The sequence below is a fragment of the Heptranchias perlo genome, chromosome 20 (genome assembly GCF_035084215.1).
Source record: "Heptranchias perlo isolate sHepPer1 chromosome 20, sHepPer1.hap1, whole genome shotgun sequence".
Taxonomy (NCBI): domain Eukaryota; kingdom Metazoa; phylum Chordata; class Chondrichthyes; order Hexanchiformes; family Hexanchidae; genus Heptranchias; species Heptranchias perlo.
Window position 1 is genome coordinate 5,372,965 of NC_090344.1, and position 55,008 is coordinate 5,427,972.

At 45.0% G+C, this 55,008-nt stretch overlaps 1 protein-coding gene and 7 non-coding genes across 8 annotated transcripts; 3 read left to right on the top strand and 5 right to left on the bottom strand.

Annotated features, from left to right (window-relative positions):
• Positions 1-1,039: 1,039 nt before the first annotated feature.
• On the bottom strand, positions 1,040-1,110 carry trnag-gcc (transfer RNA glycine (anticodon GCC)). Its single transcript has one exon. It is a non-coding gene; the product is annotated as a tRNA-Gly (tRNA).
• Positions 1,111-3,456: 2,346 nt separating this feature from the next.
• trnas-gcu (transfer RNA serine (anticodon GCU)) lies at positions 3,457-3,538 on the bottom strand. Its single transcript has one exon. It is a non-coding gene; the product is annotated as a tRNA-Ser (tRNA).
• An 8,946-nt stretch (positions 3,539-12,484) lies between these two features.
• Positions 12,485-12,555, bottom strand: trnag-ccc (transfer RNA glycine (anticodon CCC)). Its single transcript has one exon. It is a non-coding gene; the product is annotated as a tRNA-Gly (tRNA).
• Positions 12,556-16,541: 3,986 nt separating this feature from the next.
• LOC137335585 (zona pellucida sperm-binding protein 4-like) lies at positions 16,542-29,556 on the top strand. Its single transcript, XM_068000894.1, has 9 exons — positions 16,542-16,827; positions 18,227-18,329; positions 26,313-26,481; positions 27,475-27,574; positions 27,656-27,845; positions 28,050-28,197; positions 28,354-28,426; positions 29,194-29,307; positions 29,382-29,556. The coding sequence occupies exons 1-9, from the start codon at positions 16,542-16,544 to the stop codon at positions 29,528-29,530; spliced, it is 1,332 nt and encodes a 443-aa protein (XP_067856995.1). The 3' UTR covers positions 29,531-29,556.
• Positions 19,668-19,740, bottom strand: trnav-aac (transfer RNA valine (anticodon AAC)). The gene has a single exon. It is a non-coding gene; the product is annotated as a tRNA-Val (tRNA).
• A 13,968-nt stretch (positions 29,557-43,524) lies between the features above and the next one.
• trnas-uga (transfer RNA serine (anticodon UGA)) lies at positions 43,525-43,606 on the top strand. Its single transcript has one exon. It is a non-coding gene; the product is annotated as a tRNA-Ser (tRNA).
• A 5,499-nt stretch (positions 43,607-49,105) lies between these two features.
• On the bottom strand, positions 49,106-49,179 carry trnat-agu (transfer RNA threonine (anticodon AGU)). The gene has a single exon. It is a non-coding gene; the product is annotated as a tRNA-Thr (tRNA).
• Positions 49,180-53,440: 4,261 nt separating this feature from the next.
• Positions 53,441-53,530, top strand: trnap-agg (transfer RNA proline (anticodon AGG)). The gene is given in 2 exon segments: positions 53,441-53,476; positions 53,495-53,530. It is a non-coding gene; the product is annotated as a tRNA-Pro (tRNA).
• Positions 53,531-55,008: the final 1,478 nt, after the last annotated feature.

Here is a 55,008-nt window from a genome sequence, read left to right on the forward strand (position 1 = left end):
CAAGATGATGAGGAGATTGAAGCTGACTGTGAATTTATCTCAATTCAGACGGTCTCATTGATATTGGATGATGGGATAGAGAGCCACATATCCAAGTTTGCTGATGACACCAAGATGGGCAGCATTGTAAGCAGAGTAGATAGAGGCATAAAATTACAGAGAGACAGTAATATAATAAATGAATGGGCAAAACTGTGGCAAATGGATTTGAATTGACGCAAGTGTGAGGTCATCCACTTTGGACCTAAAAAGGATAGATCAGAATACGTTCTAAATAGAGAAAAACTCGAAACTGTGGAGTTCCAAAAGGACATAGGGTCCATGTACATAGATCATTAAATATCATGGACAGGTACAGAAAATAATCGAAAAGGCTAATGGAATGCTGGCCTTTATATCTAGAGGACTAGACGACAAGGGGATAGACATTATGCTACAGCGATACAAACCTCTTGTTAGACCACACCTGGAGTACTGTGTTCATTTCTAGCACCGCATCTTAGGAAGGATATATTGGCCGTGAATGGAGTGCAGCGTAGATTTACTCGAATGATAGCTGGACTCCAAGGCTTAAATTACGAGGAGAGATTACACAAACTAGGGCTATATTCCCCGAAATTTAGTAGATTAAGGGCTGATTTGATCGAAGTTTTCAAGATATTAATGAGAACTGATGGGGTTGATGGAGAGAAACCATTTCCGCTGGTTGGGGAGTCCAGGATGGAGGGACAGGGCCGAAACATTAGAGTCAGGACTTTCAGGATTGAAGTTAGGAAATACTTCTATCAGCAAAAGGAGGTGGAAGTTTGAAAATCTTTTTCGCAAGCGGCAGTTGATGCGAGCTCAATTGTTGATTTTAAAGCTGAGATTGAAATTATTTTGTTAACCAAAGTTATCAAGAGATATGCGGCTCATGCCCATATATGGAGTTACGTCACAGATCAGCCATGATCTCATTGAATTGTGGAACAGGCTCGAGGTGCCCAAATGGCCCAATCCTGTTCCTCAGTTCCGCATGGTCCAGAATGCAAAAACTTGCTGCATTGGCCGGGAATCGAACCCGGGTCTCCCGCGTGGCAGGCGAGAATTCTACCCCTGAACCACCAATGCTCATAAAGGATGCCTTGCTTGTTTCCATTTGAAATGATCTCTGAACGAACATGCCGTTTGCCGTTGGGATGGCCGAGTGATTGAAGCGTTGGTCTCAAAATTCCAATGGTGTTTTTCTCCCTCGATTTGAATTCTGCTCGCAGCGTCACTGTTTAAAGATCTCTTCAATGCTGAAATAGAAAAATTGGAGTTAGTTGACCGCATTTATTTCTCGCTCAGCATGACAGATATTTCAGCGTGGCCGGTGCTTTTGATTGGGTGCCCAAACTTCTCTTGAAAGATTTCAAGACCCGAGAAGGAATCTCTCCCAATCTGTAACTTAAATTCTGCTAGTTTACAAGACCTGACATTTATACTCTTTATTTTCTTTTCGTGCATCTCTCTATCTCCCCCTGTCTCTGACTCTTGTCTCTCTGTGTTGTCCCCGATGTAATTCTGATCGAAACTGCAAAACCAGCAGAGAAGGGGAAAGAATAAAAAGATTGAGGCGGTTGGACAAGTAAAGGTGGAACTCAGCTGATAAATTCGGAGCTAATGTACCCACATTTATGTCTCTTCGCCCTCATAGTGAATGGAAGCAGCAATTTGAGTGAAGTATACTTATGGTAGAGTGTAAACTATGACGATGCCGAGACAGTTGACAATGTCGTTTCGGAGCAATTCGTTCTGTAAATTGTTACTTGAAAATACAAGTCGTACATTCAAAACGAATTTGATAAAGAGAGGCTAATATTGTCGATGTGAAATAATTCGTGTACAACCTGATGTTGCTCTACATCGTACATCGTACAAGAAAGCGAGATTGGAGGGACAGAGCGTTCTGAAAGGATGGTGGATCGGCTTCAAGGCAGCGAAATTTTACAGTGGCTGCACGGCTCTGTTGCCAGTTGGTCTTTGGGTCTGATTCTCGCTCAGGGAGTTTCACTGGTTCAAGTGCCGGATCAGCCCCGTGGTGTCCCCATTTTTGGTCAAAAATCACCAATTGGCTTCTCACAGCTTTTCAGCGGTTTTGACTTATCTCCAGCAGAGCATGTTTGAGCGCCAGAGGACAGAATGCAGAGGGTTTGTCCACGCAACACACTGAGACGAAATGAAGACAAGTTTTCTCGAAGTTGGACTGACTGAAGCCGGCAAACTAATTTATCCCAACTCAGGCGATCTCACGGGTACAGAATACAAAAGGTAAAGGATGCTGAATTGGACTGGAACCAAATCCCTGATTTCCCACCGGCAGGCGAAGATACTAACACTGAAATACTAATGCACACACAACTGCAGCCTGCACGTGTAGCGTTGGGTACATGTCCAGAACATGCAGTCTGGCAGAGTTCCCGTGATAACCCTACGCAGTCTGAACCACTGCCGTGCAGTTCCTGTAGGTTACGTAAGGAGTGGGTCAAACATAGCCGTGTAATTCAATGGGGGCTTGAAACCACCTCACATCGCCACTGTGAAATGCTCAAATAAATAAGAGCTGTAGTTACCAGGCAGTGTTTACTCCCTCAGAGCATAAAGGATAATCCAGCCCATTGTTCACCTAAAAGATTTCACGACATGAGACTGAATTTATTTTAACCTGTACTTTAAATTCTGCTCAATCACAGAATTTGGAGATTTATACTATTTTTCTTTGCATGCATCTCTCTATCTCTGTCTGTGTTTCTTCTTTCTCTCTATTTCCCCTGATGGACTTATCAGGCTTCCTTGAACGGCCAGGTCTGGAAACCCGGGATGGGACAAGGCTGTCGGATCTTCAGTCCAGTTGCTTTATTTCGACGGGATGAGCTTTGCTGTTTTTCGTCTCCGCTTTCGGAAAATATAAACCCAGATGGAAATTCCCCTCCTCGGGTCCGGTCACGGAAATGAACCCGACCTATCACTCGGTCTTAATATCTGTATTCTCTTTGCTTAAGATTAAAATTACGGGGCTACAGCTATTCTCAGGACACATTTTAGAAATTAACACATAACAGACGTATTCGGAAACGTGGGATTAAAGGGCAGGTGATAACCTGGGCACATAATTGGCTAAAGGGAAGGAGGCAGAGAGTAGTGGTGAACTTACAGCACATCCCTTTTAAACAGACACAGGCACGGAATGATCCGGACATAAATCATCATTATGGAACATAAGTTTTTCTTACGTTGACCATAAGATTTGCTCCTTTTTGCAATGACTCCGCTTTTCTCTTTGACACTTCGCGGCCATTCTCATTTCAACACGTTCGTGGAAGGAACTTTTGCTGATTTCAGCAAACAACGCAAAAACCTCTGCCCGCCTTTTCGAGAAGGATGGGACTTTAACCAGACCTGCTGAATGAGGGAAAGAAGACTTAAACACAATAACGACGAGGGTGGGATTCGAAGCCACGCGTGCAGAGCACAATGGATGAGCAGTCCATCGCCTTAACCTCTCGGCCACCTCGTCACATGAGGAAACCTGCGAAATCCCTTTTATTCAAAATGAAAATACTGGTTATGTTGCCAATCTGAAATAAAAACAGTAAATGTGGATATCCTCAGCAGGTCAGGCAGAATCTTTAGATATAGAAACAGAGTTAAAGTTTCAGGTCGATGACCATCACATGAGTATTACATCACACTCCTGACTTGCGGCTTGCAGATCGGAGAACAGCTTTGGAGAGTCACGAGGTGAGTCACTCACCGCAGAACATCCAGCCTCTGACCTGCTCTTACAGCCACAGTATTTATGTGGCTGGCCCAGTTAAGTTTCTGGTCAATGGTGATCCTCAGGATGTTACTCGGGGGGATTCGGCGATGGTAATGCCATGGTAATGGTAATCTCCCACAGAAGAGATTTACTGGAAAGATTCCAGGGATGAGGGTCTTTAGTTACATGGATAGACTGGAGAAGCTGAGGTTGTTCTCCTTCGAACAGAGACGGTTGCGAGGAGATTTGATAGAAGTATTCAAAATCATGAAGAGAGTAGATAGAGAGAAACTGATCCCGTTGGCGGAAGGGTCAAGGACCAGAGCACATAGATCTCAGGTCTTTGGCAAAAGAACCAAAGTTGAAGGAAAAACTTTTTTTATACAGCGAGTGGTTATGATGTGGAATGCACCGCCCGAGGGGGTCTTGGAGCCAAATTCAATCATGGCCTTCAAAAGGGAACTGGATAAGTATTTGAAAGGAAAAAATACAGGGTTCCAGGGAAAGGGCGGGGGAGTGGGTCTTGCTGGATTGCTCTTGCAGAGAGCCGGCAAGGACTCAATGTGCCGAATGGCCTCTTTCCGTGCTGTAACATTTCTATGATTCTATTCTATTTGTAGGAGGCGATGCAAAACGACCGGAGCGTGACGTCAATCGACCTGCTCATGTACATTCCCTGATAATAAATCCTAGTGTGAGGGAAAGAAGAAATTCATAATTATTGTACTTATTTTTTATCTTATGCTGACCACTAGAGATACTCGGTTTACCAGGGGACCATTGTGCACTTTGATTGATAATTCACAGAGATCACACTTTACACTCCCAACACCTCCGTGCAAGAAACAGTTTAGGTGCTAATTTGACTTTGCTGATTTGAGCAAACAGATGTTCGCCAGCAATGCGGAAAGGCACTTCTTAGAAAAGAAGGATTTTTGGTGAAGAGACCAAACTGAACAGCACCAGCAAATTCTTACAGCGGTGGAATTCGAACCTTGTAATTCAGAAACCAAATCTAACATTTTCGAAAACTAAGCCACTGTCCCACATGGCAATCGATTCGGTGCGGCTGAAAGATGTCATAGAGCTGAAACGTTACCTCTGGCTCTTTCTCCACAGGTTCTGCCTGACCTGCTGAATGTTTTCAGCATTTTCTGGTTTCATTTTTATGATTTCAGAATGGCTGTTTTCCTGAAAACACCCAATTTGACCCAAGGACGCAGCTCGCACTTCACTTTCCCCACGCGCTTTAAAGTCTGTCGTTTCCGAACAAAATCCCCTCCGCGCCGGACATTCAAAGGACCTTTCACTCACTGCCAACCTCCTGTAATCGACACTTTTTCACCACTGCCGCTCTTTGCATTTCTCCTCATTCCTTTTCAATCGGACATTTCCACAGACCTATTAAGATCAAGCGGAACATTTCCGATCTTCCTGCACCGCCCAGATTGCCAAAAGTGCACATTTCAGCCGTCATTCGCAGCGATGCAGCGCCGCCCGTCTCTCCCACACATCAACTGCTCGGGGAAAAGCTCCAACGACCATGGAAACAAAACCCAGTTCTTCAGTTAACGTCCCCCGTGTCACAAGATACCCCATGGAAATTTCACGGAGAAGTATGCCGCTGTCCTTCCGATTGCCAGCCCTGCTTTCTTCGTTCTTGTCTCTGGAGCAGTCTCGCAGGTGGGAATGTTTCAAGGCACAAATGAACATTGGTGCGAACGGGACATGTGCCCCCGAGTAACAGCGGTCGATGTGGAGCAAACTTAAAGACATAAGAATGTGAAAGTGAGTGTTAGAGTCGGTAAGGCCGCAGTAAAGTCTCAATGAAATGGACCATGATTGTGGAAGGAAAAAAGTCTGGAAGAAGCGGCGGGTCTGAATTTTGGATCTTTCAGCAGAGACACATGAGAGAACAAGGACAGGATACAGACAAAGGTGCTGGAGGCAGAAAGAAAAAGAACGAATTAAGAGGAATGAAAAGAGAGTGAAAGAAAGGATGGGATAGAAGGCGATGAAAGAAAGAAAGAAAGAAAGAGGGGAGAGAGAAAGACAACCGTGCAATACTCACCCGGCAAACGGGCGCTGCTCCCATTCGGCTGCACTTCGCCCCACTGACCCTCGTCCCATTCACAACATCCTACAATATACTGTCAATGCTGTGCAGTGAAACAGAGAGTTTCAAGGTATAAAGACACTCACACCGTCCTACGACACACTTTCAATACCTGTGCAGTGAGACAGCGAGTTTCAAGGTATAGAGACACTCACACACCGTCCTACGATACACTTTCAATACCTGTGCAGTGAGACAGTGAGTTTCAAGGTATAGAGACACTCACACACCGTCCTACGATACACTTTCAATACATGTGCAGTGAGACAGCGAGTTTCAAGGTATAGAGACACTCACACACAGTCATACGATACACTTTCAATACCTGTGCAGTGAGACAGCGAGTTTAAAGGTGTAGAGACACTCACACACCGTCCTACGATACACTTTCAATACCTGTGCAGAGAGACAAAGAGTTTAAAGGTACAAAGACATTGACACACCGTCCTACGATACACTTTCAATACATGTGCAGTGAGACAGCGAGTTTAAAGGTATAGAGACACTTACCTTTTTGTTCAAAAGTAGCACATCCCAGGAATAAGAGAGAGCGAGGGTCAGTTTCCCTCTCCTGATGGAGCTGAGGCTTGTCAGTCAAGAGTACCCTCCTCCCAGTATTGGCTGTGGAGGAAGTACTGTGTAGATTTAATGGAAGACCTTCAGCCTGACCGAGGTTCGGCTGACTGGCCAGTAATTATTCGATCTACACCTTTCTCCCTTTTTAAACAACGGTACATCTTTAGCAGTCCTCCAATCCTCCGGCATCACACCTGTAACCAGAGATGATTGGAAAATGATGGTCAGAGCATCCGTTATTTCCTTTCTTGCTTCTATTAACAACCTGGAATATATTTCATCCGGGCCTGGGGATTCAGGCGGAATGATTTGGGTACTTTCTATTTTCTGTTTGCAAAAGTTTGCACCGCAGGTCAAGATCACAAGTCTCGGTCAAAATTAGGACAACTTCCGGGTTTAAACCTCAAATCGTGAATTATACCACAACTCCAACGAGCCCAAAAACAAATAAATTAACGTGTTACAGACACATTCTATGAGAGGTCTGTCTGCACAATGAAAGGGCGTTTTTGATCAGTCATTCTGATATCCGTTTCCTCCTGAAACTTGAACAAATACAAATTCCACACTCTTATTTTGTCGTTTAATTCCACAAATTAGGTGAAAACAATAAATTACGGAAGGCACTGCTGGGAGTTGAACCCAGAATCGCCTGTTAAAAGACAAATACTTTAACCAACTAAGCCACAGCGCCACTTGATACCATTGTTCGCCCACCTCCTCTCACTAATATCTATCAGTGACACGTTACTGTTTGTTTGGGGTTCAGACCGTTTTATCTTTGTCTGTTTCGCTTGTCCGTTAACCTGTGCATCCCAATTTCGCCTGCATTTCTCTCTGTTCAACTTTGTGTGTCACTCAGTGCGTTGATACACGGATGATTATGTGTGCTTGTGTTTGTTACATTAAATAAATTAGGGGTTCAGACAATTCTCGCTCTGACATTGGACAACTATTGACCCAAACTTTGCAGCGAAGTGTTGTTTATTATGGTGCCGAAACTAAAAAATCGTAAGAGGTCCAAAAAGGGAAAAAGAGATAAACTTGTGAGGGAAAATATTGACAACAATCAAGGTTTTTACACGTATCTTAAGAGAAAGAAGGGTGACTAAGAGTAATGTGGGCCCCTTAAAGACAGATGGAGGTGATATTGTAATTGAAAATCAGGAAATGCCAGAGTTGCTAAATATTTACTTTTCATCGGTCTTCACAGAAATGGATGGAGCTAACATACCAGAGACACGAGGAAAACTGAAAATAAATCAAGGGGATTCGTATAAGTAAAATAATGGTAATGGAGATAATAATGAGACGAAAGATAGACAAATCTCCAGGACCTGATGGTTACCATCCCAGGGGACTAAGAGGAATCGGCGAGGAAATGGTACATGTTTTAGTCATGATCGTTCAAAAGCCTCTTGATTCAGGAATTGTTCCTTTGATTGAAACATTGTCAATCTCACTCCATTATTTAGGATGGGTAGGAGAGATAAAGTTAGAAATTAAAGACCCATTAGTCTGAAGTCTGTTGTGGGGGAGTTACCAGTATCTGTTATTAGGGAAATAATGACTGAACACTTGGATAAATATGAAGTCATCAGCGAGAGCCAGCATGGATTTGTAAAGGGTAAGTCAAGTCTAACAAAACTAGTTGAACTTTTTGAAGGTGTATCTAACGTGGTAGATAATGGAGTTTCCTTGGGTGTTATATAATATTCACTTCCAGATGCATTCGATAAGGTACCACATAAGAAGCTGTGAACAACAATGAGAGTGCGTAGAATTTAAGGCAACCTAATGAAATGGGTTCGGAGTTGGTTAGAAGGTGGGAGACAGAGAGCCGGAATAATAAGGTGTGTACTCAAATTGGCAGGATGTGATCAGTGCTGGGGCATTAGCTTTTGACTATATGTATAAATAACGTAGGTGAAGGTATAGGAAGCCGTATCGCCACGTTTGTCGCTAGCATCAAATTAGATAGCACAGTGAGTAGCGTTTCTGGGTGTATAAGGTTGTGGTGCAATCGGTCAGCCTGCGGTAATTAGAGGGTTCTAGAAATACCCAGGTTATGAATTCGAGTCGCACCTTGGATAGACAAACCTTCCAATCCGAGCATTTTGACCGGAGTTCAAGGTGCAACTGGCATGTTCCATAAGGTATCTACTTCTCAGTGTTCCTATGTCGGCACTTGTGGGTACTTGAGTTCCTCTGGCCGACCGTCTTGCAATAGCAGGTGCGAGTTTACTTGTTTATAAGGGAAGAGGGGGCGATTAGCGACAGCTGATAAAGCAAAGCGGTCTACACGAGGTCCTTAAATCTAAAGAACCAAACACACAAATCTTCTTTTCGTTGAGTGGATATTCGTCGATTGGAAGTTTCGTGTGAGGAAGATTTGGAAGGGAAATCTGCTGCCTGGTGTCACTGTGTAACGGGTGAAACTATTCAGTTTACAGATGTTAATACGCTGAAAGGTCGAGAGGTTATTTCCAACTCCCGTGTGGGACAAGTTTAGCTTTTGAGCCACTTGGTAAAGTGTTATTTTAATTGGTGCTAACGATTGATAAGACATTTGGCACAAACAAACAGAATTGTAAACTCACGAGTTCGCTCTCCACGTTTCTTACATCATGTTCAACAGGAACAAGGAATCCCCTCAACACGTCACTGAGAATTTTCAAAAAGGGATCCTCATCATAGTTCGACGTCAACGAGGGATAATTCATGGTACAGGAATCTGCATAATGGAAACTTTTCTAATCGCGATTCCGGGTAGCTCAATCGGAAGAACATCGGACTTTAAAAACCGATAATGATCTGAAGGTTCAAAGTCTGGTTCAGGCTGTAAATTTTAAAACAGCTGGCAAGTTCTGTCTTTGCAGCGAAGCAACAACTGCGGGACAGACGGTGCCTGCGATGTGCTGTCAAAGCTTCGGTGGTATCCTGTTTCCCAGGGATGGACAGAAATGCGCTTTCTTCGGCGGCATTCGCTTCTTTCCGCCAGCAACGTGTGATTGGAGAGAGCGGGGCCGGACAGGCGGCCTGAATGTTGTTGCTGTCGTGGCTTCACTCAATCCGGGAGCTGGGGAACATCGAAATCGAAAAACTGATGGATGCAGTGCTGTTCAGAACTGCAGTTATTAACCGAGGCAGCGCTGCAGGATTCTTTCATGATCTCTCACAAATCAACTGAAATCTGTCGCAATGTGCAGCTTGAGAGGTGCTTTCTGCACCGTTAGTGCAGGAAACGGGAGTGAGGGTGAGACACTGTCGGTAACTTTGTAATGCTTGAGTTTGTGTAGAACTGTACAGAGCTTCGATGAGGTGTTGTGTTTTTTTCATATTTAACTACAGAGTGAATTCTTGCTTCATTTATATTCACTAATTGTTGGTGGATAACGTTTTCAAAATGTTTCCGCTCGGTTTCGAACCGGAGTTATTTAGTGTGTTCGGCGTGCGTGATAATTACTGCACGACGAAAAGTTCACTGTGTAAATGCATATTGGCATAACTCAGATGATAGCTGCCGTCTACAAATGCTCTCAGTGCGAGAGCCGGGTCAGATTCCCGTTCAGGGAATTAAGTTTTACAAAATAGTTTACTGTATTAATTTCGCAAAACTCATTAAACTCTGTAAAAAAGACGAATACTCGTTCTAATCGCCATTAATCAACCAGGAACATTCTGTTTCAGACTGAAGGAAATCCTAACATTTTTTTAATCATTCATGGGATGTCAGCGTCGGTGGAAAGGCCAGCACTTATTGCCCAATCCTAATTGCCCTTGAGAAGATGGAGGTGATCCGTCTTCTTGAACCGCTGCAGTCCGTGTGGTGAAGGTTCTCCCACGGTGCTGCAATGTAGGGATTTCCAGGATTTTGCACAGTGACGATGAAGGAACGGCGATATATTTCCAAGTAACGATGGTGTGTGACTTGGAGGCGGCGTGCAGGTTGCGGTGTTCATATGTGCCTTCTGCCCTTGTCCTTCCAGGTGGTAGAGGTCGCGGGTTTGGGAGGTGCATCTTGTGGATGGTACACACTGCAGCCACGGTGCGCTGGTGGTGGAGGGAGTGAATGTTTAAGGTGGTGGATGATGTGCCAATCAAGTGGGCTGCTTTTTCCTGGGTTGTGTCGAGCCTCTTGAGTGTTGTTGGAGCTGCACACATCCAGGCAAGTGGAGAGTATTCCATCACACTCCTGACTTATGCCTTGTAGATGTTAGAAAGGTTTCGGGGAGTCACGAGTCTCCAGTGCAATCACATCTTTCCTGTAATGTGATGACCACAACTGCACGCAGTACTCAAGTTGTGGCCTAACTAATGTTTTATACAGTTCAAGCATAACCTCACTGCTATTACAGTCTATGCCTCGGCTAATTAAGGAAAGTATCCTGCATGCCTTTTAACCACCTTATCTACCTGTCCATCTACATTCAGGGATCTGTGGACATGCACTCCAAGATCCCTCTGTTCATCTACACCTCTCAGTATCCTCCCAAGCAAGGTAGTTTCAGAGCAACTAATTGTGAAACGTCTTACGTGATAATACAAGTCGTACAGTCAAAACCATTTGGTAAAGGGAGACTAATATTGGTGATTGGAAATAGTTAGTGTGCAAGTTGATATTGCTGTACACCTGAATAGAAAACGAGATGGGATGGACAGAAGCGGTCTGAAAGATGGCTGATAGGCTGTGGGAGACAGCGGACATTTATACTGGCTGCACGACGTCAGCGACAGTGGTTTGTTGTTCTCGGGGTATGATTCTCACTTTAGAGATTTTATTGATTAATGATACGAATGATGCCGGGTTCGAATCCACGACGACCCTTACAACCACAAGGCTTTTTGTGAAAAGTCAACAATTGGCTTCTGATACCTTTTCAGTGTTGCTGTTGGTCGAATCGAATTATATCCAGAGCAATTTTAAGATCCAGAGGAGAGAGTGCGGAACTTTCCAAGGCGAAACACATGTGAAGTAAATAAATGTCTCAAGCTGATGAGGAGATTGAAGCTCGATGTGAATTTACCTTCAGGCGGCCTCATTGATATTAGATGACAGGATAGAAAGCCACATATCCAAGTTAGCCGATAACACCAAGATGGGCAGCATTGTAGGCAGTGCAGATGGATGAACAATATTACAGAGAGACATTAATATAATAAATGAATGGGCAAAACTGTGACAAATGGATTTCAATTTAGTCCAGTGTGAGGTCATCCACTTTGGACCTAAAGATAATATTTCAGAATACTTTCTAAATGATGAAATGCTGGAAACTGGTCCAAAGGGACTTCGGGGTGCAGCTACATAGTCATTAGAATGTCATGGACAGGTGCAGAAAATAATCAAAAAGGTTAATGTAATGCTGGCCTTTATATTTAGAGGAATAGAATACTAGAGAATAGACATTATGCTACAGCTATTCAAAGCTCTGGTTAGACCACACCTGGAGTACTGTGTTCAGTTCTGGGCACCGCACCTGAGGGAGGATATATTGGCTGTGGAGGGAGTGCAGTGTAGATTTACTAGAATGATACCTGGACTCCAAGGGTTAAATTCCGACGAGAGATTACACAAACTAGGGTTGTTTACCCTGGAATTTGGGAGGTTAAGGGCTGATTTTATCGAAGTTTTCAAGATATTAAGGGAATTGTTGGGGTAGATAGAGAGAAACTATTTCTGCTCGTTGGGTGCCTGGGACGAGAGGACAAAGCATCAATATTGGAGTCAGCAATTGCAGGAGTGAAGTTGGGAAACACTTCCACAAGTAAAGGGAGGTAGAAGTTTGGAACTCTCTGTCGCAAACAGCAGTTGATGCGAGCTTAATTGTTAATTTTAAACCTGAGTTTAACAGGTTTTTGTGAACCAAAGGAATGAAGGTCGATGATGCTCAGGCGGTTCTGTGGAGGTTGGTCACAGATCAGCCATCATCTCATTGAATTGCGGAACAGTCTCGAGGGGCAAAATGGCCAACTCCAGTTCCCCATTGGTGTTGAAAACAAAGCGACCCTGCATTGGCCGGGAATCGAACCCGAGTCCCTCGCGTGGGAGGCGAGAATTCTACCACTGAACCACCAATGCTGGCACATTGTCTAGTTGCAAATGTCCACTTACGTCTCTTCGTTCTCATAGTGAATGAAAGTAGCAATTTGAGGAAAGTTCACTTGTGTTCCAGTGTATATTGTGACGATACCGAGACAGACGACAATGTCGTTTCAGCGCAGTTCATTCTGTAAAGTGTTACTTTATGTTACAAGTCGTACATTCAAAACGAATTTGATAAAGAGAGAGTAATATTGTTGATATGAAATAATTGGTGTAGAACCTGATATTGCTCTGCATCGTACATGGTACAAGAAGCGAGATTGGATGGACAGGGAGTTCTGAAAGGATGGCGGATCGGGTCTTTGGGAGCGGAATTTTACCCTCGCTGAACGTCTCCGTTGCCTTTGGGTCTGATTCTCGCTCAGGGAGTTTCACTGGTTCAAACCGGATGAGCCCCGTTGTGTCCCCATTTTTAATCAAAAATCACCAATTGGTTTCTCACATCTTTTCAGCGGTGCAGAAGGCAGGCTTGACTTATCTCCAGCAGAGCATGTTTGAGCACCAGAGGACAGAATGCAGAGGGTTTGTCCACGTAACACACGTAGACGAAATGAATATAATCTTTCAAGAAGTTTTACAGATTGAAGCCGGCACGTGAATTTATCACAATTCAGGCGATCTCATGTGTGCAGAATGAAAAGGTAAAGGATGCTGCATTGGCCTGGAACCAAACCCCTGGTTTCCCACCGGCAGACGAGGGTTCCACCACTGAACCGCTAATGTACACACAGCTGCAGGTTGCACGTGTAGCGTTGGACATATGTCTTGAATATACAGTCTGCAAAGCTCCTGGGCAGCCTGCTTCACAGCCGCGCGGTACCTGTGGGTTAACGAGAGAATTATGCAAGGCATGGACTTTGAAATTCACCTGGGTGTTCAAAACCAACTCACACTCATAGTGCGAAATGCTCAAATAAATATGAGCTGTAATTACCAGGCAGTACTTCTCTCAGAGATAAAGACATAATCCAGCCACATGTTTACCTATAAGATTTCACGTTATGGGGTTTAATTTAAGCTGCACCTTAAATTCAGCTTAATCACCGAATGTGGAGATTTATGCTATTATTTTCTTTGCGTGCTTCTCTCTACCTCTGTCTGCATTTCTTCTCTCTCTCTGTGTTTTCCCCTGATGGACTTATCAGGCTTCCTTGAACGGCTAGGTCCGGATGGAACATGGCTTTCGGATCTTCAGTCAAATGTTGTATTTCGACGGGATGATCTTTGCGATGTTCCGTCTCCGTTTTCGGAAAACGGAGACGGAACATCTGAAGGCCCAGATGGGCCTTCCCCTCCTCAGGTCCCGTCACCTCCGGGTAATGGGAATGCACCTGATCTATCACTCGGCCTTAATATCTGTATTCTCATTGCTTAAGAATAAGATAACGGGGTTACAGCTATTCTCAGGTCACATTTTAGAAATTAATACGTAACAGATTTATTCGAAAACTAGAAGCACGTGGGGTTAAAGGACCAGTGGTAATGCGGGCACGTAATTGGCTAAGGGATAGGAGGCAGAGAGTAGTGGTGAACGGATGTTTTTCTGACTGGAGGGAAACATGCAGTGGGATCCCCCAGGGGTCGGTACCAGGACTATTGCTTTTCTTGTTATATATAAATGACTTGGATGTGGGAATAGGGAGTACAGTTTCGAAGTTTGCGGATATTGCAAAAGTTGAAAAAGTTGTAAATAGTGAGGAAGATAGTAGCAGATTTCAGGAGGACATGGACAGAATGGTGAAATGGGCAGTCACGTGACAGATTTAATGCAGATCAGTGTGAGGTGATGCACTTTTGGAAGAAGAACATGGAGAGTTAGTATAATCTAAATGGAACAATTTATGAAAGAGCAGAGGAACCTGGAGGTGCATATTCACAAAACACGGCAAGTTGTTAAGGCGGTTGAGAAAGCAGAAGGGATACTTTGCTTTGTAAATAGGGGCATTGAATACAAAAAAAGGAAGTCATACTAATCCTTACAAATCAGTGGTTAGGCCTCAGCTGGACGATATGTACAGTTCTGGACACCACACTTAAGGATGAAAAGGCATTGAAGAGGATTCAGAGCAGGTTGACCTGGATGATACCAGTGATGAGGGACTTCAGTTACATGGAGAGATTGGAGAAGCTGGGATTGTTCTCCTTACAGCAGAGATGGTTAACGGGAGACCTAATAGAGGTACTCAAAATAATGAGGGGTTTTGAAAGAGCAAGTAGGGAGTAACTGTTTCCTCTGGGAAGTGGGTCATAGATTTAAAATAATTGGGAAAAGAACTAGAGGGGAATTGAGGAGAATTGTTTCACACTGAGGGTTTGTTAAGATCAAGAACGCACTTCCTGAAAGGGCGGTGGAAGCAGATTCCACAGGATCATTCAAACGGCAATTGGACATATTGAAGAGGACTAATTTGCAGGGTTATGGGGAAAAATATGGGGTGTGGGTCGAAATGGAAAGGTCTTCGAAAGAGCCAGCACAGGTACGACGGCCGAATGGCCTCCTTCTGTGCTGTAGGATTCCATGATTACCTTCTGAATCATTACAATTGATGCTATTCAGTGTTGACGAAACAAGAAAATTATAATCGTGATATTCGGCTTCGCCATTCCCTTATTAATATCGCAGATTATAATATCTGGGGGAGGGGTGGGACTGAATGGGGGATAGAGTGCGGAGATTGGAATTGAAGCCCAGCGGAATGAACTTGGTCTCATCAGTTTTTGTTATTTTTCCTACCAGTTGCCCGATGCAGGCGGTGAACCTTCTCCTCGAGAGAGGATCGTCATTTCAGTTCGGAAGGAAAAAAAGGTATCAAGAAAATCGGGTGAAACGCACACGGAATGATCCGGGACTTACAGCACAGCTTTTTAAACAGACACAGAAAAGGAATAATCTGGGCCTTACGGCACATACCTTTTCAACAGACAGAGACACGGAATAATCTGGGATTTACGGCACATCAGTTTTAAACAGACACAGACACGGAATGATACAGGACTGACAGCACATCCCTTTTAAACAGACACAGACACGGAATGATACAGGACTTACAGCACATCCCTTTTAAACAGACACAGACACGGAATGATCCAGGACTTACCGCAAATCCTTTTAAACAGACACAGACTCGGAATGATCCGGGACTTACATCACATCCCTTTTAAACAGACAGAGACACGGAATGATCCGGGACTTACAGCGCATCCCTTTTAAACAGACACAGACACGGAATGATCCGGGACTTACAGCACATCCCTTTTAAACAGACACAGACACGGAATGATCCGGGACTTACAGCACATCCCTTTTAAATAGACACAGACACGGAATGATCCGGGACTGACAGCACATCCCTTTTGAACAGACACAGACACGGAATGATCCAGGATATAAATCACAATTATGTTCGATTAGTTTCTCTGACGTTGACCACAAGATCGACTCTTTTTACCAGGACACCGCTGTCCGTTTGTTACGTCGCGATCTCACAATCTCAACACCTTCGTGGAAGGAAATGTTGCTGATTGCAGCAAACAACGCAAAAAGCTCCGTCTGCCGTTTCGAGAAGCTTGGGACCAACAGCCACACCTTCTGGATGGAGTGAATGAGAGAAACAAGACTTCAACACAACACCGACGAGGATGGGATTCGAACCCACGCGTGCAGAGCAAAATACATTAACAATCGATTGACTTAACCGCTCGGCCACCGCGTCACATAAGCAGAAACTGGAAAGCCCTTTTATTCAAAATGAAAATACTGGCTATGTTGCCAATCTGAAATAATAAAAGTCGATGCTGGAAATCGTCAGCATTTCAGACAGAATCTTTAGATATAGAAGTAGAGTTAATGTTTCAGGTCGATGACATTTCGTCTGAGCTGAGTCAGAATAAAAGCGCTTTTCTTTTCTTTTTTTGAATGCAAAGCCCTGGATTCTGAGGACAAGAAAGTCTGACCATACAATATGACCTGCCCATGCACCCAAATCGAGAATGTTGAAAATATCCAGTCAGCAGAAAACTTCGGTGGAAGAACAGATTTTGTCACTGCATGCAGCATGCTGGAAGGACCAAAGACTAATGGTGAGCGTGGGGAATTGCCAGGATACCAAGCATTAGGATTCACTCGATATTTTGGCAGAGAGACCGTTGATGAATTTCAGATGGAACAGCAACATGTTGAAATCCAGTCGGTGTGTGAAAGAAAGCGAGTGCTGATGGAAGGGGCTGGGAGTTCAGCAGTGTGGAACCGTGTGCCCAAACACAGCAGTTAAATCCGATTCCCAATTAGTGAACCCATCCAAAAGGTCTGTTTGTTTGGTTGAGGGTTTTTTTATTCGTTCATGGGATGTGGGCGAGGCTGGCGAGGCTGGCATTTATTGCCTATCACTAATTGCCCTTGAAAAGATGGTGGTGAGCCGCCTTCTCGAACAGATGCAGTCCGTGTGGTGAAGGTTCTCCCACACTGCTGTTCGGTCGTGAGTTCCAGGATTTTGAACCAACGACTTGGAGGGGAACGTGCAGGTGGTATTGTTCCCATCTGCCTGCTGTCCTTGTCCTGCTAGCTGGTAGAGATCGTGGGTTTGGGAGGTGCTGTCGAAGAAGCCTTGGCGAGTTGCTGCAGTGCATCCTATGGATGGTACACACTGCAACCACTGTGCGCCGGTGGTGAAGGGAGTGAATGTTTAGGGTGGTGGATGGGGTGCCAATCAAGCGGGCTGCTTTGTTCTGGGTGTTGTCGAGCTTCTTGAGTGTTGTTGGAGCTGCACTCATCCAGGCAAGTAGAGAATATTCCATCACACTCCTCACTAGTGCCTTGTAGATGGTGGAAATGTTTTGGGGAGTCAGGAGAATATCCAGCGTCTGACCTGCTCTTGCAGCCACTGTATTTATGTGGCTGGTCCAGTGTCGTTTCTGGTCAATGTGACCCCAAGGATGTTGATGGTTGGGGATTCGGCGATGGTAATGCCGTTGAATGTCAAGTGGACATGGTGAGACTCTTTCTTGTTGGAGACAGCCATTGCCTGGCACTTTTCTGGCGCGAATGTTACTTGGCACTCATCAGCCCAAGCCTGGATGTTGTCCAGGTCTTGCTGCATGCGGGCACGGACTGCTTCTTTATCTGAGTGGTTGCGAATGGAACTGAACACCGTGCAATCATCAGCGAACATCCCCATTTCTGACTTTATGATGGAGGGAAGGTCATTGATGAAGCAGCTGAAGATGGTTGGGCCGAGGACACTGCCCTGTACTGTTCATTACTTTTTAATATTACAGCTAAGCAGAGCACTTGAGCAGTCGCAGCTGTGACTTTGACTTTTCTCCCTCTCCTCTAGATCTCCCCGGCAACTGCCACTAACCAACTGCAATCTTCTGTCTCACTTCTCCACGAGAAAGTTCCGTGCCTCCGTTTTCAGATGAAATAACGTCCATCTCTTCAGTCACGGACAACCCAGAGAGAGTTTCTGAGTCTCAGGTCCCACTTTGCCTCAATCCTCCATGAAGTACCATGCAAAAATGTCCTTCAGTTAATAATAATATAAATAAAAGTTCTTATCTTTTGGAGTTTTGTTCAGATTCCACGGCTTTTAAAGATCATTGCGGATATTTGACGAAGCGCCTCTTGATTGACGGCTTCTCTTTGATTAAGATTCCGAAGCGACCATTGAGAGGCCGAAAATCAAGCTGTTTGTCAGAAACACTGTTATTTCGGTACTGATGAAAGCAGTATGGGCTCTGGAAGTGCTCAGGTTGTGAGTTTCAGTCTCACCTTCAACAATCCAACATTTCACTCCGGGCATTTTGACCGGAGTTCAAAGTGCAACTGGTATGTTCCATGATGCATCTACTTCTTAGTGTTCCCATGTGGGCACTTGGGTTCCTCTGGCCTTCCGTCTTGCTTGAGCAGATGCGAGTTTCGTTGTTTTCGAGGGAGAGGGGGATCTCAGCGTCAGCTGATATGGCAAAGGGGCCGGGATGAGATCATTAAATCGAAGGAACCAAACATACGATTATTCTTTTCGTTGAGCGGATATTCATAGGTTGGAAGTTTCGTGTGGGGAAAATTTGGAAGGGAAATATGCTGCCTGGTGTCACTGTGAAACGGGTGAAATTATTCAGCTCACAGATGTTAATACGCTGAAAGGTCGAGAGGCCTTTTCCAACTCCCGTGTGGGACAAGTTCAGCTTTTGGGCCAATGGGTAAAGTGTTATTTTAATTGGAGCTAACGAATGACAAGACATTTGGCACAAACAAGAAGAATTTTAGCTCACGAGTTCGCTGTCCATGTTTCTTAGATCATGTTCAATAAAATCAAGGATAGCCCTCAACACGTGACTGAGAATTTTAGAACAGTGACCATCACCCCTGTTCGACGTCTTCGAGGGATAATTCAGAGTCCTCTTATGAATATTTAAGATGGGAACTAAACGATTAGCGAGCCTGGGTAGCTCGTTCGTTAAAGCATCAAACTTTTAAAGCGGGTAGTGATATCAGGGTCCAGTGTTCAAGGTATGAATTTTGAAACAGCTGGTAAATTCTGCCTTTGTTGCGGAGCAACAGCTCCGGGACAGACGATGCCTGCGATGTGTTGTCAAAGCTTCGGTGGTGTCTTGTTTCCCAGGGATGGGCAGTAATGCGTTGTCTGCAGCGGGATTTGCAGCTTCCCGCCAGCAATGTGTGATTGGAGAGAGCGGGGCCGAAAGAGGGGCTTAATGTTGTTTCTGTCGTGGCCTCAATCAATCCGGGAGCTGGGGAATATCAAACATCGAAAAACTGATGTTTGTTGCCGCGGCCGCAATGCTGTGGTTATTAACCGAAGCTGCACTTCAGGAGCCTTCAATGATCTCTCACAAATCAGCTGAAATTATTTGCAATGTGCAGCTTTGAGAGGGGCTTTCTGCACCGTCAGTGCAGGAAACGTGAGTGAGTGTTAAACACTGTCTGCACATGTGTAGTGTTTGAGTTTGTGTTGAACCACACAGAGAATGGGACCTGTTCTGTGAGGTGTGGTATTTTATTCACATTGAACCACAGACTGAATTCTTGCTTTTTCACACTTATTGAATTTTAGTGGGTAACGTTTTCAAAATGTTTCTGCCTGGTTTCGAACCGGGGACCTTTCGCGTGTTAGGCGAATGTGATAACCACTACACTACAGAAACCCTCAGATGATAGCTGCTGTCTGCAAATGCTCTCAGTGTGGGAGACGGGTCCCTATCCCGTTCAGGGGATTAACTTCTACAAAATAGTTTACTGTATTAATTTCGCAATACTCATTAAACTCTGAAAAAAGACGAATAGTTGTTCAAATCGCCATTAATCAACTAATAACTTTTTGTTTCAGGCTGACGGAAATCCTAACTTTTTTTTATGTGTTCATTCACCAGGCAGAATATCGAACGTTCAGAGGGGATGTGAAAGAGGAAATAAGAGGGTCAAAGAGAGAGTATAAGAATAGACTGGAGGCCAACATAAAAGGGAATCCAAAAGTCTTCCACAGGCATGTAAACATTAAACGGGTCGTAAGAGCCCTACTCTGATTAGTGACCATAAAGGAGATCTACTCATGGAGGCAGAGTGGGTGGCTCAGGGACTAAATGAATACTTTGCATTTGTCTTTACCGAAGATGAAGATGCTGCCAGAGTTACAGTATAGGAAGATATAGTTGAGATACCAGATGGGCGAAACATTGATAAAAAAGAGGTACTTGAAAGGCTATCTGCACTTAAAGTAGATAAGGCACCCGATCCGGATGGGATGCATCTTAGGTTGCTGATATAAGTAAGAGGGGAAATTGCAGAGGTACTGGCCATAATCATCCAAATATCCAAATATACGGCAGTGGTGCAGAGGAGCGGAGAATTGCAAATGTTACACCCTTGTTCAAGAAAGAGTGCAAGGGTGATCCCAGCAACAAGAGGCCAGTCAGGTAACCTCAGTGTTGGGGAAACTTTTAGAAACGATAATCCGGGACAGAATTCACAATCACTTGGACGAGTGTGGATTGATTAGTTAAAGGCAAAACGAGTTTAACTAACCTGATGGAATATTTTGATGAGATAACAGAGAGGGTAGGTGAAGGCAATGCAGTTGATACGGTGTATATGGACTTTGAAAATGCATTTCATAAATTGCCCCACTGTAGGCTTATCAGTAAGATTGCGGCCCATGGATAAAGGGGGCAATAGAAACATGGATACAGAATTGGCTAAGGGACAGGAAACAGAAAGTAGTGGTGAGCGGTTGTTTTGTGGACTGGAGGGAGGTGTACAGTGTTGTTCCCCAGGGGTTAGTGATGGGACCACTGATTTTCTTGATATATATTAATGACTTGGACTTGGGTGTACTGGGCACAACTTCAAAATTTGCAGATGACACAAAATTTGGAATGGCGGTAAACACTGTGAAGGATAGTGATACACCTCAAGAGGCGATGGACAGACTGGCTGCATGGCGGACACATGGCAGATGAAATTTAACGCAGAAACATGCATAATGATACATTTCGGTAGGGAGAACGAGGAGAGGCAATATAAACTAGAGGGCACAAATCTAAAAGGGGCACAGGTTCAGAGAGTTCTGTGGGTTTCTGTGCACAAATCTTTGAAGGTGGCAGAGCAGGTTGAGAAAGCCGTTAAAAATCATACGGGATCCTGGGCTTTATAAATAGAGGCATAGAGTAAAAAAGCATGGACGTTATGATGAACCTTTATCAAACACTGATTCGGCCACAACTGGAGTATTGTGTCCAGTTCTGTGCACCGCACTTTAGGAAAAATGTGAAGGCCTTCGAGAGGGTGCAGAAGAGATTTACTGGAATGATTCCAGGGATGAGGGACTTTAGTTACTTGGATAGACTGGAGAAGTTGCGTTGTTCTCCTTGGAACAGAGAGAGTTGCGAGGAGAATTAATCAAGTTATTCAAAATGATGATGGGTCTAGACAGAGTAGATGGAGAGAAACTGTTCTCATTGGCAGAAGGGTCGAGAACCAGAGGACATAGATTTCAGGTGACTGGCAAAAGAACCAAAGGTGACATGAGGAAAAACTTCTTTACACAGCGAATGGTTAGGACCTGGAATGCACTGCCCGAGGGGGTGGTGGAGGCAGTTTCAATCATGGCCTTCAAAAGGGAACTGGATAATAACTTGAAAGGAAAAGAATTGCACGGCTACGGGGAAACGGTAGGGGAGTGGGACGAGCCGGATTGCTGTTATATTAGAGCCGAATGGCCTCCTTCCGTGCTGCAACCTTTCTCCGAAATCTATGATTTCATGGGATGTGACCGTCGCTGGCAATGCCAGCATTTATTGTGTATCCCTAATTGGCCTTGAGAAGGTGGCGGTGAGCCGCCTTCATGAACCGCTGAAGTCCGTGTGCTGAAGGTTCTCACACAGTGCTGTTAGGCAGGGAGTTCTAGGATGTTGACCCAGCTTCACGTGAGCATGGTGTGTGACTTGGAGGGGAACGTGCAGGTGGTGTTGTTCCCATGCGCCTGCTGCTCTTGTCCTTCTAGCTGGTAGAGGTGGCGGGTTTGGGTGGTGCTGTCGAAGAAGCATTGGCGAATTGCATTGCTGCAGTGCATCTTGTAGATGGTACACACTGCAGCCACGGTGCGCTGGAGGGAGTGAATGTTAAAGATGGTGGATGGGGTGCCAATTAATCGGGCTGCTTTGTCCTGGATGGTGCCTAGCTTCTTGATTGTTGTTGAAGATGCATTCGTCCAGGCATGTGGAGGGTATTCCATCACACTCCTGACTTGTGCCTTGTGGATGGTAGAAAGATTTTGGAGAGTCATGAGCTGAGTCACTCGCCATAGAATGCCCAGCCTCTGACCTGCTATTGTAGCCACAGTATTTAAGTTTTTTTATATATATTCGTTCATGGGATGTGGGCGTCGCTGGCGAGGCCAGCATTTATTGCCCATCCCTCATCACCCTTGAGTGGTGGTGGTGAGCCGCTTTCTTGAACCGCTGCAGTCCGTGTGGTGAAGGTTCTCCCACAGTGCTGTTAGGCAGGGAGTTCCAGTATTTTCACCCAGCAGTGATGAAGGAACGGCGATATATTTCGAGGTCGGGATGGTGTGTGACTTGGAGGGGAACGTGCAGGTGGTATTGTTCCCATGTGCCTGCTGCCATTGTCATTCTTGGTGGAAAAGGTCGTAGGTTTGGGAGGTGCTGTCGAAGAAGCCTTGGCGAATTGCTGCAGTGCATCCCAAAGATTGTACACACTGCAGCCACTGTGGGTCGGTGGTGAAGGGAGTGAATGTTTAGTGTGGTGGATGGGTGCCAATCAAGCGGGCGGCTTTGTCCTGGATCGTGTCGAGCTTCTTGAGTGTTGTTGGAGCTCCACTCATGCAGGCCAGTGGACAGTATTCCATCACACTCCTGACTTGTCCCTTGTATATGGGGAAAGGCTTTGGGAATCAGGAGGTGAGTCACTCGCCGCAGAATACTCAGCCTCTGACCTGCTCTTGTAGCTGCACTATTTATATGGATGGTCCAGTTAAGTTTCTGATCAATGGTGAACCAAGGATGTTGATGATGGGGGATTCGGCGATGTTAATGCCGTTTAATGTCAAGGGGAGGTGGTTCGACTCTCTCTTGTTGGAGATGGTCATTGCCTGGCACTTGTCTGGCGCCAATGTTACTTGGCACTTATCAGCCCAAGCCTGGATGTTGTCGAGGTCTTGCTGAATGCGGGCTCGGACTGCTTCATTATTTGAGGGATTGCGAATGGAACTGAACACTGTGCAATCATCAGCGAACGTCACCATTTCTGACATTATGATGGAAGGAAGGTCATTGATGAAGCAGCTGAAGATGGTTGGGCCTAATGCACTGCCCTGAAGAACTCCTGCAACAATGTCTTGGGGGTGAGATGATTGGCCTCCAACAACCACTCCCATCTTCCTTTGTGCTAGGTATAAATCCAGCCACTCGAGAGTTTCCCCCTGATTCGCATTGACTTCAATTTTATTAGGGTTCCTTGGTGCCACACTCGGTCAAATGCTGCCTTGATATCAAGGGTCTGTACCTCTCAACTCACCTCTGGAATTCAGCTCTTTTGTCCATGTTTGGACCAAGGCTGTGGTGAGGTCTGGAGCTGAGTGGTCCTGGCGGAACCCAAACGAGCATCGGTGAGCAGTTTATTGGTGAGTAAGTGCCGCTTGATAGCATTGTCGACGACACCTTCCAACACTTTGCTGATGATCGAGAGTAGACTAATGGGGCGGTAATCGGCCGGATTGGATTTGTCCTGCTTTTTTGGATAGGACATACCTGGGCAATTTTCCACATTGTCGGGTAGATGCCAGTCTTGTAGCTGTACTGGAACAGCTTGGCGAGAGGGGCGGCTCGTTATGGAGCACAAGACTTCAGCACGACAGCCGGGATGTTGTCCGGGCCCATCGCCTTTGCTGTATCCAGTGCACTCCAGCCGTTCCTTGATATCACGTGGAGTGAATCGACTTGGCTGAAGATTGGCTTCTGTGATTTTGGGGATATCGGAAGGAGGCCCAGATGTATCATCAACACGGCACTTCTGGCCGAAGATGGTTGCAACCGCTTCAGCCTTGTCTTTTGCACTCACGTGCTGGGCTCTGCCATCATTGAGGATCGGGAGGTTTACAGGGCCTCCTCCTCCCATGACTTGTTTAATTATCCACCACCATCACGACTGGATGTGGCAGGATTGCAGAGCTTTGATCTGATCCGTTGGTTGTGGAATCGCTTAGCTCTGTCTATAGCATTTTGCTTCCGCTGTTTAGCATGCATGTAGTCCTGAGTTGTAGCTTCACCAGGTTCACACCTCATTATTTGGACGCCTGGTGTTGCTCCTGGCATGCTCTTCTACACTCCTCATTGAACCAGGGTTGATCCACTGGCTTGTTGGTAATGATAGAGTGAGGGATATGCTGATCCATGAGATAACAGATTGTGCTGCTGCTGATGGCCCACAGCAACTCATGGATGCCCAGTTTTGAGCTGCTCGATCTGTTCTGCATCTTCCCCATTTAGCACAATGGTAGTGTCACACAACACGTTGGATGGTATCCTCAGTGTGAAGACGGGACTTCGTCTCCATGAGGACTGTGCAGTGGTGTCATGGAACAGATGCATTTGCGACAGGTAGATTGGTGAGGACGAGGTCAAGTCAGTTTATCCCTCGTGTTGGTTCGCTCAACACCTCATGCAGGCCCAGTCTCGCAGCTATATCCTTCAGGACTCGACCAGCTCGGTCAGTGGTGGACATTGAAGTCTCCCACCCAGAGTACATTCTGTGCCCTTGCTACCCTCAGTGCTTCCTCCAAGTGGTGCTCAACATGGAGGAAGACTGATATCATCAGCTGAGGGAGGACGGTAGCTGGTAATCAGCAGGAGGTTTCCTTGCCCATGTTTGACCTTATGCCATGAGTTTTCATGGGGTCCAGAGTCAATGTTGAGGACCACCCAGGGCCACTCCCTCCTGACTGGATATCACTGTACCGCCACCTCTGGTCGGATCTGTCCTGCCGGTGGGACAGGACATCCCCAGGGATGGTGATGGAAGAGTCTGGGACGTTGGCTGAAAAGCATGATTCTGTGAGCATGGCTGTGTCAGGCTTTTGCTTAACTCGTCTGTGGGACAGCTCCCCTAATTTTCGCACAAGTCTCCAGATGTTCGTGAGGAGGACTTTGCGGGGTCAACTGGGCTTGTTTTGACCTATGTCGTGTCCCGTGCCGAGTGGTCCGTCCGGTTTTATTCTTATTATGACTTTTTTTTAAGCGAGATTTTTCAGCTGAGTTGCTTGCTCGGCCATTTCAGAGGGCAATTAAGAATCAATCACATTGCTGTGGGTCTGGAGTCACATTTCGGCCAGACCGGGTAAGGACGGCAGGTTTCCTTCTTTGAAGGATATTCGTGAACCAGATGTGTTTTCACGACAATCCGGTAGTTTCATGGCAACCCATTACTGATACCAGTATTTTAATTCCAGATTTTATTTAATTAATTGAAATTAAATTCCTCAGCTGCCGTGGCGGGATTTGAACTTATGACTTGGAGATTATTCAGCCAGGACTGTGAGATTACTATTTCAGTAACACAACCACTCTGCTACCGTACCGTATCTGGACAACAACATATTGATTTCACTCTGTTTATTAATTAGTATTTAAAAAACCGCATTCCCACCGGTCACACGGAGATGGGGCCTATTTTTAATAAACTATTAAAGGTGACGTTGGGTCTAAAGAATAAAGGTGACTAAAAAAGCAAAAAAAAAACAAATAATGCGATTTGGTTCCAGTTTGGTTGTGATGAAGAAATAAAGGTGTCGTTGGACCCAGTATCACCTTTATTTTTTTTATATAGTTCACATCATAATTTTACTGTGATTAATTTCAGTAGGTGTTAGACATTCACATGGTACAAGTTGTAAATCAAATTCAGCACCAACAATGGAAGAGTTAATGTCACGTGTGTACCAAGTAATTCTGTCTCACCTTTATTCTTCCATTAAAAACAGGCCCATCCGTGTGAGCCGTGCGAATGCGGGTTGATGTTCGGGAGCCCGTGGGCCACGGACTCTGCCTCAGCCTGATTGGGACATTCCGTTACTGCGGGTTAAACAGCGCTGCGATAAAAAGGGGAAGTCGGCTTTCCATTATCACTTACTTAGGAGAGTTCGCTTGTTATAATGGAGGAGTTGGGGATTCTTGTTTTGTTATTTGTTGTAATCTGTTCTGCTCAGCCGCCCTCTCTTCTTTTCCCCGCCGATAAATGTTGGTTGTCTCCTAAAAACCGCAAAGACTGCGGATTTCCGGGAATTGAAGCTCGTGAGTGTGTGCGGAGAGGCTGCTGCTTCGATGCGGGGAATCTGGATGCGCCGCCGTGTTTCTATTCACTGGACAATCTGCCAGGTGGGTGTATTCTTGGTCCGTCTATATTCTGGGCCAGGACTTTCCAGGGTCACCCGCCATCAAGCTGCACGCGGTTTCCCTGGACAGTTTCATCTCTTTCCTTCCTGTCCTACAACGCCAGTTGGAGATTCAAACTTTTCCAGTCCGGAGAGTGGAACCGCTGGTGGGATTGAGCTTCCAATCCCGCAGAGTAGATTTGAGGGTGGGATTGGGGGTGCTGTTAATCAGATACAGAAAAGGCAATAGTTAATCGTCCTTTGACCCAGTATCTGCAGTTCGAATCATTCTACTGTTCGGTGACTTGGGAGTCGCACTGAGTAAGGGCAGAGTGAATGAGCCCCGGCCCCTGCTGCCACTGGCTATTTGGATTTGATATTTAATTTCTGTCGGAGATACAAGCAATTTAAATCCAGCCATCGTGGTGATGAGCTATAGTTGGTCCACTGGTCTTCATTTGACCGATAATGGGACGGGATAGAAACTGAAACATGGATGGGGTTTGTCCCCCTCCCGGTAACAGTTCCCTTGACCCTCCCCGTGGGGCAACTAACCGCCTTTCATTGCCTCTCTTGCAGTCTGCACCAAGGATGGGCGGGTCCTGATCGCGATCTCCAAGGATTTGACGCTGCCTCCTTTAAACATAACAACCCTCCATCTGAAGGATGGAGACGGAGCTGAGTGCAATCCGACCGTGGCCTCTGCAGACACTGCTTTTTCAGTTCGCAGTCACTGAATGTGGCGCTACTCAGCGGGTAGGTATTGCGGGCTGGGAGTCCCATCAATTGCTCAGTTCGGGACTGATGGTCTTTTCTCTTGTTGCTGGACGGAGTGAACATTCTGTATGAAACGGATGTGTTGGGTGAGTTTGAGATCTTGGATGGAGCTTTGGGATCGGTGACCCGGGACAGCCCTTTCAGGTGAGAATAGGAGCACATTCAGCGGGTAGAGACAGTGAGGAGCTGAATTCTCCAGCCGTGTCCGTTCTCTTGCCAGGAGTCTGATCTGCAGGTGAAGCCCAGAGTTTACACCCTTTCTCCACCACTGCCTGCCACTGAGGCCGGGATCCTGCTTCTAGAGCTGAGAATAGCGAGAGGTAACGAGTGCTCGCTGATGGCTGGTGTCCAACTTGAGGCTCTCTCCGCATAGTGCCCGCCCTTCATCTTTCTCTTTCCAGATGGTGGCTACCGGAGCTGGTATGTGGCCAGTGACTACCCTATCCTGAGTGTGCTCCGGGAGCCCGTGTTTGTGGAGGTTCGTGTTCTGAACCGGAACGATCCGTCCCTTGTGCTGCTGCTCAATGACTGCTGGGCGACCCCCACCGCCGAGCTGTATTCGGGGCTCCGATGGGACCTCCTGGTGGACAGGTAAGGGAGCGAGGGAGCTTGAGGCAGTGTGGGGATTGGGGAGGGTGCGACATCGGCGGGGATTAATACAGAAATCGTTCCTGGAGTCCGAGTTAATGACGGGGGGAAATAGTCCTTCGAAGTTGATATTGTGTTCCAGACGCTGGTATAATAGGTTTGATGTAAACCTGTAACCGTGTGACTCCCCCTCTGTCTCTGTTCCAGGTGCCCCTTTGCTGGTGATAACTACAAAACCCGCCTCCTCCCGGTAACCGCTGCTTCCCATTTGCTGTTCCCAACTCACCATAATCGTTTTGTAGTCAGCACGTTCGCTTTCTGGGACCGAGTTTTGGGCCGGGCTCTGACCGGGGAGGTGAGTTTCCTTCAGTGCTTCTTTCCCGGTCACTTGGTATCACTTGTTCCCTGGCTCTTAATAATTGAGTAGGCCCCCTGTTGGTCGGTTGACTAGAAGCATTAATCTCCTGACTGGTAACTGTGTGACTGACCGGACCGCACTGTCCCTTTGCAGGTTTATTTCCATTGCAGTGCTGAGGTTTGCTACCCTTCCACCCGAGAGAACTGCACTGCTCCCTGCAGCTCCAGTAAGTACCTGTGATCTGACCAGAAATTAATTCCTGATGGGGAGGGGTGGGTGTGGGACATCTGGACACGGAGCTCCCTCAGCAAGAGGCCGAACACTGGGAACAGGAGGAGTGTCCTGAATCTGGCGGTTCTGGGAACTTGCCCAGTTGCATTCGGTGCAGGTTTCCATTTCGAATGTCAATATAGGGCAGCGGGGCTGAGCGCATCTTGCACCAGGTCAGTAATTGTGAAGGATGCTCTGATCCTTGAGCTGGGGTGAATGAAGTATTTTTGGCTCTTGCTACTTGCCCGGATGCTGAGCTGCCCCACTTGCCGACCGCTGAAGAGCAGAATCCTCCCATTGTTGGCACGGCTGTGTTCCGCATCCGGTTCGGAACAGTCCACCCTTGGCATTGGAGAACGTTTAACGAGCATCTAATTGTCCTCTTTCTGACACTGGGAATTCAGGGTGCAACTGAAAGGATGTCCCGGGGCCGGACACCTGGCCAATTGCGGGTCAAAGTAATGCATCAAACGGTGTCTCCTTCACAGGAGACCAGGCTGGCCATTGTAGCAGCAGCAATTGCAAACTCTGCTCAGTTGGTGCGTCCTTCTGAGATTCGGTTTGGTGAGAACCAGATGCAATTATAGCCTGAACTCTAAACTCTGTCCGGTACCCAGGGCCCTGATGGTTTTTTGCATGAGGCCATCTGATTCAGGATTTGCAGACAACTGAAGATTTAATTATTCACATCAACTCTTGTCTCTTGTTCTTCTTCGCCCCCAGAGAGGCGAAGAAGCGCCGATAACCGGTCTGGGGCCTTGGTGACCGCTGATGGACCCATCCTTTTCCTGGAAGGTGAGGAGAGATTGGCTGCTCGGATCCGACAGGATGAGAAAGGTAAACAGGGAGCTTCCACCTGTGTCTCGTGATGGAGTAACTGGTGCCCATCTAACCCTGGCTTCTCTCCACAGACACTGCTGTTGATTCCCCCTCCCGTGTTCCTGGATTAGCGGTTGGGGCAGCGCTGCTCTCCGTGGCCCTGTTGGTCGGGACTGTTGCTTTGTGGAAAATGGAGCAGGGCCGCAGGGTGGGCTCCGAGTGCAGCTCCATGGAACTGTAGATGTGTCTGTTGGATAATAAACTCCTGTTATAGACGATTGCTGGTCTTGTTATCTTTCAAATGCTCGCTGGATTGTACTGTTTGCAGTGAGTTAATTTGGTATCTGGTTTGAGAATTGTTTTTGCAGCATCCCACGGCTGCAGCAAACAATCCCCCCCCCCCCCCCCAACGATTCGCATTGAGATCCAGGGCAAAGTTGTGGTGGGTTTGTAGCAAAATGGTGTCGGTCAGGAATGACTGGTTCACTTGCCTCTAACACTGGTCCTGGGCACATGTCTCCGGAATTGGCTCTTCCCTGACGGCATCGATTGACCAATTTGCCAAGCCTGGCGAGTGTTGGGCTCTCTCGGGCTATCGGAACAGGAGAATAGACCAGATGAATGTGTGGCTGCATGGATTGTGTCGGAGGGAGGGATTTAAATTCATGGGACATTGGGACCGTTCTGCAGAAGGTGGGACCTGTACAAGTGGGACGGGTTACACCGGAGCCGGACCAGGACCGATGTCCTCGCAGGGGAGTTTGTTCGTGCTGTTGGGGAAGGTTTCAACTGGAATGGCAGGGGGATTGGAACCTGAGCTGAGAGACAGGAGGGGAAAACAAGGATTGAAACAAGACAAAGGGAGGAAGCAATAGTGGCAGGCGGAGAAAACCAGAGCAAAAAAACAAATAGGGCCACCGTGCAAAAAAAATACTAGTTAACTAGCAATCTTCAAGACAAGTCTGAAGGCATTGTCTTAATGTGTGGAGCATTTGCAATAAGGTCGATGAATTAACAGCACAGAGATTAATGGGTACGAAAAAGTTACGATAAGGGAGACATGGCTGCAGGGTGACCAAGGATAGGAACTGAACATCCAGGGGTAGTCAATATTTAGGATGGACAGGCAAAAAGTGAAATGATGTGAGGTAGCGTTGTTAGTAAAGGAGGAAATCAACGCAATAGTGAGGAAGGATATTGGCTCAGAAAATCACGATATGGAATCTGTATGGGTGGAGCGAAAATACCAAGGGGCAGAAAACGGTGGGGGTTGTCTATTGCCCCCCAAAGAGTAGTGATGCAGGAGAGGGCATTAAACAGGAAATAGGAGACGCATGCAAGTAGGGTACAACTGTAATCACGCTGACTTAATTTAACATGTAGTTTGGTCAAACCAAATTAGCAATAATACTGTGGGGAAGGAATTCCTGGAGTGCACATGATTGATTTCTAGACCAATACATTGAGGAACCAACTAGAGAACAGGCGATCCTAGATTGGGTATTGTGCGATGAGAAAGGATTGATTAACAATCTTTTGCGGGCTCCCTTCGAGAAGAGCGACCATAACATGATAGAATTCCTTATTTCAGATGGAGAGTGTAGTAGTTGAATCCGAAACTGGGGTCCTGAATCTAAATGAAGGAAATTATGAAAGTGTGAGTTGGCTAGGATGGATTGGGGAACTTCACAAAGGGATGAAGGTGGATAGGCAATGGCTAATATTAACAGAACATGTGCAGGAATTACAACAATTATTGATTCCTGTCTGGCACAAAAATAAAACAGGAATGGTGGCTTACAAAAGAAATTAGGGATAGTATTTATCCAAAGAGGAGACATATAAAATTGCTAGAAAAAGCAACAAGCCTGAGGATTGGAAGCAGTTTAAAATTCAGCAAAGGAGGACAGAGATTGACTCAGATGAAAAAATTAGAGTATGAGAGTAAACTAGCAGGAACATAAAAACTGACTGTAAAAGTTTCTCTAAATGTCAAGAGAAAAAGATTAGTGAAGACAATTAAAAATATACTTTGGTTCTGCTCTCAAAGTAGGACACAAACAACCTTCCAGAAATGTGAGGAACCAAGTTTCTACTGAAGGAAACCAGTATTACTTTTAAAGAAAAAATGCTTGGGAAATTAATGGAGTTAAAGGCTGACAAATCCCCAGGGCCTGATAATCTACATCCCAGAGTACCAAACGAAGTGGCCCTGGAAAGAGTGCATGCATTGGTGATCATCTTCCAAAATTCTATACTCTGGCACAATTCCTACAGATTGGAGGGTTGCAAATGTAACCGCACTTTTTTTTAAAAAAAAAGGAGGGGGAGAAAAAACAGGGAATTAAAGACCAGTTAGCCTCACATCAGTCGTGGGGAAAATGCTCGAGTCTATTTTAAAAGATGTGATAACAGAACAATTAGAAGGCATTAATGGGATTTGATAAAGTCAGCATAGGTTTATGAAAGGGAAATCATGCTTAACAAATCTACTGGAGGTTTTTGAGGATGTAACTAGTAGATTAGATAGGTGAGAACCAATGGATGTGGGAAACATGGATTTTCAGAAGGCCTTTGATATAGTCCCACAGAAGAGGACCGTGTGCAAAATTAAAGCACATGGGATTCGGGGAATAGACTGGCCTGGATTGAGAATTGGTTGACAGACTGGAAAGAGTGGGAATAAACTGGTCTTTTCCCGGGTGGCAGGCAGTGACTCGTGGGGCACGGCAGGGGTCAGTGCTTGGGACTTCAGCTATTCACAATATATGTCAATGATTTGGATGAGGGAACGGAACGGAATGTAACATTTCCAAGTTTGCAGACGACGCAAAGCTGGGGTGGAATGCGAGCTGTGAGGAGGATGCAAAGAGGGTCCAATGTGATTTCGACAAGTTGGGTGAGTGGGCAAGAACATGGCAGATGCAGTATAACGTGGATAAATGTGAGGTTATCTACTTTTTTTGTCAAAACAGAAAGGCAGTTTATTATCTGAATGGTGATAGATTGGGAAAATGGGGAGGTGCAACGAGACCTGGGTGTCCTTGTACACCAGTCGCTGAAAGCGAGCATTCAGATGCAGCAAGCAGTTAGGAAGGCGAATGGTATGTTGGCGTTCAATGCAAGAGGATTTGAGTACAGGAACAGGGAATGTCTTACTGCAGTTGTACGGGGCCTTGGTGAGACCCCATCTGGAGTATTGTGTGCAGTTTTGGTCTCCTTATCTGAGGAAAGATGTCATTGCCATGGAGGGAGTGCAACGAAGGTTTTGCAGACTTGTTCCGAGGATGGCAGGACTGACGTATGAGGAGAGATTGGGTCGACCAGGCCTATATTCGCTCGAGTTTAGAAGAATGAAGGGTGATCTCATCGAAACATATAAAATTCTAACAGGACGAGACAGACTAGATGCAGGGAGGATGTTCCCGGTGGCTGGGGAGTCCAGAACCAGGGGTCACAGTCTCAGGATACGGGGTATGTCATTTAGAACCGAGATGAGGAGAAATGTATTCACTCAGTGGGTGGTGAACCTGTGGAATTCACTACCACAGAAGGCAGTGGAGGCCAAGTCATTAGACTTATTCAATAAGCAGATAGATATATTTCTTAATGCTCAAGGGATATGGGGAAAAAGCGGGAACAGGGTACAGAACTAGACGATCAGCCATGATCATTTTGAATGGCAGAGCTGAATGATCCACTCTTGCTTTCATTTTCTATGAAATTGACAAAGATAAAACAGTCTAAACCCCCAACAGAATGTGTAGCACAGATATTAATGAGGAAGTGAGAAGCGTGCCCGTGAATTGGCTCCGTGGCTTAGTTGCTTAAAGAACTCCGGTCATAGATTCAACTCCCCGTGGTGCTTTTGTGGAATTTATGATGTTTAGTGAATTTGACCAGCAAAAGCATCGTGCGGTGTTTGTACTTTGTTCGGGGTCCAATACGGAACTGCTCAGAATATCTCTTCAAAATGCCCTTTTATTTTGCAGACAGACCCCTCAGAGAATGTGAGCGTAACACGTTAATGTAAGGACACGTTCTTGTTTCTGGGCTCGTTGAGGTCGGGGTATAATTCTCGATTCGAGGTCCATATCCCGTAGAATCCCCAATTTAGCCCTTGACTTTTTATCTTTAGTGGCGGTTCAGACTTTTGCAAATAGGGAAAAGAAATCCCCAAATCACTCCACCTCAATCTCAAACGCTTTCAGAAGAAGTTCATTTCAAACAATCAGGACCTTAAAGGCACCTCAATGACTTCCACTTTCATTGAACGAGCTTTGCTTGCAATTGCATTCGACCTTGAAACCGCTCTGGGCTTTCATCTCACTGAAGCAGAGTCTGGCCGCTTTGTATCTATGAGCATGTCACTGACGAGGTTCGCTTTAACATTGGTCTCTATCAATTTTTAAAATTTCACCAAGCCTCAAGGAAAAGAAACAGAGAATCGACCTGTCCCTGTAAGTGATGAATTGAAGGGATTGGTGCTCCAAGCAGATCTGAAAAGTGCGCAGTGCAGGCGCTCAGGCATTCCAAATCCACCCTCTCGCCACTCGGCGATCTCATTGACTGAGCTTTACACTGGTCTTGTGTCACCGCGCTGAAATCGAACACGTTTCTCTGAACTTCACAGTTGCTGTTTCCGGAGTGAAGACCAGCTCGTTGGTTGAAGCTTGCAGGAGTAAAAATCCAGTCATTTTGGAGAAGTAAACTGACAGTAGACAACTGTTATATTGGTGGCTGCAATCTCATAGTTTCGCTCAGTGAATTGCTGGTTTAGCAGGTGACCTCTTTGTATGTTTCGGTGGTGCTCTCATTTAGCGAGAAAGTTTGATGGTTCGAACCCTTATTTATTTTTTCTCCAAGGATTCATCGCCTCAAAGTTCCAGGGTTTCAATCTGTGTTTGGTTTGTAAGAAAATGTACCGTGATCATAGCCGGCTGAGCAGTGCTGATATTCCACCACTGAAACTGCGGTCGGAAATCAGGCACATCAATCATATAAAGGAATGGAACATTGGCTTCACGGATATCACAACTGATAACCCATTTCTTTTAAGCGGGTTTACTTTAAATCAGTTAACGCCTGCTTTAAATGGTAGACTCAGGACTGTCAAACAAACATAGAATAATTACCACAGTCATTTTTAGACTGGACGCCGCACGGTGACTTTGATGTCAGTGACGAGCGACGGGAAAGACCAAAGTGCCATTTGCCCCTCTCACTGTGGCCGTGAAGGACTGTGTCCAGGCTGAAGTTCTGTTCCCACCGGATGATCCTCCCCCCAGATTGTGCTTTCTGAGCTCCAGTTAGGTGATGCTAAACACTCAGGTGGGAAAGACCAAAATCGACAACAAGGTGTTTAAAACATAGCTGATTTATTTAACATATCCAGAATCTTAAACTCCAGCCCAGTTATAGCGGTTATTAACATCAGCAGAAACAAACCCCAAATGTCAGAATGAATATGGTTCAGTCCTGGATGGATGGGATTAACAGCAGAATCCAACCCCTGCAGTCACTTGTGAACTCGCTGGTGTCTCAGCACGTGTGATGACTGAACGAATCCCTTCACACACATAGAATCATAGAAAGTTACAGAACAGAAGGAAGCCATTCGGCCTATCGTGTCTATGACGGCCGAAAAAGAGCTATCCAACTTAATCGCACTTTCCAACACTTGGTCATAGCCCTGTAGGTTACGGCACTTCAAATGCACATCTAAGTACTTTTTAAATGAGTTGAGGTTTTCTGCCTCGACCACCCTTTCAGACAGTGAGTTCCAGACCCCTAACATCCTGTCCGCTTCTGTGTATCCTGTTACTTTTTCACTGCTGTCCGGAAGTCCATGAACAACTCCCACCAAAGTCTTGCATTCTATTCTGTTACTCATTTCCACGCAAAGCCTTTCTACTGCGTGCTCACCTTTACTGATATGTCTTCTTTCTCATGCAGTAATAGTATCCCTCCTCAATATCGCTACTCCACCGCCTTTTCCAATGTCCCTATCCTTTCTAAACGGCTTATAACTTGAAATATTTATCTCCCAGTCATGCCCAGTTTGTAGCCAGGTCTCAGTGATGAGCACTAAGTCATGCACTATAAGCTCAATTTAGGCTTCTAATTCCCTTGTTTTATTTCTTATGCTACGGACATTAGTGTATAGAACATTTAATTGGGCATTAGAACTTGTCCTACCCTTATGCCCTGATGTTGTGTTTAACATACTTGGTAAATAAGGTTGGTGAGCTGCAGACACAAGTGGTAACATGGGATTATGTTATAGTGTCAATAATGGAGACCTTGCTCAAACAAGCGGAGGAGTGGCCACTTACATATTCCTGGCTACAACGTATTCAGGAAAGGCAGGGGATAAAAGTTGGGGGGGGGGTGTGGACCAGGCACTATTGATCAAAAATACTGTTACAGCGGTAGAAAGGGTCGCCATGCTTAAGGGTTCAAAGGCAGAATCTATTTGTTTAGAATTAAGGAAAAATTGAGGAGCTATTACGCTGCTGGATGCAGACTATAGGGGGCCAACTAGTGGGAAGGAGATGGAGGAGGAAATTGCAGAAAGATGCAATAATTTTAGAGCATTGATAAAAGGGAACTTCATTTATCCGAATATAGACTGGGAAAGAGCAGTGCAAAAGTCAAAGAGGGCGACCAATTCCTGAATTGTGTCCAAGAGAACTTTCTTAATCTGTATTTCTTCAGCCCAACGAGGAAGGAAGCAGTGCTGGATTTATTTCGGGGAAAGAAGTGGGGCAAGTGGAGCATGATTCAGTGGGGGAGCATTTGCAGCAGGTTTAGTATAGTTATGGAAAATGCAAGGAAATATCAAGCATGAAAATACTGAACTGGGAAGAGCGAATATCAGCGAGTTGAAAAGTGATCGGGTCCAGGTGGATTGGAATCAAAGATTGGCAGGTAAAGCAGTAAATGAGCAATGGGAGGCTTTGAGTGAGGAGATAGTTCGGGTACAGACTGGACACATTCTTACTAGGGTAAAGGTTGGGCATGCAAAACTAGAGCTCCCTGGATGACAACAGAATATTTGAGACAGCATTTTGTACATTCTGACCACCAATGTCCGGACAGGTGTGCCCGCGGTTATCAACCACAACCTCGTCACCTCCACGCTGAAACAAAAAGGGGCCACATTCTGCTTCAGTGAGATGAAATCCGAGAGCGGTTTCAAGGTCAATTGCAATTGCGAGCAGAATGCATTCAGAAGACGTGAGATTATTGAGATACCGACAAACACCCTGCCAGTTTGAACAGCAGCTCAAGATCAAAGGTCGGGGGGGAAAAAAAATGATGGCTTCTCCGGGATTTGAACCCGGGATCTCTCACATATTTCAAACAACAAACCCGAAGCGAGAATCATACCCCTCGACCAACGAGCCCGCTGAGCAAAAAAAACAAGCAGTAGTTTCTGAGTATCAGCGGCCACTTTCCCCAAATCTCCTTCAAAGTTCCGTTAATAAAAATGTGTCCGTGCATTAGTGAAGAATCATAAAGCCAATTTCTTCACTGTTGGGTTTTGTTTAGGGCTCCTGACGCTGATAAAGATGATTGGGGACAGTTGATGAGTTAATGGTTGCAAGGGCGCAGATACTCCGGTGCAACGGTGCAGATACTCCAGTGTGAGGGTGCAGATACTCTGCTGCAAAAGTGCAGATACTCGGATTTAAGGGTGCAGATACTCGGATGTGAGGATTTGTTGCCGCGACTGAAATGCGGCTTAGAACTGTTGTTATTATCCAAGGCAGCGCTGCAGGATCCTTTCATGATCTCTCACAAATCAACTGAAACCGTTCGGAATGTGAATACAATTTTGCGTTTCCAAAATAAAAGGGAGTGACATTCATTGAGGAAACAGTCTGGTGTCGGTCACTGCAGAAATATCGATGTCAGACCTTGTCTGTCAAGAAGAATTCAGATTTCGGCGAAGCCAATCACAGGTGAAATGATGGAAGATCGGCCGCACTCAGCTGGCCATCGAAACCGGGCAATTGTTTTGCAGCCAAAACAAACAACAGAACCAGGAAATGCGAGACCATGAAGATAAAAGTTTCCCTACCGTCCCTGGGTGGGATCGAACCACCAACCTTTCGGTTAACTTCGAACGCGCTAACCGATTGCGCCACAGAGGCACACGTTTGCTGTTGAACTACTGATTCAACGAACTAAAAATTCAGGTTGCAGCGATCAAAATAAATTCTCTCTGCTATCAGTTTATTTTTCCAAAATAAAGTGTGTGAAGTTTGCACGACCGAAAATCTGTGCTCTATTATTCCTGAACATTAAACTCACCTTGCCATTAAACACCTGTATGTTGGAAGACTCCGTCCCCTCGTGGTCGAGAGGATTGATTTCTCGAGCTGTGATTCGTCAATCTCTATTCCAGTAATATTCAGGTTTGCTGAAAATGAGATGAGATGAAATGAGCAGGTCCGACGAGCAGGTCTGTGACACGACTCGGTGTTTACAAAGATGTCTCTTGCACTTACAGTGAAGCGGACGGCAGTTTTCACTCTTAAACCAGTAACCATGATGTTCAGAAAAAGTGTGGCCGAGACTTACTCGATTTCAGCGCGGTGACACTGGGTCAGAGTAAAGTTCAGTTCAGGCGATTGCCGAGTGGCGAGAAGGTGGATTTGGAACTCCTGTGCGGCTGCACTGCGAGTTGTCCAGATCTGCTTGGAGCGATGTTCACTTCAATTCATCACTGACAGGGACAATTTGATTCCAAGATTCTTTTTCTCTGCTGCTTGGTGAGATTTCAAAAGTTGTGAACGACCCACACCGACCCCAAACTCGTCACTTCCACTCTGACAGTTGGAACGCGGCCACACTCTTCCCTTCAGTGAGATGAAAGCCGGGAGCGATTTCACGGTCGAATGCAATGGCGAACAAAACTCATTCCAAGAAAGTGCAGGTCATTGAGGTGCCTTTAAATTCCAAACTGTTTGCACTGAACTTCTTCCCAAAGCGTTTAAGATTCACATGGAGCGATTTGGGGACTTCTTTTCCATCTTTGCAAAAGTTTCAACCGCAGGTCAAAATCAAAAGTCGAGGGCGGAATGAGACGCCTTCCTGAAATTTGAGAACCAGGGAAGCAGACTTTAGAGCAAGGTTCTGTTTATTGAGAAAAAGCAGATACAATATTCATCCCGGAACGATCCAGAATCTGATCAGCTCGAAAAGTAACGGTTACCCCGTGATTTGAACACGCAGCCTTCTGGTGACGCAACAAGTCATGAAGATTGAAGCAGGAAGTTGAAAAGTGGGAATTGATAGATTCAGTGAGTGGGCAAAACTGCGGCAAATATAGTTCAATGGGGGGTGAGCGAGATCATCCAATTTAAATCTAACAAAGATAAATCAGAATGTTTTCTAAATGGTGAGAAGCTAGGAACTGTGGAGGAGCAGAGAGATTTCGGGGTCCAAGTACAGAAAGCGCTACCAACTAGTGTACAGGTACAGAAATTAATTAAAATATCTAATGGACCATCAGTACGGCCGGTTAACTGTTGATTAGAGTGTGTTGTAACCCCTTAATCACGGATTCGATTCTTTTAATTTACTTTACTTATTTCGGCTTTTTATAACATTTAAAATCGAAGCTTTACAAAAAAAATATAAAGACAGATTTGAGAGGACAGTTTTTTGAATAATATCCATTGTCACTTTGCCCCTGGACCGGAGAAACACGTCTTTCTTTTTATTCGGGTTTTTTTTGGCAACTGACCCTGTGACGCAATGGCTCGTGTGTTGGACTTCTACTTGTTTTGTTTGATAAGCCATTCAAAGGCTGTGGATTCGAGTTGCAACGGCGTTGGATTTTAGTTCGGGAGCTGGGAAGTGAAATTTTGCAGCAAAACCGCAACAGGATCATTAATGTCCGTCAAGGATGTGAAACTGCCCCCTACACTTCATCTTACACAAGTGGCTCCAGTCACACCCGAATTCATGATTCTTAAACCACTCTGAGCTGGATTGGCGAAACTCTCTCAAGAAGGAGACTCAACATCTGCTCAGACCGAAAGTCAATCTGCTCGACTTCCGGCTCTGTCAGTCTGCATGTTCCTTCAGACAGGTTTCTAACTGGACACATGCATCCTGCTGCCGTGGCAGCATTGGTGCTTGAGGCGTAGAATTCTTGCTTGCAGTAATTCTATTCCTGTAAAACTAGCTCCTGAAGTGTCGGATGGAAAGTATCCTGGCTGAGCGGCCTCTGGCGCTGGTTTAAAGCTCCAGTTAAATCCCACGATTTGAAGATGGATCAAAATCATAGTTTGTGTCTACAAAACCGCAGCCTCCCTCCTGTAAACAAGTAATACTCAACATCTCTTCTGATATTTCAACAGCGTAGTCCAGAGGAACCACATGGCAATTCAGATAAGTAGATGCATTTTCGAAAACATCAATTCTACCTTCAACTCCTGTCGAAATGTTCACAAACAAAAGGATTGCTTGATCGAGGTGAGACTCGAATTAACAACCCCGGCATTTCCCGAGCCTGTAACTCATATAAGGACCGATTGCGCCGTTAGAGCCCGGTCACTCTGATCACCTGTCCCACTCTGCTGGAAAGAATCTTAAGGTGAGAGATCCTTACCTGTGGAAACGTGTCCTGTCCCCGTGATGAAACTAATATCTGCACTTTCACTTTCAGCTTCTTTCACATCCTCTGCTCCATCGCACTGCAATCGGGTTTTCTGTGAACAGGTCAAAATAAACATTGGCAGAAATTATGTCAGTGGTAAAATTCGAATCGAGAAACGCCCCAGACATTGAAACCAGCGATTTAAACCACCAGCTCACACTTCCACAAAACAAGGCATGTCTTTAAAGGTCCGTTTAATGATAATATAAATTAATTGAAGCTAATTGACCGTATTTGCCGGGTGATGGGTTGTTCCCCTGAGAGCAGAGAAGGTTCAGAGGAGATTTGATAGAAGTGTTCAAAGTCATGAAAGGTTTAAAGTTAATAAAGAGAAGCTGTTTTAATTGTCGAAATGGTCGGAAACCAGAGGTCACAGATTTGAGGTGATTGCAAAAGAACCAAAGGCGATATGAGGAAAAACTTAATGACGCAGCGAGTAGTTCTGATCTGGAATGCGCTGCTTGAAAGGATGGTGGAAGCAGATTCAATCGTGACTTGAAAAAGGAATTTGAAGGGGAAAAATACAGAGCACCGGGAAAGGGCCGGGGAATGGGACGAATTGGATTGCTCTTACAAAAAGCAGGCACGGGCTCGTTGAGCCCAATCGCCTCCTTCTGTGATTCGATGGACAGAAGCGGTCTGAATGAATGGGCGATCGGTTGTGGGTAACAGGGAAATTTTCGACTGGTTGTCCGGTTGTGTTAATGACGGCTCCTTGTTCTCGGATTATGGTTTTCATTTTGGACGTTTCACTGATTGATACGTGAGAGTTCCCCAGTTCAAATCCCAGAACCCGCCTGTTTCACTATTTCCAGTGAGGATTTACTCATTTCTTTCTCACATCTTTTCAGCGTTGCAGAAAGCAGCATTGAATTAATTCTCGAACATGTTTGAGGTCCAGAGGTCAGAATGCAGCCGGTTTATCGACGCAACACACACGGAGAGAGTAAAATGCCTCACGGCGGTGTGCAGATTGAAACTGAAGGTGAATTTATCCCAATTCAGGCGATCTCAGAGGTGCAGAACAAAAATGCGCCTTAATTGGTCGGGAAAACGAACCCTGTTCCCTCGCGTGGTAAGTGCAAATTCTACCAGTGAAACAGCAACGTTTGCTGTGTCCAATTGGAAACCTGTTCAAAACAACATATCATTTCACAAATCTCCTCTGAGCACCTTGCGCATTCTGATTTACAGCCCTGCATTACGAGCACTCGCTGCTTGTGATGGCCGAATGGTTAAGCCGTCACATCTAAAACTCGACGGGGTCTTTTGGTAAAACATTGGAATCCTGCTCGCGGCGCTATTGTTTACAGTTTTATTCAATGCTCAAATAAATATGAACTGGAGATAACGGGCCGCATTTCCTTCTCTCAGAGAGATCCTCCACCGCGGCAGAGCCTTTTAATTGGGAGCCCAATGGTCTCTTGCAAAATTTCAAGGTGCGTGAAGGAAACTTCACAATAATCCACAACTGGAGAATTGTGTCCAATTCTGGGCACCGCACTTTAGGAAGGATGTGAAGGCCTTAGGGGTGGCGCAGAAAAGATTTACTGGAATGGTTTCAGGGATGAGGGACTTCAGTTACGTGGATAGACTGGAGAAGCTGGGGTTGTTCTCCTTCGGGCAGGAAGGTTGAGAGGACATTTGACAGAAGTGTTCAAAATCATGACGGGTTTAGATAAAGTAAATAAACAGAAACTGCTCCCGTTGGCGGAAGAGTCGAGAATCAGAGGACATCGATTTACGGTGGTTGACCAAAGGAGATATGAGGAAAAACGTTTTAAATCAGCGAGTAGTTCTAATCGGGAATGCATCTCCTGAAAGGGTGATGGAAGCGGATTTAATCGTTAATTTCTAAAAGGAATTGGACAAGTATTTGAAGGAAATATATTTGCGGTCTACAGGGAAAGAACGGGGAAATGGGACGAACTGGATTGCTCTTAAAGAGATCCGGGGCAGGCTCAATGGGCCGAATGGCCTCCTTCTGTGCAGTAACGATTCTTTGAGTGTATGATTCCATCTCTCTCAAGCTTCATTTAAAATTCTTTTAACTTGATATTCAGGCTTATTTTCTATACTTTTATCTCTATCTCTCCCTGTCTCTGTCCCGCTCTGTTTTCCCCTGATGGACTTCTCAGGCTTCATTGAACGGCCAAAGCTCATCGAACCTGCGACACCAGCAGAGAACGCTAAAGATCGAAAGAATGAGACGGGAGGAAAAGTAAAGGACCAACCCAGATGATGAATTCGTAGCCAATGTCCACATATTGATGTCTCTTCGTCCTCATAGTGAAATTATCAGTACTTTTAGCCCAGTATAAAAACAAAGTCTTGTATTTATAAAGCGCTTTTCACGACATCAAGACGTCCCAAAGCGCTTTACAGCCAATGAAGTATTTTTGAAGTGTAGTCACTGTTATACTTGTGGGAGAGTGGATAATCTGCGGATGCCGAGACAGACAACAATGTAGCTACAGAGCAATTAATTCTGCAAAGTCTCACTTGATATTACAACTCGCACATTCGAAACGAATGTGGTAAAGAGAGGCTAATATTGTTGATATGAAATAGTTAATGTACGTCTTCACATTGCCGTACATCGGAATAGAAAAAGTGATAGGATGTAGAGAATGGTGGCCGATCGGCTGTGGGTGGCACCGAATTCTGCATTGGTTTCACCCCTCTGTTATCAGTGGCTCTTTGGTCTTCTGGTATGATTCTCGCTTTGGGGATTTGCTGATTGTTATGTGAGAGATCCCGGACGAGCCCTGCGATGTTACCATTTATAGTTCAAAATCACAAATTGGTTTCTCACGTCTCGTCAGCGGTGTAGTCGGCAGGATTGTCTTAATTCCAGTGCATGGAGGACAGAATGCAGAGGTTCTGTCGACGACAACACACATGGAGAAAGGAAAATGTCACAAGATGGTGTTCAAATTGAAGCTGAATGTAAACGTATCCGAATTCACATGACCACATGAATGGAGAATGAAAAATGCTCGTCGATTGAGCGGTGGTCGAACTCGGGCCTCCCGCGCAGACAGCAAGAATTTGATCACTGAAATAACAAAGTCCGCACAGCAGCCGGTGGTCTGCGCTCAGTTCGAAACCTGTCTAAAAGAACATACAGTCTCAGAGTTCTCCTGTCATAACCTTCTTCATTCTCTTCTGCAGCCGTGTCGGATTTGTCGCTTGCAGCAGCGATGACCCAATGATTAAGGCGTTAGACTTGCAATGTGATTTTCCAACCCAGCTTCGACGCAACACACGTGGAGAATGGAAAATGTCTCAAATGGTGCGCAGATTTAAGCTGAAGGCGAATGTCGCACAATTCACGCGATCTTATGAATGGAGAATGAAAATAATCCTAAACGAACCGGAAATCGAACCCCGGTTTCTCACGTGATAAACGAGAATTCTATCACCGAGACAGCAAAGTCAGCACATTAACAAGCTGTAAGTTTCCAGTTGGAAACCTGTCTGAGAGAACAAAGTGTCACAGATCTCGTGTGATAACCCTACGCATTCTGATTTATAGCTGTGCATCATCGATGTTTCCAGCTGTGATGGCCGAGTGGTTAAGGCGTTGGACTTGAAATCCAGTGGGGTTTCCCTGCACAGGTTCGAATCCTGTTCGCAGCGCTACTTTTTAAAGTTTGTTCAGTGTTCAAATTAATATGAACTTGAACGAACGGACCTTGTTCGCTCCCTCAGAGAGGTGCTCCATCGCCAACGACGCTTTTAACTCGGAGCCCAATGATCTCTTGCAAAATTGCAAGACACGTGAAGGAATCTCTCCCAAGCTCCATTCTAAATTCTGCTCGTTCGCAGAACTTGACATTTATACAATTTTTTTCTGTGTTTTAATCTCTCCCTGTCTCTGTCTCTTGACTTTGCCTGTTTTCTCCTGATGGACTTCTCAGGCATCGTGAACAGCGAAGAATGATGGAACCTGCAACACCAGCAGAGAAGGGTAAAGATGGAAAGACTGAGACGGTAGGAAAAGAAATGGTGCAACCCAGCTGATGAATTCGTAATTAATGTCCACACATTTATGTTTCTTCCCCTCACAATGAAAAAATCAGCAATTTGAGTACAGTACACTTATGATAGAGTGTATAATATGCGGATGTTGAGACCGACAATCGAACCTTTGCCGTGGTGATGAAAGCGCCGAATCCGAAACACTGAACCCCAAGGAAACGCTGAAAATTCGTTGCTGCGAACAAGCAGAGCAACGCGGCCTTTCCTACTTGGCCCTTTGTAATTCAGGTCATTTTCCTGCCAGACAAACTGCTCGCACAAAATGGCATTTTCTGTTCGAAATAATACCGCGACAGATGTGATGTTCAGGCAATGACATCACCAAGTGCAAGTAGGCATGTACATGAAATGGAAAGTGAGGTAAAATACTACCACAAGCTGCTGATTGACATGTTTCCATTTCCAAAATTCACGCACTGAATGCAGCTCCTTGGAAAACTGCAAGGCCACGCAGGTCCATCATGAATCGTTTGAAGCAACTGGCAGTTTAAAGTGGCATCTCCTGCTGCTTCTGTGGGGAGTGAGAGAGAGGCACTGCCGGTATTTGCGTGCAGTTTGATTTTGCACAGAACTGCACAGAGAAACAGCAAATATACCGGGGCTGTGAGATGTTCTATATTATTCATATTGAGCCACAGGAATATCCGCAGTCAGAAGCTGAAAAGAAGGAGAGATAAGAGGCCTGAGAATAAACACAGAGCTGAATGAATCACGAAAGAGCGAAAGAAAAACTAATGTCATCAGTTCCACTTTGTCTCGTGCACAATCTTGGGAGCTCCCCAATGGCCTGGTGGTGAGAATTCGGGACTCTCACCGCCGCGAGGTTCGATTCCCAGTCAGGGAATTAATTTTAAAAAGAGTTATGAACTGATTAAATTAATTACATGAAGCTAATTAAATCCTGTTCGTCGTTGAATCCCTGTTTTAATCACCATGAATCAATCGATAACATTCTATTTCAGACTGAAGGCGATGTTGACGTGGTTACCGAGAGACATTCCAAACTTTAATAAGATTTTTATGCTTTGAATGTGATGATTTTTTATTCATTTTATAGACTGCATCTTAAGAGTGGGATTAAAAACGCAGTAGAGTCGTTGTTAAATTTAACATTAACTGGCAATTGTCGCTGTTTATCACAGGAGCGCCCGAACTGGTTCTCCGATCAAGATGAAAGTAACGCAACGAGGAACATCTGATACAACACGAAAGGCATCGGGCTATGACAAAAATCCCCACCGTTTTGCTTTTCCAAAATAAAGGGTGTGAAATTTATTCTCTGAACATAGGAACAGTCTGGTCGCACTCACTACAGAAATCTCCATGTCACAGCGAACCAGCTCTCCTGCTGCGAATGCGGCCTCCCTTCGGGCCTTTCGGGGGCTTGTCTGTCAAGGAGAATTGTAATCACCGTGAAGCCAATGTTCCATTCCTTTATATGATTCATGTGCCTGATTTCCGACCGCAGGGTAAATGGTAGAATATCAGCCCTGCTCAGCTGGCATTGATTCCGGTACATTTTCTTGATTCCAAATCATGCGTTGAAACCCTGGAACTTTGAGGCGATGAATCCTGAGGAAAAATAAAATAAGGGCTCGAACAATCAAACTTTCACGCCAACGGATAACACCGCCGAGAACAGGTGAAGAGATCACCTGCTCAACCAATAATTCACTGGGCTAAACTTTGAGATTGCAGCGACCAATACAACAACTATCTACAGTCAGTGAAAAATGAATGATTAAAGCTTGTAGGAGTGAAAATCCAACCAGCAGGTCTTCACTCTTAAACCAGCAACTATGAAGAAAAACATGCCGGAGAAATACTCGATTTCAGTGCGGTGACACTGGGCCAGAGTAAAGTTCATTCAATATAATTGCCGAGTGGCTGGAGGGTGGATTTGGAACTCCTGACCGATTGCACCACGCATTTTCCAGATCTGCTTGGATCACCAATCCCTTCAGTTCATCACTTGGAGGGACAATTCGATTCTCGGTTTCTTTTTCCTGACGATTGATGAAATTTTACAAATTGGAAGCGATCAATATCAAAGCTAAACACGCCACCGACATGCTCACAGATACAAAGCGGCCACACTCTGCTTCAGTGAGATGAAAGTCAAGAGCGATTTCACGGTCGAATGCAATGGCTAACACAATTCATTCAACGAAAGTTCAGGTCGTTGAGGTGCCTTTAAAGTCCTGATTGTTTCGATTGGACTTCTTCCCAAAGCATTTGAGTTTCACGTGGGACGATTTGCGGACGTTATTTTCTTTTGTGCAAAAGTTTCAACTGCAGTTTAAGATCAAAATTCCTGGGACGACAGTTGTTCACAATTTATCGGTGCTGGGACCACTGCTGTTCACAATTTATCGGTGCTGGGCCACGGTTGTTCACAATTTATCGATGCTGGCACAACTGTTGTTCACAATATATCAGTGATAGGACCACTGTTGTTAACACTTCATCAGTGGTGGGACCACTGTTGTTCACAATTTATCGGTGCTGGGACCACTTTTGTTCAAAATTTACATTCATGATTTGGACACGGGAATCGGAAGTACAATTTCAAAATTTAGGGACGACACCTAATTGCGAGCTGTCGTTAATACAAAGAAAAATGCGAATAATAAAGGAAGACATTAGTAAATTTTCAGAATGGGCGTGTAAATGGCAAATTAATTGCAATATTTATTATATACTCCCTTGCCTTTTTGCCCCACCACCCCCACCTCACTAAATGCATTACCTCACACTTCTTCAGATTGAATTGCATTTGCCACTTTTCTTTCCACCTGTCTGCTCTCTGGATATTTTCCTACAGTCGACAGCTTTCCTCCTCACTATCAACCACAGGAACAATTTTTGTATCATCTGCAAATTTCTTCATCATGCCCCCTACATTTCAGTCTAAATCAATGATCTGTACCATGAAAAGCAGGGACCTGGTACGAAGCCGCATGGAACTCCAGTCGAAACAGCCTTCCAGTCACAAAAGCACCCGTCGACCACAACCGCTTGCTTCCTGCTACTCAGCCAATTTTGGATTCAACTTGCCAATGTCCCTTGCATCCAATGGGCTTTTACATTTTTGACAAATCTGCCATGTAGGACTTTGTCAAAAGCCTCGTTAAAATCCATGTAGACTACATCAATCGCGATACCCTCATCGATCCTCCTTGATACCTCCTCAAATAATTCAATTCAAACGACCATCCCTTAACAAATCCACGCTGACTGTCCTTGATTAATCCGTGCCTTTCTAAATGACGATTCATACTTCCCATCGAGTTTATGCTGACTGGCCTGTATTTACTCGATCTTTCCCTTTCTCCCTTTTTAAACAATGGTACAACGTTAGCAATCCTCAAATCCTCCTGCACGACGCCTTTTGCCAGGGTGGATTGGAAAATGATGGTCAGAGCCTCCGCTATTTCCTTCCTTGCTTCTGTTAACAACCTGGGATATATTTCATCTGGGCCTGGAGATTCAGGTCGAGCGATTTGGGGACGTCATTTCCTTTTATGCAAAAGTTTCAACTGCAGTTCAATTTCAAAATTCCTGGAACCACAGTTGTTCATAATTTATACATGCTGGGACCACTGCTGTTCACAATTTATCGGTGCTGGGACCACTGTTCACAATTTATCAGTGGTGGGACCACTGTTGTTCACAATTCATCAATGGTGGGACCACTGTTGCTCAAAATCTATAGCTGCTGGGATCACTATTTTTCAAAATTTATCGGTGCTGGGACCACTGTTTTTCAAAATTTATCGGTGCTGGGACCACTGCTGTTTACAATTTACATTTCTGATTTCTACACTGGAATCGGAAGTACAATTTCAAAATTTAGGGACGACACCTAATTGCGAGCTGTAGTTAATACAAAGGAAAAATGCGAAAAATAAAGGAAGACATTAGTAAATTTGCAGAATGGGCGTGTCAATGGCAAATTAATTACAATGTTTATTGTACACTCCCTTGCCTTTTGCCCCCCCCTCCCTCAACTAAATGCATTACCTCACACTTCTTCAGATTGAATTGCATTTGCCACTTTTCTATCCACCTGTCCGCTCTATGGATATCTTCCTGCAGTCGACAGCTTTCCTCCTCACTCTCAACCACAGGACCAACTCTTGTATCATCTGCAAATTTCTTCATCATGCCCCCTACATTTAAATCTAAATCAATGATCTGTACCATGAAAAGCAGGGACCGAGTACGAATCCGCATGGAACCCCACTCGAAACAGCCTTCCAGTCACAAAAGCACCCGTCGACCACAACCGCTTGCTTCCTGCTGCTCAGCCAATTTTGGATTCAACTTGCCAATGTCCCTTGGATCCAATGGGCTTTTACATTTTTGACAAATCTGCCATGTAGGACTTTGTCAAAAGCCTCGTTAAAATCCATGTTGACTACATCAATCGCGATACCCTCATCGATCCTCCTTGATACCTCCTCAAATAATTCAATTCAAACGACCTTCCCTTAACAAATCCACGCTGACTGTCCTTGATTAATCCGTGCCTTTCTAAATGACGACTCATACTTCCCATCGAGTTTAGGCCGACTGGCCTGTATTTACTCGATCTATCCCTTTACCCCTTTTTCAGCAATGGTACAACGTTAGCAATCCTCAAATCCTCCTGCACGACACCTCTTGCCAGGGTGGATTGGAAAATGATGGTTTGAGCCTCCGCTATTTCCTTCCTTGCTTCTGTTAACAACCTGGGATCTATTTCATCTGGGCTTGGAGATTCAGGTCGAGCGATTTGAGGACTTCTTTTTCCTCTTTGCAAACGTTTGTCCCGCAGGTCAAGATCACAAGTCTTGGTCCAAATTAGGATGTCTTCCGGCTTTGAACCTCAAATCGTGAATTATACCCCGATCCCAACGAGCCGAGAAACAAGAACGTGTCCTTAAATTAACGTGTTACAGGCACATTCTCTGAGAGGTCTGTCTGTGGAATGAAAGGGCGTTTTTGAACAGTCATTCTGTTATCCGTTTCCTCCTGAAACCTGAACAAAAACGAACACCACATTGTTATTTTGTCGCTTTACTCCATAAATTAGGTAAAATAATGAACTGCACAAGGCACTACTGGGAGTTGAACCCAGGATCTTCTGTTTACTGGACAGATGCTTTAACCAACTAAGCCACAGCGCCAATTGATGAGATGGGGCCCCCACCTCCTCACTAATATCTATCAGCGACACTTCACTGTTGGGGGTTCAGGCCGTTTTGTCTCTGTCCATTACGCTTGTCCGTTCACCTGTGTATCCCGACACTGACTGCATTTCTCGCTGAGTTTATCTTTGTGTCTCCTTCAGTGAGTTGATACAAGGATGATTATGTGTGATTGTATTTGTGACATGAAATAAATCAGGGCTTCAGACAATTCTCGCTCTGACATTGGAGAACTATTGAGCCGAACTTTACAGCGAAGTGTGGTTTATTGTCGTGCTGAAACTAAAAAAATCGCAAGAGGAGCAAAAAGGGAAAAGGAGAAAAACTTATGAGGGAAAATGAGGACAACTCTCAAGATTTTTACGAGTATATTCAGAGAAAGAAGGGAGGCTTAGAGTAATGTGGACCGCTTAAAGACAGATGCAGGTGATATTGTAATTGAAAATCAGGAAATGGCAGAGTTGCTAACTTTTTACTTTGCATCGGTCGTCACAGAAATGGATGAGGCTAACATACCAGAGACACGAGGAAAACTGTTAATAAATCAAGGGGATTCAGTACAAGTAAAATAATGGCAATGGAGAAAATGAGGAGGCGAAAGATAGACAAATCTCCAGGAGCTGATGGTTTCCACCCCAGGGATTAAAAGGAACAGGTGAGGAAATTGTACATGCTTTAGTCATGATCGATCAAAACTCTCTTGATTTAGGAATTGTTATTTAACGAATCGCATCTTGATTGGAGGCTTGTGTTTGAGAAAGATCTCGAAGTGATAATTGAGAGACCGAAAATAAAGCTGTTTGTCAAGAGCGCTGATGCTGTCGGTTGTTCGCTGCTCTCGTGTTGCACAATTGTTAAGCGTGCGTTACTTATTTATAGCAGTATGGGCTCCAGAAATGACCAGGTTGTGAGTTCGAGCGTCTTCTAAAACAATCAAACCTTTTACTCCGAACATTTTGATCGGAGTTCAAGGTAGAAATGGTGTCTTCAATAACGCATCTTGTTAACAACCAGTCGTTTTTACAATACGCCCTTGTGGGACAAATGTATGGAGGTCAACAATCGACTTCTTAGTTTTCCCATGTGGGCATTTGGGTTCCTCTGGCCTACCGTCTTTCAATAGCAAGTGTCAGTTTACTTGTTCATAGGGGGAGAGGGGGCTTTTAGCGGCAGCTCATATGGCAAAGGGGCCGGTACGAGATCTTTAAATCTAAAGAACCAAAAAACAATTCTTCTTTTCTTTAAGCCGATATTCATCGGTTGCAAGTTTCGTGTTGGGAAAATTTGGAAGAGAAATATTCTGCCTGGTTTCAATGTGTCACGGGTGAAATTATTCAGCTTACAGATGTTAATACGCTGAAAGGTCTGGAGGCCTTTTCCAACTCCCGTGTGGGACAAGTTCAGCCTTTGAGCCTCTGGGTAAAGTGTTATTTTTAATTGCTGCTAACGAATGACAAGACATTTCGCACAAACAAGAAGAATTGTAAACTCACGAGTTCACTGTCCATGTTTCTTACATCATGTTCAACAGAAACAAGGATTCTCCTCAACATGTTCCTGAGAATTTTATCAAACGGACCTCACCCTTGCTCGACGGCTGCAATGATAATTCGGAGATCTCCCATGAATATGTACGAAGTGAGCTTATGTAGTATCGAGCCTGGGTAGCTCAGTCGGTAGAGTATCAGACTTTTAAAGTGGGTAGTGAGCTGAAGGTCCAGCGTTTAACTCCCTGTCCAGGCTCCAAATTTCGGAACAGCTGGCAAGCTGTGACTTTGTAGGGGGACCTGCGATGTGTTGTCAAAGCTTCGGTAGTATCTTGTTTCCAAGGGATGGGCAGTAATGCGCTGTCTGAGGCGGTTCCCGATCAGGAATTCAACTTTACTGTATTAGTTCACTGTATTAATTTCGCAAAACTCATTCAACTCTGTAAAAAAGACGAATACTTGTTCAAATCGCCATTGATCAACCAGTAACTTTCTGTTTCCAGCTGAAAGAAATGCTAACTTTTTTATGCGTTAATTCACCAGGCAGAATTTAGGGAGTTCAGAGGGGAAGTGAAAAAGGAAATGAGAGGCAAAGAGAAATATGACTATAGACTGACGGCCAACATAAAAGGGAATCCAAAAGACTTCGACAGGCATGCAAACAGTAAACGGGTAGTCAGAGGAGGGGTGAGGCCGATTCGGCACGATAAAGGAGATCTACTCATGGAGGCAGAGGGGATGGCCTTGGTACCAAATGAGTACTTTGTATCTGTCTTTACCAAGAAGACAGAGTCTCAGCAAAGGAAGTTATCGTTGAGATACTGGATGGTCTAAAAATTGATAAAGAAGAGGCACTTGAACGGCTGGCTGTACTTAAAGTAGATAAGCCACCCAGTCCGGATGGGATGCATGCTCGGTTGTTGAGGGAAGTAAGGGTGGAAATTGCAGAGGCACTGGCCATAATCTACCAACATCCTTAGATATGTGTGTGGTGCCAGAGGACTGGAAAATTGCAAAGGTTACACCCTTGTCCAAAAAAGGGTGTACGATTAAATCCAGCAATTATCGGCCAGTCAGTTTAACCTCAGTGGTGGGGAAACGTTTCGAAACGATAACCCGGGACAGAATTAACAGCCACTTGGACGAGGGTGGATTGATTAGGGAAAGGCAGCACGGATTTGTTAAAGGCAAATCGTGGTTAACTGACCTGTTAGAGTTTTTTGATGAGGTAACAGAGAGGATAGATAACGGCAATTTAGTTGATGTGGTGTATGTGGACTTTCAAAAGGTGTTTGCTAAAGTGCCGCATGGTAGGCTTCTCATCAAGATTGCGGCCCATGGAATAAACGGGGCAGAAACAACATAAATGCAGAATTGACGAACAGCAGGAAACAGATTACTGGTGAACTGTTGTTTTTCGAACTGGCGAGAGGTGTACAGTGGCGTTCCCCAGGGATCAGTGCTGGGACCACTGCTTTTCTTGATATATATTAATGACTTGGACTCGAGTGCACAGAGCACAATTTCAAAATTTGCAGATGAAACAAAACTTGGAAGAGTAGTAAACAATGATAAGGATAGTGATGGACTTCAAAGGATATGGACAGGCTGGTGGCTTGGGCGGAGACGGGGCAGATGAAATTTAACGCACAAAAAATGCGAAGTGATACATTTCGGTCGGAAAAACGAGGAGAGGCAAAATAAACTCCAGGGCACAAATGTAAAAGCGGTAGAGGAACAAAGAGGGGTTTATGTGTACAAATCGTTGAATGTGGCAGGGCAGGTTGAGAAAGCGGTTAAAAAGCATACGGGATCCTGGGCTTTATAAATAGATGTATAGAGTACAAAAGTATAGAAATCAGGATGAAACTTGACAACACACTGGTTCGAACACAACTGAAATTTTGTGTGGGGTTCGGGACACAGCACTTCAGGAAAGATGTGAAGGCCTTCGAGAGGGTGCAGAAAAAAAATACTATCATAATTCCAGGGATGAGGGACTTTACTTACGTGGATAGACCGGAGAATCTGAGGTTGTTCTCCTTGGAACAGAGACGGTTTTGTAGACATTTGATAGAGGTATTCAAAATCATGAAGGATCTCGGCATGGAAGATGGAGAGAAACTGTTCCCATTGGCGGAAGGGTCAAGAACCAGAGGACATAGATTTAAGCTGATTGGCAAAATAACCAAAGGTGACATGAGGAAAAACTTTTTTACACAGCGAGAGGTTCGGATCTCGAATGCACTGCCCGAGGGTGTGATGGAGGCAGATTCAATCATGGCCTTCAAAGGGGAGCTGGATGAGTACTTGAAAGGAAACAAAAATGGAGGGCTTCGGGGAAGTGGTTCAAGCTGGATTGCTCTTGCAGAGATCTCGCACGGACTCGATGGCGCGAATGGCCTCTTTCCGTGCTGTAAGCTTTCTATGATTCAATTCTATGTGTTGGTTGCAATGCAAAGGGAACAGAGCGTGCCATAAATCGACACGACTCTGAGTATCCTCACAAGCAATGTAGTTTAAGAGCAACGAATTCTGAAACGTCTTACTTGATAACTCAAGTCGTGCACTCGAAAGCCATTTGGTAAAGGGAGACTAATATTGGTGACTGGGAATAGTTCGTGTACAACTTTATATTGCTGTCCTCCCGAATCGAAAACGAGATTGAATGGATCGAAGAGGTCTGAAAGGATGGTCGATCGGCTGTGAGACGCAACGAACTTTTACACTGGCTGCACACCTAAACTATCAGGGGCTCGTTGGTCTAGGGGTATGATTCTCGCTTAGGGGGTTTCGTTGAATGATTATGCGAGAGATCCCGGGTTCAAATCCCGGACGAGCCCCCATGTGTTACTCCTTTTAGTGAAAAGTCATCAATTGGCTTCTCACATCTTTTCAGTTTTGCTGTTGGTGGAACTGAATTAGATCCAGAGGATGTTTGAGCTCCAGTGGACTGAATGCCGAAGTTTCGTCGGCGCAATACACATGAAGCAAATAAAATGTCTCAAGAAGATGAGGAGATTGAAACTGAATTTGGATTTTTCCCAATTCAGGCGGATATTAGATGACGGGACAGAAAGCCACATATCCAAGTTTGCCGATGACACCAAGATGGGCAGCATTGGAAGCAGTGCAGATGAAAGCATAAAATTACAGAAAGGCATTAATATCATAAATGAATGTGCAAAATTGTGGCAAATCGATATGAATTTCGTCAAGTGTGAGGTCATCCACTTTGGACCTAAAAGGATAAATCAGAGTACTTTCGAAATGGTGAAAAGCTCGAAACAGTGGAGCTCCAAAAAGACTTAGGGGTCCATGAACATACATCATTAAAATGTCATGGACAGGTACAAAAAATATTCAAAAAGGTTAATGGAATGTTGGTCTTTATATCCAGAGGACTAGAATACAAGGGGATAGGCATTATGATACAGCTATACAGAGCTCTGGTTCGACCACACCTGGAGTATTGCCTTCAGTTCTGGGCAACGCACCTTAGGAAGGATATAATGGCTATGAAGGGAGTGCAGCGTCGATTTACTAGAATGTTGCCTGGACTCCACAGTTTAAATTACGCGGAGAGATTACATAAACTCGGGTTTGCCTCGAATTCAGTAGATAAAGTGCTGATTTGATCGAACATTTCAAAATATTAAGGGGAACTGATGGGGTAAATAGAAAAAAAAAGATTTCCGCCCGTTAGCGTGTCTCGGACTCGGGGACGCAGCCTAAATATTAGGGTCAGGACTTTCAGGAGTGAAGTTGGGAAACACCTCTGCAAGCAAAGGGAGGGAGAAGTTTGGAATTCTCTTCCACAAACGGCAGTTGATGCGAGCTCAATTGTTAATTTTAAAACTGAAATTGATAGATTTTTGTTAACCAAAGGCATTAAGGGACATGGGGCTAAGGCGATAATATGCAGTTAGGTTACATATCAACCAAGATCTCACTGAATTGCGCATAAGGCTCGAGGGGCGAAATAGTATACTTTTGTTCTTCAGCTCCTCATTGTTACAGAATGATCCTGCATTGTATCGGGAATCGAACCAAGGTCTCCAGCGTAACAAGTAAGAATTCGACCCCAAGCACCATCAATGCGCGCGTTTGCAACAGCAGCATGTGTCCATTTGGAATCCGATCTGAATGAACATGCCGTTTACAGCTGCGGTGGCCGAGTGTTTAAAGCGTTGGGCTCAAAATTCAATTGAGGTTTTCCTGCCCAGGTTTGAATTCTGCTCGCAGAGCTCCTGTTTAAAGATCCCTTCAGTGCTGAAATAGATTAATTGGAGTTCATTGACCGCATTTATCTCTCTCCCAG

Coding starts and splice junctions, on each gene's coding strand:
- LOC137335585 (XM_068000894.1), top strand. CDS start 16,542: ATGACCTGCCCATGCACCCAAATCGAGAATGTTGAAAATATCCAGTCA. Junction 27,846..28,049: donor TGGGACCTCCTGGTGGACAG/GTAAGGGAGCGA, acceptor TCTCTGTTCCAG/GTGCCCCTTTGCTGGTGATA. Junction 28,198..28,353: donor GCCGGGCTCTGACCGGGGAG/GTGAGTTTCCTT, acceptor GTCCCTTTGCAG/GTTTATTTCCATTGCAGTGC.